The 72089-nt window shown below is 42.6% G+C and overlaps 1 long non-coding RNA gene across 1 annotated transcript; it reads left to right on the top strand.

Moving 5' to 3' along the window:
* The first annotated feature begins 18373 nt into the window (after positions 1 to 18373).
* Positions 18374 to 30526, top strand: LOC140214371 (uncharacterized). Its single transcript, XR_011891312.1, has 3 exons — positions 18374 to 18453; positions 24584 to 24797; positions 30330 to 30526. It is a non-coding gene; the product is annotated as an uncharacterized lncRNA (long non-coding RNA).
* Positions 30527 to 72089: the final 41563 nt, after the last annotated feature.

Here is a 72089-nt window from a genome sequence, read left to right as displayed (position 1 = left end):
CCCGCCCTGATGAACAAAGGAATGTTATTGATTAAGACATGCGACATGACACCTGAAAGGTTGTCTTGAGAGAAATGCAGTGGCGCTTCCTTTGAAGAGAAAATGTTCATAATTTTATATCACGCAGCTATGAGGCGTCGCTGTGGAATACGTCACACTTGCAACATAATATATTGCATTTAACCACTTTGCTGGCCCGGATATTCTTTCGCGATATTAGAGGAAAACTTCCGCCTTGATGAACAAAGGAAGGTTATTGATTAAGACGTGCGACATGACACCTGATAGGCTGTCTTGAGAGAAACGCAGTGGCGCTTCCTTTGAGGAGAAAATGTTTAGAATTTTAAATTACGCGGCTATGAGGCGTCGGTGTGGAATATGTTTCACATACTACATGAAATATTGCATTTAACGAATTTGCTTGCGCGGATTTTCTTTAACGATATTAGAGTGAAACGTCCGCCTTGTAGAACAAAGGAAGGTTATTGATTAAGACGTGCGACATGACACCTGAAAGGTTGTCTTGAGAGAAACGCAATGGCGCTTCCTTTGAAGAGAAAATGTTCTGAATTTTAAATCATGGAGCTATGAGGTGCCGCTGTGGAATACGTTACACATGCTACATAATATATTGCATCTAACCAGTTTGCTGACCCGGATTTTCTTTAACGATATTAGAGGAAAACTTCCGCCCTGAGTAACTAAGGAATGTTATTGATTAAGACGTGCGACATGACACCTGAAAGGTTGTCTTGAGATAAACGCAGTGGCGCTTTCTTTGAAGAGAAAATGTTCAGAATTTTAAATCACGCAGCTATGAGGCGTCGCTGTGGAATACGTTACACATACTGCATAATATATTGCATCTAAACAATTTGCTGGCCCGAATTTTCTTTAAAGATATTAGAGGAAAACATCCGCCTTGAAGAACAAAGAAAGGTTTTTGATTAAGACGTGCGACATGACACCTGAAAGGTTGTCTTTACAGAAACGCAGTGGCGCTTCCTTTGAAGAGAAAATGTTCTGAATTTTTAATCACGCAGCTATGAGGCGTCGCTGTGGAATACGTTACACATACTACATATTATATTGCAGCTAACCAATTTGCTGGCCCAGGTTTTCGTTAACGATATTACAGAAAAACTTCCGCCTTGATGAACAAAGAAAGGTTATTGATTAAGCCGTGCGACATGACACCTGAAAGGTTGCCTTGAGAGAAACGCAGTGACGCTTCTTTTGAAGAGAAAATGTTCAGAATTTTGAATCACGCAGCTATGAGGTGTCGCTGTGGAATACGTTACGCATACTACATAATAGATTGCATTTAACCAATTTGGTGGCCCCAAGTTTCTGTAACGATATTAGAGGAAAACGCCCGCCCTGATGAACAAAGGAATGTTATTGATTAAGACATGCGACATGACACCTGAAAGGTTGTCTTGAGAGAAATGCAGTGGCGCTTCCTTTGAAGAGAAAATGTTCTGAATTTTAAATCATGGAGCTATGAGGTGCCGCTGTGGAATACGTTACACATGCTACATAATATATTGCATCTAACCAGTTTGCTGACCCGGATTTTCTTTAACGATATTAGAGGAAAACTTCCGCCCTGAGTAACTAAGGAATGTTATTGATTAAGACGTGCGACATGACACCTGAAAGGTTGTCTTGAGATAAGCGCAGTGGCACTTTCTTTGAAGAGAAAATGTTCAGAATTTTAAATCACGCAGCTACGAGGCGTCGCTGTGGAATACGTTACACATACTGCATAATATATTGCATCTAAACAATTTGCTGGCCCGAATTTTCTTTAAAGATATTAGAGGAAAACATCCGCCTTGAAGAACAAAGAAAGGTTTTTGATTAAGACGTGCGACATGACACCTGAAAGGTTGTCTTTACAGAAACGCAGTGGCGCTTCCTTTGAAGAGAAAATGTTCAGAATTTTTAATCACGCAGCTATGAGGCGTCGCTGTGGAATACGTTACACATACTACATATTATATTGCAGCTAACCAATTTGCTGGCCCAGGTTTTCGTTAACGATATTACAGAAAAACTTCCGCCTTGATGAACAAAGAAAGGTTATTGATTAAGCCGTGCGACATGACACCTGAAAGGTTGCCTTGAGAGAAACGCAGTGACGCTTCTTTTGAAGAGAAAATGTTCAGAATTTTGAATCACGCAGCTATGAGGTGTCGCTGTGGAATACGTTACGCATACTACATAATAGATTGCATTTAACCAATTTGGTGGCCCCAAGTTTCTGTAACGATATTAGAGGAAAACGCCCGCCCTGATGAACAAAGGAATGTTATTGATTAAGACATGCGACATGACACCTGAAAGGTTGTCTTGAGAGAAATGCAGTGGCGCTTCCTTTGAAGAGAAAATGTTCATAATTTTATATCACGCAGCTATGAGGCGTCGCTGTGGAATACGTCACACTTGCAACATAATATATTGCATTTAACCACTTTGCTGGCCCAGATATTCTTTCGCGATATTAGAGGAAAACTTCCGCCTTGATGAACAAAGGAAGGTTATTGATTAAGACGTGCGACATGACACCTGATAGGCTGTCTTGAGAGAAACGCAGTGGCGCTTCCTTTGAGGAGAAAATGTTCCGAATTTTAAATCACGCAGCTATGAGGCGTCGCTGTGGAATACGCTTCACATACTACATGATCTATTGCATTTAACGAATTTGCTAGCCCGGATTTTCGTTAACGATATTAGAGGAAAACGTCCGCCTTGATGAACAAAGGAAGGTTATTGATTAAGACGTGCGACATGGCACCTGAAAGGTTGTCTTGAGAGAAACGCAGTTTCGCTTCCTTTGAAGAGAAAATATTAAGAATTTTGAATCTTGCAGCTATGAGGCGTCGCTATGGAATACGTTTCACATACTGCATCATATATTGCATTTAACGAATTGGCTGGCCCGGATTTTCTTTCGTGACATTAGAGGAAAACTTCCGCCTTGATGAACAAAGGAAGGTTATTGATTAGGACGTGCGACATGACACCTGAAAGGTTGTCTTGAGAGAAACTCAGTGGCGCTTCCTTTAAAGAGAAAATGTTCAGAATTTTGAATCACGCAGCTATGAGGTGTCGCTGTGGAATACGTTACACATACTACATATTATATAGAAGCTAACCAATTTACTGGCCCGGATTTTCTTTAACGGTATTAGAGGAAAACTTCCACCTTGATGAACAAATGAAGGTTATTGATTAAGACGTGCGACATGACACCTGAAAGGTTGTCTTGAATGAAACGCAGTTTCGCTTCCTTTGAAGAGAAAATGTTCAGAATATTGAATCACGCAGCTATGAGGCGTCACTGTGGAATACGTTTCGCATACTACATGATATATTGCATTTAACGAATTTGCTGGCCCGGATTTTCTTTAACGATATTAGAGGAAAACGTCCGCCTTGATGAACAAAAGAAGGTTATTGATTAAGACGTGCGACATGACACCTGAGAGGTTGTCTTGAGAGAAACGCAATGGCGCTTCCTTTGAAGAGAAAATGTTCAGAATTTTAAATCACGCAGCTATGAGGCATCGCTGTGGAATACGTTACACATAATACATAATATATTGCATTTAACCAATTTCGTGGCCCCAAGTTTCTTTAACGATATTAGAGGAAAAAGCCCGCCCTGATGAACAAAGGAGTGTTATTGATTAAGACATGCGACATGACACCTGAAAGGTAGTCTTTAGAGAAACGCAGTTTCGCTTCCTTTGAGGAGAAAATGTTCAGAATTTTGGATCACGCAGCTATGAGGCGTCGCAGTGGAATACGTTTCACATGCTACATGATATATTGCATTTAACGAATTTGCTTGCCCCGATTTTCTTTAACGATATTAGAGGAAAACGTCCGCCTTGAAGAACAAAGGAAGGTTATTGATTAAGACGTGCGACATGACACCTGAAAGGTTGTCTTCAGAGAAACGCAAAGGCACTTCCTTTGAAGAGAAAATGTTCAGAATTTTTATTCACGGAGCTATGAGGCGTCACTGAGGAATACTTTACACATGATACACAATATACTGCATCTAACCAGTTTGCTCACCCGGATTTTCTTTAATGATATTATAGAAAAACTTCCACCTTGAAGAACAAAGGCTGGTTATTGATTAGGACGTGCGACATGACACCTGAAATGTTGTCTTGAGAGAAACGCAGTAGCGCTTCCTTTGAAGAGAAAATGTTCAGAATTTTTAATCACGCAGCTATGAGGCGTCGCTGTGGAATACGTTACACTTGCAACATAATGTATTGCATCTAACCAATTTGCTGCCCCGAAGTTTCTTTAACGATATTAGAGGAAAACTTCCGCCTTGAAGAACAAAGGATGGTTATTGATTAGTACGTGCGACATGACACCGGAATGGTTGTCTTGAGGGAAACGCAGTTTCGCGTCCTTTGAAGAGAAAATTGTCAGAATTTTGGATCACGCAGCTATGAGGCGTCGCTGTGGAATACGTGTCACATACTACATGATATATTGCATTTAACGAATTTGCTGGCCCGGATTTTCTTTAACGATATTAGAGGAAAACGTCCGCCCTGATGAACAAAGGAATGTTATTGATTAAGACATGCGACATGACACCTGAAAGGTTGTCTTGAGAGAAATGCAGTGGCGCTTCCTTTGAAGAGAAAATGTTCATAATTTTATATCACGCAGCTATGAGGCGTCGCTGTTGAATACGTCACACTTGCAACATATATATTGCATTTAACCACTTTGCTGGCCCAGATATTCTTTCGCGATATTAGAGGAAAACTTCCGCCTTGATGAACAAAGGAAGGTTATTGATTAAGACGTGCGACATGACACCTGATAGGCTGTCTTGAGAGAAACGCAGTGGCGCTTCCTTTGAGGAGAAAATGTTCCGAATTTTAAATCACGCAGCTATGAGGCGTCGCTGTGAAATACGCTTCACATACTACATGATCTATTGCATTTAACGAATTTGCTAGCCCGGATTTTCGTTAACGATATTAGAGGAAAACGTCCGCCTTGATGAACAAAGGAAGGTTATTGATTAAGACGTGCGACATGGCACCTGAAAGGTTGTCTTGAGAGAAACGCAGTAGCGCTTCCTTTGAAGAGAAAATGTTCAGAATTTTGAATCACGCAGCTATGAGGTGTCGCTGTGGAATACGTTACGCATACTACATAATAGATTGCATTTAACCAATTTGGTGGCCCCAAGTTTCTGTAACGATATTAGAGGAAAACGCCCGCCCTGATGAACAAAGGAATGTTATTGATTAAGACATGCGACATGACACCTGAAAGGTTGTCTTGAGAGAAATGCAGTGGCGCTTCCTTTGAAGAGAAAATGTTCATAATTTTATATCACGCAGCTATGCGGCGTCACTGTGGAATACGTTTCGCATACTACATGATATATTGCATTTAACGAATTTGCTGGCCCGCATTTTCTTTAACGATATTAGAGGAAAACGTCCGCCTTGATGAACAAAAGAAGGTTATTGATTAAGACGTGCGACATGACACCTGAGAGGTTGTCTTGAGAGAAACGCAATGGCGCTTCCTTTGAAGAGAAAATGTTCAGAATTTTAAATCACGCAGCTATGAGGCATCGCTGTGGAATACGTTACACATAATACATAATATATTGCATTTAACCAATTTGGTGGCCCCAAGTTTCTTTAACGATATTAGAGGAAAAAGCCCGCCCTGATGAACAAAGGAGTGTTATTGATTAAGACATGCGACATGACACCTGAAAGGTAGTCTTGAGAGAAACGCAGTTTCTCTTCCTTTGAAGAGAAAATGTTCAGAATTTTGAATCACGCAGCTATGAGGTGTCACTGTGGAATACGTTTCGTATACTACATATTATATAGCAGCTAACCAATTTACTGGCCCGGATTTGCTTTACCGGTATTAGAGGAAAACTTCCACCGTGATGAACAAAGGAAGGTTATTGATTAAGACGTGCGACATGACACCTGAAAGGTTGTCTTGAATGAAACGCAGTGGCGCTTCCTTTGAAGAGAAAATGTTTAGAATTTTAAATCAATCAGCTATGAGGCGTCGCTGTGGAATATGTTTCACATACTACATGAAATATTGCATTTAACGAATTTGCTTGCCCGGATTTTCTTTCGCGATATTAAAGGAAATCTTCCGCCTTGAAGAATAAAGCAAGGTTATTGATTAGCACGTGCGACATGACACCTGAAAGGTTGTCTTGTAACAAACGCAACGGCGCTTCCTTTCAAGAGAAAATGTTCTGAATTATAAATCACGCAGCTATGAGGCATCGCTGTGGAATACGTTTCACATACTACATGATATATTGCATTTAACGAATTTGCTGGCCCGGATTTTCTTTAAAGATATTAGACGAAAACGTCCGGCTTGAAGAACAAAGGAAGGTTATTGATTAAGACGTGCGACATGACACCTGAAAGGCTGTCTTTAGAGAAACGCAGTTTCGCTTCCTTTGAGGAGAAAATGTTCAGAATTTTGGATCACGCAGCTATGAGGCGTCGCAGTGGAATACGTTTCACATGCTACATGATATATTGCATTTAACGAATTTGCTTGCCCCGATTTTCTTTAACGATATTAGAGGAAAACGTCCGCCTTGAAGAACAAAGGAAGGTTATTGATTAAGACGTGCGACATGACACCTGAAAGGTTGTCTTGAGAGAAACGCAAAGGCACTTCCTTTGAAGAGAAAATGTTCAGAATTTTTATTCATGGAGCTATGAGGCGGCGCTGAGGAATACTTTACACATGCTACATAATATACTGCATCTAACCAGTTTGCTCACCCGGATTTTCTTTAATGATATTATAGAGAAACTTCCGCTTTGATGAACAAAGGAAGGTTATTGATTAAGACGTGCGACATGACACCTGAAATGTTGTCTTGAGAGAAACGCAGTAGCGCTTCCTTTGAAGAGAAAATGTTCAGAATTTTTAATCACGCAGCTATGAGGCGTCGCTGTGGAATACGTTACACTTGCAACATAATGTATTGCATCTAACCAATTTGCTGCCCCGAAGTTTCTTTAACGATATTAGAGGAAAACTTCCGCCTTGAAGAACAAAGGATGGTTATTGATTAGTACGTGCGACATGACACCGGAATGGTTGTCTTGAGGGAAACGCAGTTTCGCGTCCTTTGAAGAGAAAATTGTCAGAATTTTGGATCACGCAGCTATGAGGCGTCGCTGTGGAATACGTGTCACATACTACATGATATATTGCATTTAACGAATTTGCTGGCCCGGATTTTCTTTAACGATATTAGAGGAAAACGTCCGCCTTGAAGAATAAAGGAAGGTTATTGATTAAGACGTGCGACATGACACCTGAAAGGTTGTCTTGTAACAAACGCAACGGCGCTTCCTTTCAAGAGAAAATGTTCTGAATTATAAATTACGCAGCTATGAGGCATCGCTGTGGAATACGTTTCACATACTACATGATATATTGCATTTAACGAATTTGCTGGGTCGGATTTTCTTTAACGATATTAGACGAAAACGTCCGCCTTGAAGAACAAAGGAAGGTTATTGATTAAGACGTGCGACATGACACCTGAAAGGTTGTCTTGAGGGAAAGGCAGTTTCGCTTCCTTTGAAGAGAAAATGTTCAGAATTTTGGATCACGCAGCTATGAGGCGTCGCTGTGGAATATGTTTCACATACTACATGAAATATTGCATTTAACGAATTTGCTGGCCCGGATATTCTTTACCTATATTAGAGGAAAAGTCCGCCTTGAAGAACAAAGGAAGGTTATTGATTAAGACGTGCGACATGACACCTGAAAAGTTGTCTTGAGAGAAACGCAATGGCGCTTCCTTTGAAGAGAAAATGTTCAGAATTTTTAATCACGCAGCTATGAGGCGTCGCTGTGGAATACGTTACACATACTACATAATATATTGCAGCTAACCAATTTGCTGGCCCAGGTTTTCGTTAACGATATTACAGGAAACCTTCCGCCTTGATGAACAAAGGAAGGTTATTGATTAGGACGTGCGACATGACACCTGAAAGGTTGCCTTGAGAGAAACGCAGTGGCGCTTCCTTTGAAGAGAAAATGTTTAGAATTTTAAATAACGCGGCTATGAGGCGTCGCTGTGGAATATGTTTCACATACTACATGAAATATTGCATTTAACGAATTTGCTTGCGCGGATTTTCTTTCGCGATATTAAAGGGAATCTTTCGCCTTGATGAACAAAGGAAGGTTATTGATTAGGTCGTGCGACAAGACGCCTGAAAAGTTGTCTTGAGAGAAACGCAGTTTCGCTTCCTTTGAAGAGAAAATGTTCAGAATTTTGGATCACACAGCTATGAGGCGTCGCTGTGGAATACGTGTCACATACTACATGACATATTGCGTTTAACGAATTTGCTGGCCCGGATTTTCTTTAACGATATTAGAGGAAAACGTCCGCCTTGAAGAACAACGGAAGGTTATTGATTAAGACGTGCGACATGACACCTGAAAGGTTGTCTTGAGAGAAACGCAATGGCGCTTCCTTTGAAGAGAAAATGTTCTGAATTTTAAATAACGCAGCTATGAGGCGTCGCTGTGGAATACGTTACACATACTACATAATATATTGCAGCTAACCAATTTGCTGGCCCAGGTTTTCGTTAACGATATTACAGGAAACCTTCCGCTTTGATGAACAAAGGAAGGTTATTGATTATGACGTGTGACATGACACCTGAATGGTTGTCTTGAGAGAAACGCAGTGGCGCTTCCTTTGAAGTGAAAATGTTCAGAATTTTGAATCACGCAGCTATGAGTCGTCGCTGTGGAATACGTTACACATACTACATGATATATTGCATTTAGCAAATGTGCTGGCCTGGATTTTCTTTAACGATATTAGAGGAAAACGTCCGCCTTGATGAACAAAGGAAGATTATTTATTAAGACGTGCGACATGACACATGAAAGGTTTGTCTTGAGAGAAACGCAGTGTCGCCTCCTTTGAAGAGAAAATGTTCAGAATTTTGAATCACGCAGCTATGAGGCGTCGCTGTGGAATACGTTACACATACTACATGATATATTGCATTTAGCAAATGTGCTGGCCCGGATTTTCTTTAACGATATTAGAGGAAAACGTCCGCCTTGATGAACAAAGGAAGATTATTTATTAAGACGTGCGACATGACACATGAAAGGTTTGTCTTTAGAGAAACGCAGTAGCGCTTCCTTTGAAAAGAAAATGTTCAGAATTTTGAATCACGCAGCTATGAGGCATCGCTGTCGAATACGTTTCACATACTACATGATCTTTTGCATTTAAGGAATTTGCTGGCCCGGATTTTCTTTAATGATATTAGAGGAAAACTTCCGCCTTGATGAACAAGGGAAGGTTATTGATTAAGACGTGCGACATGACACCTGAAAGGCTGTCTTGAGAGAAACGCAATGGTGCTTCCTTTGAAGAGAAAATGTTCTGAATTTTAAATCACGAAGCTATGAGGCGTCGCTGTCGAATACGTTTCACATACTACATGATCTATTGCATTAACGAATTTGCTGGCCCAGTTTTCTGTAAAGATATTAGAGGAAAACGTCCGCCTTGATGACCAAAGGAAGGTTATTGATTAAGACGTGCGACATGACACATGAAAGGTTTGTCTTGAGAGAAACGCAGTGTCGCATCCTTTGAAGAGAAAATCTTCAGAATTTTGAATCACGCAGCTATGAGGCGTCAGTGTGGAATACGTTTCGCATACTACATATTATATAGCAGCAAACCAATTTACTGGCCCGGATTTGCTTTAACTTTATTAGAGGAAAACTTCCACCTTGATGAACAAAGGAAGGTTATTGATTAGGACGTGCGACATGACACCTGAAAGGTTGTCTTGAATGAAACGCAGTTTCGCTTCCTTTGAAGAGAAAATGTTTAGAATTTAAATCACGCAGCTATGAGGCGTCGCTGCAGAATATGTTTCGCATACTACATGAAATATTGCATTTAACGAATTTGCTTGCCCGGATTTTCTTTCGCGATAATAAAGGAAATCTTCCGCCTAGAAGAATAAAGCAAGGTTATTGATTAGGACGTGCGACATGACACCTGAAAGGTTGTCTTGTAACAAACGCAACGGCGCTTCCTTTCAAGAGAAAATGTTCTGAATTATAAATCACGCAGCTATGAGGCATCGCTGTGGAATACGTTTCACATACTACATAATATATTGCATTTAACGAATTTGCTGGCCCGGATTTTCCTTAACGATATTAGACGAAAACGTCCGCCTTGAAGAACAAAGGAAGGTTATTGATTAAGACGTGCGACATGACACCTGAAATGTTTTCTTGAGAGAAACGCAGTAGCGCTTCCTTTGAAAAGAAAATGTTCAGAATTTTGAATCACGCAGCTATGAGTCGTCGCTGTGGAATTTGTTACACGTACTACATGATATATTGCATTTAGCAAATGTGCTGGCCTGGATTTTCTTTAACGATAATAGAGGAAAACGTCCGCCTTGATGAACAAAGGAAGATTATTTATTAAGACGTGCGACATGACACATGAAAGGTTTGTCTTGAGAGAAACGCAGTGTCGCCTCCTTTGAAGAGAAAATGTTCAGAATTTTGAATCACGCAGCTATGAGGCGTCGCTGTGGAATACGTTACACATACTACATGACATATTGCATTTAGCAAATGTGCTGGCCCGGATTTTCTTTAACGATATTAGAGGAAAAGTTCCGCCTTGATGAACAAAGGAAGGTTATTGATTAAGACGTGCGACATGACACCTGAAAGGTTGTATTGAGAGAAACGCAATGGTGCTTCCTTTGAAGAGAAAATGTTCTGAATTTTAAATCACGCAGCTATGAGGCATCGCTGTCGAATACGTTTCACATACTACATGATCTATTGCATTTAACGAATTTGCTGGTCCAGTTTTTTGTAAAGATATTAGAGGAAAACGTCCGCCTTGATGAACAAAGGAAGGTTATTGATTAAGACGTGCGACATAACACATGAAAAGTTTGTCTTGAGAGAAACGCAGTGTCGCATCCTTTGAAGAGAAAATCTTCAGAATTTTGTATCACGCAGCTATGAGGCGTCGCTGTCGAATACGTTTCACATACTACATGATCTATTGCATTTAACGAATTTGCTGGCCCAGATTTTCTGTAATGATTTTAGAGGAAAACGTCCGCCTTGATGAAGAAAGGAAGGTTATTGATTAATATGTGCGACATGACACCTGAAAGGTTGTCTTGAGAGAAACGCAATGGTGCTTCCTTTGAAGAGAAAATGTTCTAAATTTTAAATCACGCTGCTATAAGGCGTCGCTGTGGAATACGTTACACATGCTACATATCATACGCATCTAACCAGTTTGCTGAGCCGGATTTTCTTTAACGATATTAGAGGAAAACTTCCGCCTTGATGAACTAAGAAATGTATTGATTAAGACGTGCGACATGATACCTGAAAATGTGTCTTTAGAGAAACGCAGTGGCGCTTCCTTTGAAGAGAAAATGTTTAGAATTTTAAATCACGCAGCTATGAGGCGTCGCTGTGGAATACGCTTCACATATCCCTATTGAAAATCCCAGCATTGCCCATCATGAATTTTATGCTGGGCATGATGTAAAATGTGCTGGGCATGATGGAAAACATGGTGGTGATGTTGGAATAGATCCTGGGTATAATGGGTGGATGGTGGTTACAGTGGCAGATGGTGGGATGTATTGGTGGGATACATACTGGGTGACTTGTCTCAATGGTGGGCGGGCTGGGTGAATGGTGGGTGTAGTGAGTGGATGGTGGCATGACTACTGGGTGACCTGTGTAAATGGTGGGTGAATGCTGGGCGTGCTGGGAGGATGGTGGGTACATACTGGGTGAACTGTGGGAATGGTGGGTGAATGATGGATGTGCTGGGTGAATACTGCATGTACGTACTGGGTGAAATGTAAATGGTGTGCATGCTGGGTGAATGGTGGGTGTTCTCGGTGGTTCGTGAAACACATAGTGAAGAAAAATTAACATTATAGTACGATTTCTACAGCTAGATTGCTATGATATTTCAACCCCACTAGAGGCATTTTACTGTCAAGCAGGAACAGCTTTAAAAGGACACTTATTGAAGAAGGCGAAGACAAAATTAGTCACAATGTGACGTCAGGTCCCACTTTAAAAAAAACAACATGATCAATATATAATTAAAAATTGAGAGACCTCTTTAAGGAAAATGTAAATTGATTAGTTCAAAAAAAAGAAAAGTATAAAAAATTACCCTTTCAAACGCGATTCGAACCTGAAACCTAAGGATCACGAGCCTAGCATCTTACCACTGCACCACGACGCTTTTTTTTTTTTCTTTATTGCCGACTTCAACACGTCAGTTTACAAAATCAGTCCGCGCGAAGAACACAACACGTATGCTAAAAATACGTCACCCTCACTTGGGGTTACGTGATGAGATTAAAATTCACGCATGTGTAGCAAAGCTTCCATTCTTGGAAGCCACTCAGGCACTGGGTCTTGTATCTTGTATCCTTCAATAGCTCTGCTAACAGATTCACAAAAATACTGTCTTATCGGCCTGGCATCAATGTCTGCGTGGCTGACCGCCATCCTGGATCGCCAAATACTGTACAGGCCCAATATCATAATCATGTCAAAAGGAACCCCGTCTTCACTCTCGACGGGCAGAAATCTAATTCCGAAAGCATCAACCGGTAAGTCTTTTTTAATCGTGCGTTGGAGAATGTCCCAAAAGAAAAGGGCTTCCCAACAATCTAAGAAAACATGTTCGATAGTTTCCGGCTTCCGGCATATGAAACAATGATTTCCCCAAGGCACAAAGAAACCCTTCGCTTCCAAATACGTCTTGACTTCAAGAGTGTTCGTATGGAGCTTAAAGAAGAAACTTTTAACTCCGCCTGGTACAGTCATTCTTTTCACACGTTTTAGAACTGACTGCCATGGACCTGCACAGTACAACGACCTGTACAACGGTACCGGAAGAAAGACCTCACACAGGTCCTTATAAAGTTTCTTTCGCGACACCACTGACAAATATTCAAACGAAAATCGCACTTGCAAGACGCGACATGCCATGTATACCTCTTTAAGGAAGCCAAAAATGCTCCCTTGCATACTCTCCGAACTAACAACCAAATTTGGCAAAACCCTGCCCAACCTAACCTGACACACAGTTCGCAAAAAGGGGTCATTCGTGTCACGAAAAAACATAAATCGGTTAACCAACTGGCGCAGATATAAATGGGCCAAACCTAGTCCTCCAGAGCGGACGCGGTGAAACAGATTGGTGCGTCGTGTCCGCTCCCAAGTGCTTCCCCACACAAAAACCGCAAATACACGGTGCAGCTTCTGCACATTGACGCGAGAACAATGAATTGCTTGCAAGACATACCACAGCTTGGTTACGAAAAAAAAAGGTTACAAATTGTGGCACGCGCGAAAATAGACCAGCTGAAGCCTTTGAGCCTGTCGGCCTTCTCACGCATTTCAGCAACTTGGCATTTCCAATATGGCTCACTGTCGCGATAATTCTCCAGCGGCACTCCTAAATATTTTACTGGGGTTGCTGTCCAAGTCATGTTTGCGAAATTCGTTGGGGTTAAGGGCCAGTCGCCGTGCCAGAACCCCAAACACTTAGCCCAGTTCACAGCACTCCCGCTCACAGAACAAAAGTCTTTCACAATTTGAACCACGACACGAACGCTTTCGTAGTCAGCACAGAATACGGCAATGTCATCAGCATACGCGAGAATGCGGACCTCCGCCGCATGCAAACGAAAACCATGAACGCTGTTGCTTTCAATAACGCTCAAAGAAAAAGGTTCAATATACAAACAAAAAAGCAATGGTGACAGGGGGCAACCCTGACGCACAGAGCGTTGCACTTGGATGCGCGCTCCCACCCCTTTATTTACTAACAACCGCGTCGTGCATCCTCTGTACGCCATGGCTACGCCTTGGCAGATGACTGATCCGACATTAACGTGCTCTAAAACAGAGAACAAGAGGTCATGCGGCACCCTGTCGAAGGTTTTCTCTAGATCGAGCTGGAGCATTGCGATGCTTTCATGCAAAGCGTCGCAACACTCGAGCACGGACCGGGCTGTGTGTATGTTGGTATATATGGTGCGACCTTTGATACCACAGGTCTGATGTGGTCCCACTAATTCTTGCATCACGGCTTGGAGTCTTTTAGCCAGAATTTTCATGAAGATCTTGTAGTCTACATTAGTCAGGGATATGGGTCGGTAAGCGGTAACCTGTCGCAGTCTAGCTTCATCTTCGCTTTTTGGTATTAAAATTGTATGGGATGTTAAAAATGAAGGAGGAAGCATATCCTTGTCATAAGCCTCATTAAACAGTGTGGCTTATGACAAGGATACGCACTTATCTTTCAGCGTACATTTTGGCTATGTCAACAGTAAAAACCACGGTCTGCGTAGCTGTTTACATTTGTGTTTTAAAAGCCAAGATGCGGGTTCCCTCCACCACGTCAGCTGCCGCATCTCTAGAAGAGCACAAGTGTTGTTACCATCGACAGGTGGTAACAACATCGTGGAGTGATAGAACATCGATTTTGCTGTACGATATACATATTGAATAAGAAATTCTGAAATAGACAACGGTGACCGGGGACATTGTTAGGGTTGTTACTGCTAATTTCGACAGTTGTCTATCGCTCTTTACACTTTTGAGCGCGCACATAATTCGTGTGCTCAACGCAAAATAGCTACGTAAACACTCGTGGATGAGTCTTCATTCTGACAGCATAGTGGCTTCTCACGGCAGCGCTGTACCAGATTAATGAGACCCGAGCGAGACAGGTTTTCACGCAACTTTGTGGAATAACCGAAAACTTCTTTTCCGCTTCGCATAAGCTTGTGAAATAATTCTGGGAAATTAACTAATGTGTCAGTGTAACCGCACATGTAAGTCCACAGGCTTGTGTGCCACATCTTACCAAATAAAACAAAACGGATAAGCAGCCATTCCCGCAGATGGTATGATCTTGATCAGCGGCCGATTTTGAGGAGGCGGGTAGGTGCCGCGTCGTCATGGCACAATTATAACAATTGGCCACGTCGACTTTAATACCGGTGTCGGTGCTGTCAGCATTGCCGGCTTGAGAGAAGCACGGTTGAATAGCGCGCAAGAGAAAAGTACAGTGCACACCACCGATGCGAAACTGACAATTTTAAATGGCAGCGACGGAAAGCGCTTCTGTTGCGACTTCAGAACTCTTGGCGGTCGCGACCGAATGTTTCTGTTGCGACGTCAGAATTGCTGTCGTAACGTCACAGTCGCTGTCATGATAGAAAGCTGTTGTTCCGACTTCAGAACTCTTGTTGTCGCGACAGAACGTTTCTGTTGCGACTTCAGAGATCTTGGTCTTTGCGACAGAATGCTTCTGCTGCGACATCAGAATTTCTGTCGTAACGTCAGGAATGTCTGTCAACTACGGAAACGTGAGGAACTTCTGTCGTACAACAGAAATTTCTCTAGTTGCGACATGAATTCCTGTTGTCTTTTTCAACTGGGGTACCTTGTGGATTCTATCGCAGACGCAAGTAAATCACAAAGCTAATGAAGAAACACTGAATAAAACCGTGCACAAGCAGCCGCGTCAATTCGCAGGAATGCACGGTAGCACTTGGCTGCGAACATATTGTACACCGCCGCACATTTCTGGCACCCACCACATAGAACACATTCACGCGGCAGAGACATGTGGTTTTTTCGAGGAATATTCGTGGGCCGCACGATAAATACAGAAGGCATGGACGACCGGAGCGCAATACGCACACATTCACCACACCAACACGAAAGCAATGCGGATGACACGGGTGTAACCCGCGCCACACGAGCGATTAATCCTCGTAGATTTGATGCTTTCTGACTGAATAAGTTACAACGCGCACGGAAACATCGCACACTGGACGTGTACCTCCGAGATCATGTCAACAATTTCTAATGCTGCAATAGAGGGTGACGAAAGCAACAAGTCGTTTAAAACGAAGTGACGGCGCAGGCAGCACGGGCCAATGCACGGGCAGTAGCGCAAGGCGTCGTGGGTGGGCATGGATGGGCTTCAAAACAGCTGAAAGTAGGCGGCAAACTTTCCGGAAGGGAGCAATGGGAGACCTGGCTCGCCAGCCTCGACCAGGCGCGGCGGACCGCACAAGCCAGTGGAGTTCTGGGCTAGGGGCTCCACCCCCTCGCTTTCCACACGTTTTTTTTACTTTTTTTGCTAAACCTTTTTATATATATTTCTTCAAATTAAAGCCCAGAGAAGGCTTCCTAAGAATGGCATACGCGAATCTCGAAGGCCATCTTTTTACTGCCCGCATGCGACGGAAGCTACTGGAAATCGAAAATACGTCATAGAATTTCTTTCTGCGCTAAAGTATAGCAGATAATATAACCTGTGCGATGGTTGTTTATGTATTGCAACATCTATATGTAGTTCGGCGCAACAAGGCACAAAGCGAGTGTGTGCTGGTTATTATTTTAGTCATCGCAGAGGCCAAACAAACTCCCCATTTCACAGGTGGCGCCACCCACCGCTTCGTTTCAAAGAGGTTGCTCATAGTATCCATCCACCAGTCTTGTTCCCTTGTTTACATGTGCTGTCGGTCGTACGGGTTGCTACGATGTGTTTGTTTGATCGTGTTTTTGCGTTTGCTGTAATGAATTGCGACTTAGTTCGCGTGCACAAAAGTGCCAGAAGATAGCTTGTGTCTCGCTGCAAACTCGCGGTATGCGTGGTGCGCCAGGCAAACGTGGACCAACGATTTTCATGCCATGGAGTGCGTTCCCTTTGTCCGTGGTGGTTGTGGAGAGTTCGGTGGACGCCGCAAAGAAATGATGCGCATTATTAGCGTTCCGCAGGTCGTCCACTACGCAACGGCATGTGTGCGGGAATAACTTTGCAGCTCCGGCAACTTGGAGGGCGCTTTTCGACAGCATCATACCATTTAACAGGTGAGTACACGCATGCTGTGCTTGCTTCTCGTGTGTGCATAGAGTGCCTTGCGAGCGTATAAGAAATCGAACTCTCACGACGACATTGACTGTGCCGATGCTTGCTGAGCGTTGGTTGACATAATTTGCTTGCGCAAGTTTATTGGCTTAATGCTAAATTGAAAATCTTGGTGAGCGCTTCCTTCCGGTGAGAGGGATTAGGTTCGGCAACAGTCCTCATTTGCGCGAGCTGCCACTTTTCTGCTGACGTTGGATAATAAAGACTCATCTGCCTCTTTACCTATTCTTACTGCAATGACGTTTCCTCTCTTACTTATGCTTCGAGGTTGTAAATAATGTCTGTTTACGCGATTGTCGGTTTGTGAGCAGTTATTGGGAAAAAGTATAAACACCATGCAAGTGATCTTGCGCGCGACAGCGACGCGATGTAGATGGCTGTCGCGCTCGCTCGTTCCCTACAAGTCGTACCCCATGCGAGCAGTCTTGCGCGCGACAGAGACGCGATGTAGATGACTGTCGCGCTAGCTCGTTCCGTACAAGTCGTACCCTATGCGAGCGACGACATTGAGAGCCGACTCCCCGGTGTTGCCGGTATGAGGGCAACAAATACGCGCCAAAAGTGTGCTTTATTAATTTAGGTTGCTGTGTTTTACTCAAAGGAGCAGCGTAAAACATTTCTTTAAAGTCTTGCAGTAGGTTCTTAACCTTGCACGTATCAAAATAGTCGTTTGCTTGTTCCGTGCCACAAGCGCTAGTACTCGACTGATGTACATCCAGTTCCGGCTTCGCGCTATTGTCTGTTCGCTCATAGCACTTCTGGGCGACGAGCGACGAATTCTAGATTTCCAGAACCAGGCGACAAGAACGAGCGATATGTTCGCGCGACGGCCCGTTTTCTCGCTCAAAGCCGTCGCGCGTCGCCGTCGCGCACAAGATCTCCCTCATAGGCTTCGGGCAAAAAAATTTAAGCAATTACGGCTTGCTACTACTACAGCTTACGTTTTGAGACAAGGTGTTTTGACATAACTTTGACATAACTAGAGATGACAAGGGAAAGTTGCTTAACTGATAGAAAAAAATGAATTGTTACGTAAACAAACATTTGTTTGTAATGTACTGTAGCTGTAGGTCTTAAAAATTTTATTGTCATGAAGAGGTCCCTATTATCACAATATTCATCAGTAACTTTGACATTGTGCTCTGTTCCCACCCTGCAGTGGTGCAAACATTGTTTTTGTGACTTTTTCTGTGCTCCTTGCATGTGTTCACGATGACTTCTTTAATGTGCCACTGCTATAAGTTAACACAGAACCTATCTTGCAGTGGCAAGGCCGTGACCAACAACAGTGTCCACGTCAGGGAGGAGCTATGGCTGCAGCAGCGCTGTGTGTAATCGGATGGTCTGGTCAGGTATGACTGAAGTGTATGTGTTTGCAAAAGTAGGATCTCGGTATCATTCGTCAATAAGTTTATGGACATATTATTCAGAAGTGCTTACTAGAGAAGCTAAATATCTGCTCAACTTTATTCAACTTGCTGCTTATTTGTGTTTGTAGACATTATGTACACATTACCTTGTACACTTTAAAACTAGACCTAACATGTCTTGAGGTTTATTTTTTCTTGCATCAATCACTTGGCTGCGCGTTACATTTTATTTTTCTTAGTACACATTATATCTACCTCTTGTTATTTTGTTTTATTGATTTGAAACTTTCCTGTGTTATACCTTTTATATCCACTTTCTTTTGTTTAGGCTACACACTTGTGCAGTTTCTGCACACGTAAGGATTAAAAGTGTAATGGGCCAAATATGTCACAGGTCTAAGCATGCAGCATGCTTACCATTGTTTAACATTGGTATTACAATTATTGTGATGGTTACTTGCACGAACAAGACTAATTGAAAAAAGTTGGACATGACAGTGCAGACTTCAACTTACAAGCTTTATTTAGAAAACACACAATGAGGCCCCACCTTATGCTCAAAAATATCTGCAGACAGATGCATAAATAAATGTGCCACATGGGAGGAAACCAACTGCGCAACGAAGCCAATACTGCCACAACAAGCCATTACAAAGCATTCAGCAGGGTCTTCTCAAGGTACAACAAACACTCCTTTATCAGTGAGTTCCAGTGAAGGAGTGCTTACACATTCATCAGCAGCCTTTGAAATGCCAAACACCAAATATTTCCTTATCTAACTGCCTGCCAAACCGTCTGAGCACTTGCTTGTTTTGAAAACACAGGTAGTATTTACGAGCACATCTTCGGCAGTGGTCAGCCAAATGGGCAGTGCCTGCTAGAGCGTTTGCAGCGTTCCGGTGCTCCCTAAGCCTCTCAGTCAAGAACCTGCCCTTTTGTCCAATACAGCACTTTCTACAGGGAAGTGAAATTTTGTATACCACCCCCACATTGCAGTTAAAAAAGTGGGTGACATGCTCCTTTGTGCATGTACCCTGATTCCCGGCGTTGCTTACCAACCTGCACATTCTTGCGAGCTCTAGTGGCGCTGAAGAAAACACCCACACTGCACTGGCTTGCCACATTGTTTAGGTAGTGGGACACCCCATGTACAGATGGCACAGCCACAGAGCGCCCACTGGGATGTGCGTTATTGCACCGAGCAGCTGCCAGATCTGTTTTTACCTCTTTAATGAGGCTCCCAGTAATTGACACCAAGGTGTTATCGAGATACCCGGCCCTACATAAATGGCTCGCTTGTTGCTGAGCGCTGAGGAAACCTGGTGCACAAGATTTAACCAGAACAGCTCTCGAGCAGCTAGGAGCTATGCATCTTTTAACATGGAGTATGCCAAACGGTGGTCGAGCAAGGGCTTCTTTTTCCTAAAAGAGTATATATAATAAGGGAAAGTATGATTTAAAATTATACGAATATCGAATGATTGCAGGTGATCATCTTCTGGCAACTCATGTGTGAACTTGAGTCCTACTGAACACTGTTCGAAAACACCCACAATGTTTTTAACAGCAAAGCCAGCACAACAAGAAAGTCATTGGCACTACCACATTGCCCACTGGACGTGCAGTAATGCATATCCCAGTGGTAGCCGTGCAGCTCTGCCATACATACACAGGGTGTCCCACCGCCTAGAAGAAAGGTGGCGAACAAGTTTGGTGTAGGCATTTTTTCAGCACCGCTAACGCTCACAAGAATATGCAAGTTGGTAAACATTGCCGAGCGTCAAGGTACATGCACTAAGGAGCATGTCACCTGCTTTGTTAACTGAAATGTAGTGGTGGTATACTACATTGCGCTTCCCTGTGGAAAGTGGTATATTGAACGAACAGGTGCCTGAATGAGTGGCTTGGGGAGTACCGGAACGCTGTAAATGCTCTCACAGGCACTGGCTACTTGGCTGATCACTGTTGAAGTACCCATAAATGCTCCCCATGTTTTCATAACACACAAGTGCTCAGTCAGTTTGCCAGGCAGTTATATAGGGAAATGTTTGAGGTGTTTTGCATTTCGAAAGCTGCTGATGAATGCATAAGCACTCCATCACTGGTACTAGCTGATAAATAAGTGTTGTGTCTTCAGAAAAATCTGGTGAATGCTTTGTAATCGCTTCTTGTGGATGCTTATCAGCTTCTATGTGCATTTGGTTATCCCCTATGTGGCACATTCGTTTATGCATCTGTCTCCACCTTAACTGAGCATGCGGTGGCCTGTTTGCATGTTTCTTCTGAATAAAGCTTGTCAGTTGAAGTCTACTGCTTTGACTAGTCCGACCTTTATTCCATTCGCCTTGTTTGTGCTAGTAGCTATGTCACAGGAGCTGTGTCAATGCCAACTAGCCCAGCCTTCTGCATTAATTTCCCAAATATTTCTCAAGTTCCCAGAACAATGGACACGAGCTTGAATTTCTTTAAATGGTACATGAAGGCCAGTATTCACTGTGCTGTAAGTACTACAGCAGTGAGGAGTTTTCTAGTAAGCTTGCTTTGTTTCTCTACATTTTTTTATACTCTTCTTAAGCTATACCCATTCATGCAAGTAGGCATTGTGGCAGAGTCTGTGCCCAGTTGCATCGTTTTCGACTTTGTCTATACTGCATAGACCACATAGTTGGTACATAGTTCAGTCTATTGATGCACTCTCATTAAATAAGCATGCAGTTTTGCACATGCAAGATTGCCTGCTCGCTATTGCTAAAGCATTTGCTGGTTATTGCTATGTTGCTCATCAAGTGAACTTGATTTCAACAGCACCACACAGAACATCTGCTTGGCAGTGGTGTAATTTTAATAGTGATTATCAGCCAACAAGCTCTAAGTCTACAGCTGTCCAGAAATAATTCTATTACTTTGGGTCTCTCCACATATTTGGTTAGCACAGTGGGCAGTTTTCTATTTATTCTGCTTGTTGCTGTTCAGGTGAGAATATTTTCAACTCGCAAGTACAAAGTGGAATGCTGTCAAAAGCCTTTGATTACTGGGCAAATCAATTGGAAGCATTGTACGTAATCCAAAAAGTATACAAATACTAGTGTCAAGAACAAGCATCATATGCACTGCAACTCATGGTTTTATGTTGGTATGCAGGTATCTCAAGCTAAGGGTGCTTGTGCATGTATTTTCCACATATTAGCTAATGCTTTAGCTACATGAAACTGCCTATGTTGTGGCTGCTGAATTCAAATTTGTGGTTGATGAACCTGCTTGTTTTTGATGTGCACTTACATTTCTGTTGTTTCTTAAGGGTTGTAGCCATGTGACAACTGATGTATTGCAGCAATGTCAAAGGTAGCTTGCACTCATTATTGCTACAGTGTGCCCACAGACACCTGTTTCCGTATTTGTGCATTTTCTGAGAACCAGTCGTATCCTCTAGGTAAAATTTGTAGTGTCGTTGTGAGTTTGCCAGTCAGCTCACATAACTCTTGAGGACAAAATTTACACAGTGAAGGAAGGGAGACCATACAACATGACCAGTGATGACTGAATATTTTGATAGAAGGAATAAAAACACTGAATGTGTGCTTATATTGTGCACAAGTTCCTTCAGAAGGAAAATGTGAGTTGTAATACAAAGGCAAAAAATCATAATAAACAGTATTTGCGTAAAAAAAGGTGAATAGTCAGACTAATTTCTATCCCTTGTCATCTAGAAAGGGCGCCTTTTTTCATGCATTCATAATGGGGGCTTGCTCACACGTCTTGTGGTATGCCTCTGATTTCTCTTGTCAATTTTTCACCGTGGGTGGAAACAGATAAACTAATTTAATCTGGCCTAAAGCCCTATCGCGGCAATGCACGGCCAAGTCATACGAGCATGCCGGTCTTCTCAGTAAAATGTGGTGATTTCTTTGGTACATATTTAGTTCCTGGCCTGTCAGCTTCCTAACATTGGAATGCAGTACACTCCCCCTAACACGCACTAGACATATTTCGTGGTATGTTTAACCAAGCGTACCTCGCTTGCCTGCTCGCTTTTCTCAGTTCACTTGTGGACTGTGCTGCATACCTGCCTACTTTATTTTTTCGCTCGAAATATGTGTGCATAGCATTTCACAAGCGCATTGAGAATGACGTCCAGGCAAAGGAGATTTGTATAAATTACCACTAAATATGTCTTGTGTCCGTCATTAGTAGTGTAGTCTATGCCTCTGTTCATGTGTATGTTTGGTCAAATGTACAGGGTCGTCAACTCTTGGCACGAACACGACTCAGCGTGACCACGCCCCGCGAAGTGCCAGCGTGCATGGCGCAGGGGGGATGTGGAGCTTCGTGTCATCTGCTAAGTGCGGGAGCATGCCATGCTTTAGCGGATGACACACGACATGAAGTCCCACCTCTAAGCCCCTGTGCGCCTGCGCCGCTTAGCTCCGTAACACAGCCATGCCATGCGCGCTGGCAACCCGCAGAGTTCGGCCACTCTGCACCATCTTCGTACTAAGAATGGACGGTCTTGTATATGGGGCAGACTGGCCGGTGTATAACCATGTGCCCAGGAGAGCACCAATATTCACTCAAGGGACAAGCATGCTCGTCCCACTTGACAATGCATTGACACAACTGGTGATGCACGCCAGATTTAGATTGTTCATCTCTTTTGTTTACTTAAGGCAACCGATTGATCAACATCACTGAGGCATACCATTTAAAAAAGAGGGACACCTGTCAGCAAGTGCTCATTATGATTGCATTACAAAGAGGAATACTATCTAAATGACACGGAATAGTGATCACTCCGTGCTTATTTGTTATATTTTTGTGCAAGTACTGTTTATCATGATTTTGTACATTTGTATTGCAACTTGTGCCCTTTGTCTTAAAAGATTGCTTGTGCAGTGCAAGAGCACACGCAGTATAAATATTATCTTTAATTTTTGCATCAAAATTAATGTTGAATTGGTAGCTTTTGTGTCCTGTTGTCTTCTTTCTGTCCCTTGTATCACTCAAAAGGTAAACATTAACGTACACCAACTTTCTTAATTACTTGCCCGTCAGTGTTGATAAACATGAAATGGGGGGTTGTTTTCAGCCAGAATATTCTTACCATTTCTAATTTCCGGTCAGCATAGTGCTAATCCTTTGGCTTTTTATAAAGCGTGCTAATATGTACTTCTGATTAATGCAAAAGTTAGTTCTAGTTGGTGGTAGCTGAACTTGGACATCATGAAAAGTGCAAGGGCACACACACACACAAAGAGACACAGTCTGAACGGGCTCTAGGCATCAACTGAAGGGCTTAATGACAAAAAACAGCAACGCACATATTGCGCAAAAACCTACAAAAAGATGTAGAAGGTGCAATTGTCCCTAAAGAGAATTCCACTGCCGCTGTACTAGCGCTGTACTGTTACAACAAACATTGCAAACCTGGTCGCAGTAAAAGGAGCGTGCACACTGAGTTCTGAAGTTTGAAGTTGTGACGGGACTTGGCGCATTTGTCGCTGCAGTTTAGTCATGACGAAAATATAACTGCTGAGATGAGTGAGTGGTGCGAGTGGTTTTCAGAGCCCACAAGGGAATTCACTTGTTTTCAGCCATGCAAGAGCAATCATACTTTCAAGGCATGTCTCCAGTGTTCTTTAGAACAAGGCCATGTAGTGTGTGATGGTGGTGGCCAAAGCTTTGGAGACTGGCGCGCGTAGGTCTCTAGGTAACATGTGCTGCACTGTTCTCCGTGTGACACTGCAATTTTGGAGGCCTTGACGTCACTTGTTCTTGCACTGTTCTCTGCATGGTGGTGCGCCTATTTGAATCAATTGTTTCGCTTTCTCTGTTAATTTTATTATTGCAAGGTTAGACTGTACGAAATATGAGTGCTTGCTGCCCTCAAATTGGGAAAATTTTATTAGTTTATTCCTTTACTCAAAAATGAATTTCTTGGTGAGGTTGGGTTTAACCCCATTTTTTTTTAAAACTTGTTCGAGGGGCAGAAATTGGAAATTATAGAGTTGCATCAGAAATTGACGGACCTAATTAACCTATATCATATTGTTTTATACAAGTGTGTTTTAGTGTTAAGAATACTGCTCAGGAAAAAAACACTTCATATCTATTGCAGGTACAGATTGGTGTGGGATTTGTGATGCCACTCAACAAGTGGCATTACATATTCAAGTCTGCTTCCGGCGGAAAGTGCCCATTAGAGCTGGCATGGCACCTGTGGACACCAGTGCAAGCAGGTGAAAGCAGCGTGACTGGACAGGCCTGCCGGACAATGTGCCGCGCATCTGGGAAGCTTCCGGCAACACCGGAGAAAGTGGCTGCTTTGAAGAGTAAGTCAACAGTCACCTCATTTAAGAAACATAACTGCATATCTACAAGCTATCTGAATGAGTTAGCATTGCATGATGTATACAGAGCGACATGAAATGCCTAAGCAAGAATAAGGCAAGTGCCTATATGTATATCTTTTTCTTCTGCTGTATATGCACTGTGTCTCGACACACAATTTAAATGTCTCTGTGGGTATGAAAAGCAGAACAAGATAATTTCGGGATATGGGTTTCTTGCGAAAACCGCCCACAAAGTTTCCCCCATAATCAGTTTGAATTAAAAAACAATCAAGAAAGTCGGGTGGCTACACGAGCGGTTAATTTTGACAGGACCTTGATAGCTTGCATTCACCTGCTGCTCATTGTCTTAACAGAAGTGAACATTTAAGCACCTCATTGTCTTTGAAATTTCTAATGTAGACTTGGCATGCGTTATTGTAGCTTTTCACGCTGCAGCTTTCATTTCACTTTTTTGAAATAATGCTTCTCAAGAAAATTGGGTTCCGACAAAGCTTGGCAAATTGTATGGTCTAAAAGAAGCTTTTTAAACCACTGCCTTCCAAAGTGTTGACTGTGGTCACCTGATGTGCTGCTTTACAATCTGCAGCGTTCACAGCCATGCAATTTCAAAACACTATTCTGATTATTGGGATGTAAAAGTTATAAACAGGGATAAAGTGCCTCAGAAAGGGTGGCCAACGTTCCGTTAGGAGGACCTATCTTCTCAAAGGCTGCCTCGTCATCCTTGTCATGTTAGTTTTAAAGTGTTAGTAGAGTGACGTCACATGCAGTTGTCGGGAGTGGCTGGTTGTAAAGGGAGAGACTTGAAGGAGAATGAGTGTGGTCACCTGATGTCTGTAAGCATGATTCCTAAGATGTAGGAACAAGAGTGGGAGTGGGAAGGTTGGGAGAAAAGGAGAAAAAAAGAGACACCAAGAGGGAAAGAAAGAACAAGAAAAGAAAAAGAAGGGCATATGAGGGTGTTGGGGAAGCAAGAGGTTAGGGAGCATTCAGGGGTGTCTTTGGCAGCATGTTCTTGTGGCTTTAATGGAGCCGGTGAGGCGGTCAGTGCTCGAGTAACAAAAACAACCCGAAAAGACATTAGTTGAAAGAATGACTTGAGTAGCATAGCAGCAAGGCGTCGGATAATTTAAAAGGAGTTAAGATGGCAGCAAGGAGTCCAGAATGCAGTGCATAGGGTAGCTGAAAGGCATCGGCATGGTCTTTCTATGGACGTTAGTCCCAGTAGCTCAACGTAGGTGTCGTCACAGCGGTATACAGAAGTGGCGATACCCTGTGTGGCTGAGGCACCGAAGAAGGTATCCTGGTGCCTGGGACTTTGGAATGTGTTGGTGAGGGTGTTTCGAAAAAATTTAATAAAGAACAGACAAATATGGGGGTGAACTGAAACTGGAATAACAAATAAGAGGGTGGCATGAGCAAAAGCGGGCGGAAGCAGATGTACATGGGAAAACATTTATGCGAACATATTTATGGGGATTCTACAGACTTCCTATTGCGCTGCACTGACAGGCCCCACACATACCTACGATACATAGACGACATATTCATAATATGGTGACACGGTCAAGACAGCCTAGATAAATATGTAGGATTTCTAAATTCTTTTCACCCAACAATAAAATTCACATCAAAATCTTCAATGGAGCGCATAAACTTTGTGGACACAACAATATACATTGACACTGGGAAACTAATGACAATGCTGTATGGAAACCTTTTGACAAACAACAGTACCTAGAATATACAAGCCACCATCAAGCCACATTGCAAAGAAGGCATCTTTAAAGGCCAAGCACATGGCTACGTCACATGTGTGTTGAAAACCAAGACTACATAGATAGACTTGATCACCTTAAAGAAACCCTATCAAACGGGAACCACCCAAAGAGTGCCCTTCAGAAAGCCTGCACCAATGCAACCAAACTTGACTGAGCCGAGGTGCTCAAGCCCCACCCTAGGATCACAAGAACAGCGCCTCTTACTACTAAATTCTCAAACACACTCCCAAACATGACCAACATCCTCAATAAATACTACCCAATTCTCACCAGCAACCAGAAACAAGATTTTTTACGCCCTACCCAGAGTAGTTTTGAGATTAAACACTATAATATTAAGGATATTCTTGTACGTGCCAAACTAAAAACAAAAACGAAGTTAGGAACCAGTCCCTGTGGCCGCCCGGGTACTCTACATGCGAACATATTTAATCTACTACTACAGTAATAAGTACAGCATCAAATTACTCAAACAAGGTAACTTCGAGTTTCATCTGCACATCAAGCAATGTAGTCTACTGTCTAGAATGTGACGCTTGTAGCAAATAATGCATAGGTAAGACAGGACAAAAAATTCATAAAAGACTGAACGGTCACCGCGCAGATACAAGACAATTTACCTAAAGCAGTAGCCAGCCACTTCCATGAACATGTCATATGTGACAAAGCAAGGCTCTATAGACCACAAATTTCCGCTCACCTCGCTAGAGGAAATATATGGAATCATACCTCATACACAAGTTTAAATGCCTACATCTAATGGGAATTAATTTAACACATAGCAGCTTAGAATCTTTAAAAACTTTAAAGCTGTAACTTAAATCGGAAAGCCTCATGTCATCAACCAAGGCACAAAACACATGGTGCCACCAGCTAAACCTAATTCTTAACCTCGCCTATTCCACCGTTTCTAATTTTTACCTGCTTACTACTCAATTTATTATATTTTTTCATGTTTTAATGTTTATATCAACGGTATGACCCCTTTTCCCATGTACACCTGCCTCCACCCGCTTTTGCTCATGTAACCCTCCTATTTCTTATTCCACTTTCAGTTCCCCCCTTTTGTCTGTTTTCTAGCATATTTTTTTAACACCCTCACCACCACAATCCAAAGTCCCAGATGCCAGGATACCTTTTTCTGCGCATCAGTCACACAGGGTATCACCAGCTCTATATACCACTGTGACGACACCTACGTTGAGCTACTGAGGCTGACATCCCTAAAACACCATGCCTCTGCCTGCCAGCTACCACATGCATTGCATACGAGACACCTTGTCGCCATCTTAACTTCAAAATTACCCGACGCGTTGCTGCTACGCTACTCAAGTCATTCTTTCAACTGATGTCTTTTGGGGTCTTTTTTGTTACTCGCACACTGACCGCCTGACCAGTTCTTCTAAAACGGCAGAAACATGCTGCCAATGACACTCCTGAATGCTCCCTAACCCCTCACTTCCTTAACACGCTCCCATGCCCTTCTTTTTCTTGTCTTTCTTTTTTTGCCTCTTGGCATCTCTTTTTTCTCGTTTTCTTTCGTTTCTTTTCTTGCCGCATTCCTATTCTCACGGTCTTGTGCCCTCGTCTTAGGAACCATGCTTACAGACGTCAGACGACAGCGCTCATTCTCTTTAAAGTCGCTCCCTTTACAACCAGCTGCCACTGACAACAACCGCACGTGACGACACCCTACTAGTCCTTTAAAACTAACATGCCAAGGCTGACCAGGCCGCTTTTGACAAAGATAGCTCCTATCGAAACATTGGCCAGCCTTTCTGAGGCACCTCATCCATATTTATAACCTTCATACCACAGTGTGCTATCCCATCTGTCAGCCGCTTTCTTGATTTTAGATGTTCTGATTATTGAAGTTTGTAAGATATGACCTATCAGCACTTTCGGCATACTTTCAGTGATCTCATTTTATTTAAGCATAAGAATGAGGAAAGAACTGCTACACAAAGAAAGCACCTCATACATAAGTCGCATGTACGCTCTGATCTGCATAGCTGATCTTGTTCTACGCAAAGCATCCTAAAGTTTTCATGCCTCTCGTCGGTGCCAAGAAAAGCAAGGTGCTGGGCATCATGCGGAATTCCAGCACTTTCCGCCAGCCTGGATTAGAAAGGACTATATAGTGTGGCTGTAACTGGCATTCTTCTGCCAAGATTCAATTGTTTTATGGATCAAAGTACCAGTTACTCTCGTAGTCACATCAACACTCTGCCGCAGATTTCATTTCCTACAGAAATGTGGTTTTTTTAAACAGACGAGCATGAAAGATTGTATTACGTTAAGGTGCTTCTTTAGGCATTTTTTACATTGAAGATGTAGGTTAGCTTAGCAAAGTAGCAATATGGAGATTGAAAAGTAGAACAAAAAAAAATGGCAGATCCCATGCACTGTGAGAATCGATGTACACGAAGCACACAGTGTTTGCTTTGATTGACAATAATTAACGGTGATGTTAATGGCAAGTTTATAATCTTTCAGCGTTTAGTCCAATACGAAAGTGGCGAGTTGATGTTAAGCGTTACCTTGCATGCACCACTTCTGTTTGTCTGCATAGTCCACAGAACACACAGGGAGATGTGTTTGCTTGAGGCGTTGTTGCGAGTCATTGTTCATAATCTCCGAGAGGGAATTGAGCATTGTCATTGCCTCACATGGCACACCGCATCATGGCAGAAATATTAAACTTTAATTGAATTATGAGGCTGTGCATACTTCAATTACGTATTGTAATTGTATGTATACAATGTATACATAAGTTCGCGGTCTGCACTACATTTCACTGCGTAGCGAAGACGGTCCTGTTCTGTGTGACGCTTCTTTCAAGTCTGGGTGTCCTCGACGTCGAGTGCGCGCCTTGCTGGCGCGTGTTAATGGGCTCCTTCTACATACATGGCCAACACACTGTTGAGATTCCAGCTCAAAGCGCTCTCTTCAGACTAAGGACGATTCTAATGTTTACACTATCACAGCCCAGCAACTGCATTTTTCTCGCATAGAAATTAAAACCAGCACAGCACGTGTGATACACACTAACGGTGAAATGCAGGGGCAGGAGCGCCGGTCAGGATGTGCAGAGGTGAGCGCCATCTGGTAATGTTGCAAGAAATCCAACGGCACGCATGACAAGACCTTAGCAGCTGCAGCGCCCGTAATGTTGGGAGAAGAGGCAAAAAAAGCTTCACTTTAAAACATTGGTTTGCTTGCAAGCCAGCCATTATACAGCTTTTACATGAAATCTTTTATGCCTATATGGCAAATGCTAAAGTTACGACTTCCTCACCAACTGCACGAGCAACAAGTAAAGATAACAAATGATAGAATGGACAAACCAGACAGTTTGCACCTTGCAGCTCTCCTACATGCGTTAGAGAAAGTGTAGCCAAATTGTGGCTCTCCAAATTTGACAGGAATTTGGGTGGTCGAAGAGCAGACAAATTATGCAAAATCAGAAGCCAAATATCCGCCCCATAAAGCTTTGAGTACAGCTCCCATGTAAATCTGCAAAACAATGTGATGCATGTATATGCATTCTCACTGCAAATAAATCTGTGCTGGCTTGCGCCCTGGGTAGCATGTTTGTGTGTAACATTTGCTGCATTTTGTTATCTGAAACTTTTGTTGAAGTGATTAGAGCAGATTTCCTTCATTCACTTATTGCTAGAAATCATTGGAAAAACAATTTACTTATATATTTATTGCACTCTCCTTTTAGACTGCCTGGAGAAATACATAAGTGACCATCCAATGATGCCACCTGCACCACATCCGGAGAACCACCTTGCTTCCCTGCGAAAGCACCTTTGGAGCTTTCTTTTACACAAGCAGGACGCCAGGGCAAGCGAGTGGAAAAGTAAATACAGTACAAGTCCAGTGATGCTTTTTCAATAAAGTGTGATGATATGCTACGTAGTATGGTGCTTTACAGATTGATTCGTTATGGCATGAAAATAGCTGCATCTTGGCAACACGTATATACAGACGGGACACTTCACAAGACTCAACATCACATAAAGATAGCCCGTCATGAGCTTCCGAATAGCAATGGTTGCTCCTTCAATTCATCACACAACTTGCCTTTGACGTGCTGCGCCCACGATGATATCCAACCCAGTGCCCATCGTGCCACCCATCACCCACCGTGCCGCCCAGCACCCACCGTGCCACCCAGCACCCACTGCCCAGCAACCACCATGCCGCCCAGCACCCGCCGTGCCCAGCAACCACCACGCCCAGCAACCACCATGCCCAGCACCCACCATGCCACCCGTCACCCAGCATGCCACCCACTACCATAATCCACCATGATGATGGATGATGGATTCCACTATGCCCAGCATCGGGCAAATTTTCAATAGGGATACTACATGAAAAATTGCATTTAACGAATTTGCTTGCCCGGATTTTCTTTCGCGATATTAAAGGAAATCTTCCATCTTGATGAACAAAGGAAGGTTATTGAATAGGTCGTGCGACATGACACCTGAAAGGTTGTCTTGAGAGAAACGCAATGGCGCTTCCTTGAAGAGAAAATGTTCAGAATTTTAAATCACGCAGCTATGAGGCGTTGCTGTGGAATACGTTACACATGCTACATAATATATTTCATCTAACCAATTTGCTGACCCGGATTTTATTTAGTGATATTAGAGGAACACTTCCGCCTTGATGAACAAAGGAAGGTTATTGCTTAGGACGTGCGACATGACACCTGAAAGGTCGGCTTGAGAGAAACGCAGTGGCACTTCCGTTGAAGAGAATTGTTCTGAATTTTAAATCACGCAGCTATGAGGCGTCGCTGTGGAATACGTTTCACATACTACATTAAATATTGCATTTAACGAATTGGCTTGCCCTGATTTTCTTTCGCAACATTAGAGGAAAATTTCCGCTTTGATGAACAAAGGAAGGTCATTGATTAAGACGTGTGACATGACACCTGAAAGGTTGTCTTGAAAGAAACGTAGTTTCGCTTCCTTTGAAGATGAAATTTTCAGAATTTTAAATCACGCACCTATGAGACGTCGCTGTGGAATACCTTTCACATACTACATGAAATATTGCATTTAACGAATTTGCTTGCCCGGATTTTCTTTCGGGACATTAGAGGAAAACTTCCGCCTTGATGAACAAAGGAAGGTTATTGATTAGGACGTGCGACATGACACCTGAAAGGTTGCCTTGAGAGAAACGCAGTGGCGCTTCCTTTGAAGAGAACATGTTCTGAATTTTAAAACACACAGCTATGAGGCGTTGCTGTGGAATACGTTACACATGCTAGATAATATATTGCCGCTAACCAATTTGCTGGCCCAGGTTTTCGTTAACAATATTAAAGGAAATCTTCCGCCTTGATAACCAAAGAAGGTTATTGATTAGGACGTGTGACATGACACCTGAAAAGTTGCCTTGAGAGAAACGCAGTGGCGCTTCCTTTGAAGAGAAAATGTTCTGAATTTTAAAACACGCAGCTATGAGGCGTTGCTGTGAAATACGTTACACATGCTACATAATATATTGCATCTAACCAATTTGCTGACCCGGATTTTCTTTAGTGATATTAGAGGAACATTTCCGCCTTGATGAACAAAGGAAGGTTATTGATTAGGACGTGCGACATGACACCTGAAAGGTTGTCTTGAGAGAAACGCAGTTTCGCTTCCTTTGAGGAGAAAATGTTCAGAATTTTGGATCGCGCAGCTATGAGGCGTCGCTGTGGAATACGTTTCACATACTACATGATATATTGCATTTAACGAATTTGCTGGCCCGGATTTTCTTTAACGATATTAGACGAAAACGTCCGCCTTGAAGAACAAAGGAAGGTTATTGATTAAGACGTGCGACATGACACCTGAAAGGTTGTCTTGAGAGAAACGAAATGGCGTTTCCTTGGAAAAGAAAATGATCAGAATTTTAAATCACGCAGCTATGAGGCGTTGCTGTGGAATACGTTACACATGCTACATAATATATTGCATCTAACCAATTTGCTGGCCCGGATTTTCTTTAAAAATATAAGAGGAAAACTTCCGCCTTGATGATCAAAGGAAGGTTTTTGATTAAGACGTTCGACATGACACCTGAAACGTTGTCTTGTGAAAATCGCAGTGGCGCTTCCTTTGAAGAGAAAATGTTCTGAATTTTAAAACACGCAGCTATGAGGCGTTGCTGTGGAATACGTTACACATGCTACATAATATATTGCATATAACCAATTTGCTGGCCCGGATTTTCTTTCGCAACATTAGAGGAAAACTTCCGCTTTGTTGAACAAAGGAAGGTCATTGATTAAGACGTGTGACATGACACCTGAAAGGTTGTCTTGAAAGAAATGTAGTTTCGCTTCCTTTGAAGAGAAAAAGTTCAAAATTTTAAATCACGCAGCTATGAGGCGTCGCTGTGGAATACGTTTCACATACTACATAATATGTAGCATCTAATCAGTTTGCTGCCCCCGATTTTCTTTAACGATATTAGAGGAACATTTCCGCCTTGATGAACAAAGGAAGGTTATTGATTAGGACGTGCGACATGACACCTGAAAGGATGCCTTGAGAGAAACGCAGGGGCGCTTCCTTTGAAGAGAAATTGTTCTGAATTTTAAAACACGCAGCTATGAGGCGTTGCTGTGGAATACGTTACGCATGCTACATAATATATTGCAGCTAACCAATTTGCTGGCCCAGGTTTTCGTTAACGATATTACAGGAAATTTACCGCCTTCATAACCAAAGAAGGTTATTAATTAGGACGTGCGACATGACACCTGAAAGGTTGCCTTGAGAGAAACGCAGTGGCGCTTCCTTTGAAGAGAAATGTTCTTAATTTTAAAACACGCAGCTATGAGGCGTTGCTGTGGAATACGTTACACATGCTACATAATATATTGCATCTAACCTATTTGCTGACCCGGATTTTCTTTAGTGATATTAGAGGAATATTTCCGCCTTGATGAACAAAGGAAGGTTATTGATTAGGACGTGCGACATGACACCTGAAAGGTTGTCTTGTGAAAATCGCAGTGGCGCTTCCTTTGAAGAAAAAATGATCTGAATTTTAAATCACGCAGCTATGACGCGTCGCTGTGGAATGCGTTACACATGCAACCTAATATATTGCATCTAACCAGTTTGCTGACACGGATTTTCTTTACGGATATTACAGGAAAATTTCCGCCTAGATGAACAAAGGAATGTTATTGACAAAGAGGTGCGACATGACACCTGAAAGGTAGTCTTGAGAGAAACGCAGTTTCGCTACCTTTGAAGAGAAAAAGTTCTGAATTTTAAATCACGCAGCTATGAGGCGTCGCGGTGGAATACGTTTCACATACTGCATGATATATTGCATTTAACGAATTGGCTCGCCCGGATTTTCTTTTGCGATATAAAGAAAATTTTCCGCCTTGATTTACAGAGGACGGTTATTGATTAAGACGCGCGACATGAGACCTGAAAGGTTGTCTTGAGAGAAACGCAGTTTCGCTTCCTTTGAAGCGAAAATGTTCTGAATATTAAATCACGCAGCTATGAGGCGTCGCTGTGGACTACGTTACACATGCTACATAATATATTGCATCTAACCAGTTTGCTGACTCGGATTTTCTTTAACGATATTAGAGGAAAACTTCCGCCATGATGAACAAACGAAGGTTATTGATTAAGACGTGTGACATGACACCTGAAAGGTTGTCTTGAGAGAAAAGCAGTGACGCTTCCTTTGAAGAGGAAATGTTCACAAATTTGAATCACGCAGCTATGAGGCGTCGCTGTGGAATGCGTTTCACATACTACATGATATATTGCATTTAACGAATTTGCTGGCCCGGATTTTCATTAACGATATTAGAGAAGAACGTCCGCCTTGAAGAACAAAGGAAGGTTACTGATTAAGACGTGCGACATGACACCTGAAAGGTTGTCTTGAGATAAACGCAAAGGCGCTTCCTTTGAAGAGGAAATGTTCAGAATTTAAATCACGCAGCTATGAGGCGTCGCGGTGGAATACGTTTCACATACTACATGATATATTGCATTTAACCAATTTGCTGGCCCGGATTTTGTTTCGCGATATTAGAGGAAAACGTCCACCTTGATGAACAAAGGAAGGTTAATGATTAAGACGTGCGACATGAGACCTGAAAGGTTGTCTTGAGAGAAACGCAATTTCGCTTCCTTTGAAGAGAAAATGATCAGAATTTTAAATCACGCAGCTATGAGGTGTCGCTGTGGAATACGTTTCACATACTACATGAAATATTGCATTTAACGAATTGGCTCACCCGGATTTTCTTTCGCGATATAAAGGAAATTTTCCGCCTTGATTAACAAAGGAAGGTTATTGATTAAGATGTGCGACATGACACCTGAAAGGTTGTCTTGAGAGAAACGCAGTTTCGCTTCCTTTGAAGAGAAAATGTGCTGAATTTTAAATCACGCAGCTATGAGGCGTCGCTGTTGACTGCGTTACACATGCTACATAATATATTGCATCTAACCAGTTTGCTGACTCGGATTTTCTTTAACGATATTAGAGGAAAACTTCCGCCTTGATGAACAAAGGAAGGTTATTAATTAAGAGTTGCGACATGACACCTGAAAGGTTGTCTTGAGAGAAACGCAGTTTTGCTTCCTTTGAAGCGAAAATGTTCTGAATTATAAATCTCCCAGCTATGAGGCGTCGCTGTGGAATACGTTTCACATACTACATGAAATATTGCATTTAACGAATTTGCTCGCCCGGATTTTCTTTCGGGACATTAGAAGAAAACTTCCGCCTTGATGAACAAAGGAAGGTTATTGATTAAGACGTGCGACATGACACTTGAAAGGTTATCTTGAGAGAAACGCAGTTTCGCTTCCTTTGAAGAGAAAATGTTCTGAATTTTAAATCACGCAGCTATGAGGCGTCGCTGTGGAATACGTTTCACATACTACATGATATATTGCATTTAACGAATTTGCTGGCCCGGATTCTCATTAACGATATTTGAGAAAAACGTCCGCCTTGAAGAACAAAGGAAGGTTATTGATTAAGGCGTGCGTCATGACACCTGAATGGTTGTCTTGAGATAAACGCAAAGGCACTTCCTTTGAAGAGGAAATGTTCAGAATTTAAATCACGCAGCTAAGAGGCGTCGCTGTGGAATACGTTTCACATACTACATGATATATAGCATCTAACCAGTTTGCAGACCCGGATTTTCTTTAGTGATATTAGAGGAAAATTTGCGCCTTGATGAACAAGGGAAGGTTATTGATTAGAACGTGCGACATGACACCTCTAAGGTTGTCTTGAGAGAAACGCAGTGGCGCTTCCTTTGAAGAGAAAATGTTCTCAATTTTAAATCACAGAACTATGAGGCGTCGCTGTGGAATACGTTACACATGCTACCTAATATATTGCATCTAACCAATTTGCTGGCCCGGATTTTCTTTAAAGGTAATAGAGAAAAACTTTCACCTTGATGAACAAAGGAAGGTTATTTATTCAGACGTGCGACATGACACCTGAAACGTTGTCTTGAGAGAATCGCAGTGGCGCTTCCTTTGAAGAGAAAATGTTCTGAATTTTAAATCACGCAGCTATGAGGCGTCGCTGTGCAATACGTTACACATACTACATAAAACGTTGCGTTTAACCAATTTGGTGGCCCCAAGTAGCATTAACGATATTAGAGCAAAACGCCCGCTCTGATGAACAAAGGAAGGTTATTAAGACGTGCGATATGACACCTGTAAGGTTGTCTTGAGAGAAACGCAGTGGCACTTCCTTTGAAGAGACAATGTTCGCCATTTTAAATCACGCAGCAATGAGGCGTCGCTGTGGAATACGTTTCACATACTGCACGATATATTGCATTTAACTAATTTGCTTTTTGGATTTTCTTTCGCGATATTAGAGGAAAACTTCCGCCTTGATGAACAAAGGAAGGTTATTGATTAAGACGTGCGACATGACACCTGAAAGGTTGTCTTGAGGGAAACGCAGTTTCGCTTCCCTTGAAGAGAAAATGTTCTGATTTTTAAATCACGCAGCTATGAGGCGTCACTGTGGACTACGTTACACATGCTACATAATATATTGCATCTAACCAGTTTGCAGGCCCGGATTTTCTTTAATGATATTAGAGGAAAACTTCCGCCTTGATGAACAAAGGAAGGTTATTGATTAAGACGTGCGACATGACACCTGAAAGGTTGTCTTGAGAGAAACGTAGTGGCGCTTCCTTTGAGGAGAAAATGTTCTGAATTTTATATCACGCAGCTATAAGGCGTCGCTGCGGAATACGTTTCACATACTACATGATATATTGCATTTAACGAATTTGCTGGCCCGGATTTTCTTTCGCGATATAAGAGGAAAACTTCCGCCTTGACGAACAAAGGAAGGTTATTGATTAAGGCGTGCGATATGACACCTGAAAGGTTGTCTTGAGAGAAACACAGTTACGCTTCCTTTGAAGAGAAAATGTTCAGAATTATAAATCACGCAGCTATGAGGCGTCGCTGTGGAATACGTTACACATGCTACCTAATATATTGCATCTAACCAATTTGCTGGCCCGGATTTTCTTTAATGATACCAGAGGAATACTTCCGCCTTGATGAACAAAGGAAGGTTATTGATTAAGACGTGTGACATGACACCTGTAAGGTTGTCTTGAGAGAATCGCAGTTACGCTTCCTTTGAAGAGAAAATGTTCAGAATTATAAATCACGCAGCTATGAGGCGTCGCTGTGGAATACGTTACCCATGCTACCTAATATATTGCATCTAACCAATTTGCTGGTCCGGATTTTCTTTAATGATATTAGAGGAAAACTTCCGCCTTGATGAACAAAGGAAGGTTATTGATTAAGACGTGTGACATGACACCTGAAAGGTTGTCTTGAGAGAATCGCAGTGGCGCTTCCTTTGAAGAGAAAATGTTCTGAATTTTAAATCACGCAGCTATGAGGCGTCGCTGTGGACTACGTTACACATGCTACATAATATATTGCATCTAACCAGTTTGCAGGCCCGGATTTTCTTTAACGATATTAGAGCAAAACTTCCGCTCTCAGGAACTAAGTAAAATTCTTGATTAAGACGTGTGACATGACACCTGAAAGTTTGTCTTGAGAGAAAGGCAGTGTCGCTTCCTTTGAAGAGAAAATGTTCAGAATTTTTAATGGCGGAGCATCGAGGCGTCGCTGTGGAATACGTTTCACATGCTACATAATATATTGCATTTAACGAATTTGCTGGCCAAGATTTTCTTTAAAGATATTAGAGGAAAACGTCCGCCTTGATGAACAAAGGAAGGTCATTGATTAGGACGTGCGACATGACACCTGAAAGGTTGTCATGAGAGAAACGCAGTGTCGCATCCTTTGAAGAAAAAATGTTCAGAATTTTAAGTCACGCAGCTATGAGGCGTCGCTGTGGAATACGTTACACATACTACATGATATATTGCATTTAACGAATTTGCTGGCCCGAATTTTCTTTAACGATATTACAGGAAAACGTCCGCCTTGATGAACAAAGGAAGGTCATTGATTAGGACGTGCGACATGACACCTGGAAGGTTGTCTTGAGAGAAACGCAGTGGCGCTTCCTCTGAAGAGAAAATGTTCTGAATTTTTAATCACGCAGCTATGAGGCGTCGCTGTGGAATACGTTACACATGCTACATAATATGTTACATCTAACCAATTTGCTGGCCCGGATTTTCGTTAACGATATTAGAGGAAAACTTCCGCCTTGATGAACAAAGGAAGAATATTGATTAACACGTGCGACATGACACCTGAAGGGTTGTCTTGAGAGAATCGCAGTGGCGCTTCCTTTGAAGAGAAAATGTTCTGAATTTAAAATCACGCCGCAATGAGGCGTCGCTGTGGAATACGTTTCACATGCTACATAATATATTGCATTTAACGAATTTGCTGGCCAAGATTTTCTTTAAAGATATTAGAGGAAAACGTCCGCCTTGATGAACAAAGGAAGGTCATTGATTAGGACGTGCGACATGACACCTGAAAGGTTATCATGAGAGAAACGCAGTGTCGCATCCTTTGAAGACAAAATGTTAAGAATTTTAAGTCACTCAGCTATGAGGCGTCGCTGTGGAATACGTTACACATACTACATGATATATTGCATTTAACGAATTTGCTGGCCCGAATTTTCTTTAACGATATTACAGGAAAACGTCCGCCTTGATGAACAAAGGAAGGTCATTGATTAGGACGTGCGACACACCTGAAAGGTTGTCTTGAGAGAAATGCAATGGTGCTTCCTTTGAAGAGAAAATGTTCTGAATTTTAAATCACGCAGCTAGAAGTCGTCGCTGTCGAGTACGTTTCAAATACTACATGATATATTGCATTTAGCGAATTTGCTGGCACGGATTTTCTTTAACGATATTACAGGAAAACGTCCGCCTTGATGAACAAAGGAAGGGTATCGATTAAGACGTTCGACATGACACCTGAAAGCTTGTCTTGAATGAAACGCAGTTTCGCTTCCTTTGAAGAGAAAATGTTCAGAATTTTGAATCACGCAGCTATGAGGCGTCGCTGTGAAATACGTTTCACATACTACATGATATATTGCATTTACCGAATTTGATGGCCCGAATTTTCTTTAACGATATTAGAGGATAACGTCCGCCTTGATGAACAAAGGAAGGTTATTGGTTAAGACGTGCCACATGATACCTAAAAGGTTGTCTTGAGAGAAACACATTGGCGCTTCCTTTGAAGAGAACATGTTCTGAATTTTAAATCGCGCAGCTATGAGGTGTCGCTGTGGAATACGTTGACATGCTGCCTAATATATTGCATCTAACCAATTTGCTGGCCCGGATTTTCTATAAAGATATTAGAGGAAAACGTCCGCCTTGATGAACAAAGGAAGGTCATTGATTAGGACGTGCGACATGACACCTGAAAGGTTGTCTTGAGAGAAACGCAGTGTCGCATGCTTTAAAGACAAAATGTTCAGAATTTTAAGTCACGCAGCTAGAAGCCGCCGCTGTCGAATACGTTTCACATACTACATGATATATTGCATTTAACGAATTTGCTGGCCCGGATTTTCTTTAACGATATTACAGGAAAACGTCCGCCTTGATGAACAAAGGAAGGTTATTGATTAAGACGTGCGACATGACACCTGAAAGGTTGTCTTGAGAGAAACACTGTGTCGCATCCTTTGAAGACAAAATGTTCAGAATTTTAAATCACGCAGCTATGAGGCGTCGCTGTGGAATACGTTACACATTCTACATATTATATTCCAGGTAAGCAATTTTCTTGCCCAGATTTTCTTTAACGATATTACAGGAAAACTTCCGCCTTGATGAACATAGGAAGGTTATTGATTAAGACGTGCGACATCACACCTGAAAGGTTGTCTTTAGAGAAACGCAGTTTCGCTTCCTTTGTAGAGAAAATGTTCAGAATTTTTAATTCACGCAGCTATGAGGCGTCGCTGTGGAATAGGTTTCAAATACTACATCATCTATTCAATTTAACAAATTTGCTGGCCCGGATTTTCTTTAACGATAATAAAGGAAAACGTCCGCCTTGATGAACAAAGGAAGGTTATCGATTAAGACGTGCGACATGACACCTGAAAGGTTGTCTTGAGAGAAACGCAGTGTAGCATCCTTTGAAGAGGAAATGTTCAGAATTTTAAAACGCGCAGCTATGAGGCGTCGCTGTGGAATACGTTTTACATACTACATGATATAATGCATTTAACAAATTTGCTGGCCCGAATTTTCTTTAACAATATTATAGGAAAACGTCCACCTTGATGAACAAAGGAATGTTATTGATTAAGACGTGTGACATGGCACCTGAAAGGTTGTCTTGAGAGAAGCGCAGTGTCGCATCCTTTGAAGAGAAAATGTTCAGAATTTTAAATCACGCACCTATGAGGCGTTGCTGTGGAATACGTTTCACATACTACATGATATATTGCATTTACCGAATTTGTTGGCCCCGATTTTCTTTAACGATATTACAGGAAAACGTCCGCCTTGATGAACAAAGGAAGGTTATTGATTAAGACGTCCGTCATGACACCTGAAAGGTTGTCTTGAGAGAAGCGCAGTGTCGCATCCTTTGAAGAGAAAATGTTCAGAATTTTAAATCACGCAGCTATGAGGCGTCGCTGTGGAATACATTTCACATACTACAGGATATATTGCATTTAACGAATTTGCTGCCCCGAAGTTTCTTTAACGATATTAGAGGAAAACGTCCGCCTTGATGAACAAAGGAAGGTTATTGATTAAGACGTGCGACATGACACCTGAAAGTTTGTCTTGAGAGAAACGCAGTGTCGCATCCTTTGAAGAGAAAATGTTCAGAATTTTAAATCACGCACCTAAGAGGCGTCGCTGTGGAATACGTTTCACATACTACATCATAACCCGCCGTGGTTGCTCAGTGGCTATGGTGTTGGGCTGCTGAGCACGAGGTCGCGGGATCGAATCCCGGCCACGGCGGCCGCATTTCGATGGGGGCGAAATGCGAAAACACCCGTGTACTTAGATTTAGGTGCACGTTAAAGAACCCCAGGTGGTCTAAATTTCCGGAGTCCTCCACTACGGCGTGCCTCATAATCAGAAAGTGGTTTTGGCACGTAAAGCCCCATAATTTAATTTTTTTTTTTTTACTACATCATATTGACACGTGTATTTATATTTATCGGGCGACCAGGTTTCGCCGCCTAACAAATCTTATCGCACAGCGCGGGACGCGCTTGCATGTATCCGAAGTTTCTGGAAAGTTATCGATGCTTCTATCCGCAGTCTGTTGTTGCCGAACCTTGTGTTATCTGATTTATTCACCTGACGCGAATGATGTAGAACATTATGGAAGGCACGCGGGTCCCAACGATTAGTCTGGAACATTCGACGATTGTGTATAAAAGCCGACGCGCTTGAACCACTGATCAGATTTTCGACGATCGCCGACCGTGTTCGCCGCTATCGTTGTGCTATAAGTGTAGCCTGTTTTGTGGGCACAGGTTCGCCCAATAAAAGTTAGTTTTGTCTATCACAGTATTGCTACTGTGTTCTTAACGTCACCACCACGTGACATCTGGTGGAGGTGCTTTTGGTCCATGTACCGGACGCCCCCGACAAGCCGTGATCCAAGCCCGGAACGCAAACACAACACCAACGCAGTCCCGGACCATCGAATAAGCCGCCGTCTTCAACAACTGCCCCCGGAGCACGGACTTTTGCCTGAGACGACCAGAAAGATTGTCACCAAGTCCACCCCAATGGCAGCCCCGGCATCGCCTATCGTGCTACAGCTGCCCAGGGAGCCTCCGACGTTCCGTGGTTCAACTTTCGAGGACCCGGAAGGCTGGCTTGAGACGTACGAGAGAGTCGCTACGTTTAACAACGGGAACAACGACGACAAACTGCGATATGTCTTCTTCGCATTGGAAGACGCGGCCAGGACGTGGTTCGAGAACCGAGAAGCCACCCTAACGACCTGGGAACTTTTCCGAAGCGGCTTCCTGCAGACATTCGCAAGCGTCGTACGCCGAGAACGAGCCCAAGCACTATTGGACACCCGGGTGCAGCTACCTAATGAGACGACCGCGATCTACACGGAAGAAATGAGCCGTCTCTTCCGCCACGCCGACCCTGAAATGCCCGAGGAGAAGAAAGTCCGCCTGCTGATGCGTGGTGTGAAGGAGGAACTTTTTGCCGGAATGGTACGAAGCCCACCGAAGACCATCGACAAGTTTCTTCACGAGGCCACCAGCATCGAGAAGACACTCGAGATGCGAAACCGGCAATTCGACCGCCGCACGACCTCGACAAACTACGCCGGAGTTCAGTCACTGGCCGCCGACGACCTACGCGAGACTATCCGAGCTGTCGTGCGGGAGGAGCTACAAAAGCTGTTCCCATCATCACAGCCTCTGGTGGCTTCGATTGCCGACGCCGTGCGTGAGGAACTCCAACAACAACTTGGAGTAGCCCCTGAATCGCCGCAGCGTGAGCCGCAAGCGATGACCTACGCCGCCGTCGCACGCCGTAAAGACCCCCTCCGCGTCCGCGCCAGGGCCCTGTCACGCCACAGTTTCGTCGTCCGCCGCCGCCGCCGCCAGCACGACCACCCGTCGCCCAGCGCACCTACGTGAGGAAGACGGACATCTGGCGTGCTCCTGACCACCGCCCGCTCTGCTACCACTGCGGAGAAGCGGGTCACGTCTACCGACTATGTCCGTACCGGGAGATGGGACTGCGAGGTTTCGCTGTCAACGCGCCGCGTCCACAGCTTGGCGAGCGCCCACGTGACATCGCCGATTACCTCGTCGCTACTCAGTGGAGCCCTCGACGGCCGTCCCGTTCGCCATCAACAGGCCGCTACCTGTCGCCGCAGCGCCGACCATACACTGGCCCAGCCCGGGGCCGGTCAGCGAGCCCATATCCGGAAAACTAAAAGCAGCAACCGATGGAGGTGCGGTTGCTGTTCGTCGAACTGACGAAGATCCTCCGCCGCCGACGAAGACGACGACGAAACGATCTCGACGACATAACAACGACACGCCGCCGTCCCGACGAAGTCAGGAAGGCAAGAATACACCGACGAACGACGACTTGACGACGCGACGTTCCAACTTCAGTTCAACACGACGCAGCCGTGATCCGACGCCACGACCTAACTGCAACGCCAGACAAAGAACCACCGACCTCGACGTGCTTCTCGACGGCCACGCAGTCACTGCCTTAGTCGACACAGGGGCTGATTACTCCGTCATGAGTGGACACATCGCCGCCCAGTAGAAGAAAGTTAAAACTACGTGGGAAGGCCCTCAAATTCGAACCGCTGGAGGACACCTCATCGCGCCGTCTGGAGTCTGCACGGCAAGAATTACCGTTCATGACCGGACTTACCCAGCCACCTTCGTTATCCTCCAACAGTGTTAACGAGACGTCATTCTCGGCATGGACTTCCTGAACCAACACGGCGCAATCATCGACCTGAAGTCGAAGTCAATAACGCTGTCGGAAGATCAAGCGATACCGCCGGAGAGCCCTCGTAGTCACCACGCCTTGAGGGTGCCCGAAGATCAAGTGAGCATCCCGCCTCGCTCCAGCATTGTCATTTCGGTCGGCCCCGAAACACCCGTTGACGTAGAAGGCGTCATCGAAGGCGACCAACCTCTACTGCTCGACCGTGAAATTTGCGTCGCAAGAGGGATCGCTCGACTGCACGGAGGAAACACGAAGGTGTTGCTGACAAACTTCAGCCAGGAGTTCAAGCACATCAACAAGGGCACGACGATCGCATACATCGAGGAATTTCAGGAAACCAGTGATGCGTTTGTCCTCTCGGATTCTGTTGCATCTACCCCGACGACCGTAGTTCCCGAGCCAGACTTCGACATAAATCCAAGTCTCCCCGTGATTAAGAAGCAACAGCTCAGAAGTCTGCTTCGACGATACAAAGACTGCTTTTCGACGTCATCGAGGATTCGACAAACCCCAGTCGCAAAGCATCGCATAATAACCGAAGAGTGCGCTCGACCACTCCGCCAGAGCCCTTACCGAGTTTCGACGCGAGAACGCGAACCTATAAGACACCAAGTCGACGAAATGCTGCGCGACGACATCATCCAGCCGTCGAAAAGCTCGTGGGCTTCTCCAGTTGTTTTAGTGAAGAAAAAGGACGGAACCCTACGTTTCTGCGTCGATTATCGTCGATTGAACAAAATCACGAAGAAAGACGTATACCCCCTCCCACGGATAGACGACGCATTGGATCGGCTCTGCAATGCTAAATACTTCTCATCGATGGACCTCAAGTCTGGCTACTGGCAAATAGAGGTCGACGAAAGGGATCGCGAAAAGACCGCCTTCATCACGCCAGACGGCCTCTACGAGTTCAAGGTTATGCCATTCGGACTGTGTTCGGCGCCTGCAACGTTCCAGCGCGTCATGGACACAATATTAGCAGGACTGAAGTGGCAGACCTGTCTCGTTTACTTGGATGACGTCGTCGTCTTCGCCGGGAATTTCGACGATCACCTCAAGCGGCTTGCGACAGTACTAGAAGCCATCAAGTCGTCAGGGCTTACTCTGAAGCCGGAAAAATGCCGCTTCGCTTACGATGAGCTTCTATTCCTAGGTCACGTAATCAGCAAATCTGGTGTCCGTCCAGACCCGCAAAAGACAGCTGCAAACGCACAGTTCCCGCAACCCATCAACAAGAAGGCAGTGCGTAGGTTCCTTGGCATGTGTGCCTACTATAGGCGCTGTGTCAAGGACTTTTCACGCATCGCGGAGCCGCTAACACATCTAACGACATGTGATGTCGAGTTCAAGTGGCAAACACCGCAGGCCGACGCATTTGAAGAACTCAAACGACGCATGCAGTCGCCGCCGGTACTTGCGCACTTCGACGAGTACGCCGATACAGAAATCCATACTGACGCCAGTAGCCTAGGCCTCGGTGCCGTTCTAGTCCAGAGGAGAAACGGAGTCGAACAGGTGATAGCATACGCTAGCCGGTCACTGTCAAAAGCGGTAGGCAACTATTCTACGACCGAAAAGGAATGCCTCGCCATCGTTTGGGCTACAGCTAAATTTCGCCCTTATCTTTATGGCAGGCCATTCAAAGTCGTCAGTGACCATTACGCGTTGTGTTGGCTAGCGAATATAAAGGATACTTCAGGACGACTCGCGCGGTGGAGCCTCAGACTACAAGAATACGACATCACTGTCACCTACAAGTCCGGACGAAAACACTCCGATGCCGATTGCCTATAACGCGCCCCCATTGGCCCGCCGCCGCAAGACGACGAGAATGACGACGCCTTCCTCGGAATGATAAGCGCGGAAGAATTCGCTGCACAGCAACGGGCAGACGCGGAGCTAAAAGGCCTCGTCGAATATTTGCAAGGGCACACCGACGTTGTCCCCAGGGCATTTAAGCGCGGATTATCTTCCTTCACGCTTCAAAACAATCTACTCGTGAAGAAGGACTTCGCTCCAGTCCGCGCCAAGTACCTTCTTGTTGTCCCGTCAGGACTTCGTCCAGAAGTATTGCACGCCCTACATGACGATCCGACCGCTGGACACCCAGGATATTCCCGGACACTATAAAGGGTACAAGAAAAGTATTATTGGCCGCGCCTGACCGCCGACGTCGCCCGTTATGTCAGAACATGCCGAGACTGTCAGCGACGCAAGACACCGCCGACAAGGCCAGCCGGATTACTAAAGCCAATCGAGCCTCCTTGCCGACCATTCCAGCAGATCGGGACGGACTTGTTGGGACCCTTTCCGACGTCAACAACCGGAAATAAGTGGATCGTCGTGGCGACGGACTACCTCACCCGCTTCGCTGAAACTAAAGCACTGCCGAAAGGTAGCGCAGCCGAAGTGGCGAAATTCTTTGTCGAAAACATCCTGCTGCGACATGGTGCCCCAGAAGTCCTCATCACCGACAGAGGAACGGCCTTTACAGCGGAGCTCACCCAAGCCATTCTGAACTACAGTCAGACAAGGCACAGGAGGACAACGGCCTACCACGCGCAGACGAATGGTCTTACGGAGCGGCTGAATAAGACCCTCGCCGACATGCTAGCGATGTACGTGGACGTCGAACACAAGACGTGGGATGCCGTCCTGCCGTACGTAACATTCGCTTACAACACGGTGGTGCAAGAAACAATACAGATCACGCCGTTTAAGCTGGTTTACGGCAGGAACCCGACGACGACGCTCGACGCCATGCTGCCGCACGTCACTGACGAGGAAAATCTCGACGTCGCTAGCTATCTCCAGCGCGCCGAAGAAGCCCGACAGCTCGCCCGCCTGCGGATCAAGAACCAGCAGAGGACCGACAGCCGACACTACAACCTCCGACGACGCTTTGTCGAGTACCAGCCTGGTGACCGTGTTTGTGTTTGGACCCCTATACGCCGACGAGGACTGAGCGAGAAGCTTTTGCGTCGCTATTTTGGACCGTACAAGATCATCCGACGTATTGGTGCACTGGACTATGAGGTCGTGCCAGACGGCATTTCGCTGTCACAGCAGCGCCGCTCATGACCTGAAATTGTCCACGTTGTGAGGCTCAAGCCGTACCACCAGCGTTGACGAACTTTGGGACTTCGCGTAACTGACCTTTGGACTTTATTTCTTTTCGTTGTTTTGTTACTTATGTTTAATAAGTGTCCCTTTGTGTTTCGCTCTCTTTGTAGCATCGGGACGATGCTATTTAAGAGGGGGGTATTGACACGTGTATTTATATTTATCGGGCGACCAGGTTTCACCGCCTAACAAATCTTATCACACAGCGCGGGACGCGCTTGCATGTATCCGAAGTTTCTGGAAAGTTATCGATGCTTCTATCCGCAGTCTGTTGTTGCCGAACCTTGTGTTATCTGATTTATTCGCCTGACGCGAATGATGTAGAACTTTATGGAAGGCACGCGGGTCCCAACGATTAGTCTGGAACATTCGGCGATTGTGTATAAAAGCCGACGCGCTTGAACCGCTGATCAGATTTTCGACGATCGCCGACCGTGTTCGCCGCTATCGTTGTGCTATAAGTGTAGCCTGTTTTGTGGGCACAGGTTCGCCCAATAAAAGTTAGTTTTGTCTATCACAGTATTGCTACTGTGTTCTTAACGTCACCACCACGTGACAATATATTGCATTTAACGAATTTGCTGGCCCGGATTTTCTTTGACGATATTAGAGGAAAACATCCGCCTTGATGAATAAAGGAAGGTTATTGATTAAGACGTGCGACATGACACCTAAAAGGTTGTCTTGAGAGAAACGCAGTGTCGCATGCTTTGAAGAGAAAATGTTCAGAATTTTAAATCACGCAGCTATGACGCGTCGCTGTGGAATACGTTACACATGCTGCCTAATCTATTGCATCTAACCAATTTGCTGGCCCGGATTTCCTTTAACGATATTAGAGGAAAATGTCCGCCATGATGAACAAAGGAAGGTTATTGATTAAGACGTGCGACATGACACCTGAAAGGTTGTCTTGAGTGAAACGCAGTATAGCATCCTTTGAAGAGAAAATGTTCAGAATTTTGAATCACGCAGCTATGAGGTGTCGCTGTGGAATTCGTTTCACATACTACATGATATATTGCATTTACCGAATTTGCTGGCCCCGATTTTCTTTAAAGATATTACAGGAAAACTTCCGCCTTGATGAACAAAGGAAGGTTATTGATTAAGACGTGCGACATGACACCTGAAAGGTTGTCTTGAGAGAAACGCAGTGTAGCATCCTTTGAAGAGAAAATGTTCAGAATTTTAAATCACGCACCTATGAGGCGTTGCTGTGGAATACGTTTCACATACTACATGACATATTGCATTTACCGAATTTGCTGGCCCCGATTTTCTTTAACGATATTACAGGAAAACTTCCGCCTTGATGAACAAAGGAAGGTTATTGATTAAGACGTGCGACATCACACCTGGAAGGTTGTCTTGAGAGAAACGCAGTGTCGAATCCTTTGAAGAGAAAATCTTGAGAATTTTGAATCACGCATCTATGAGGTGTCGCTGTGGAATACGTTTCACATACTACATGATATATTGCATTTAACAAATTTGCTGGCCCGGATTTTCTTTAACGATATTATAGGAAAACGTCCGCCTTGATGAACAAAGGAAGGTTATTGATTAAGAAGTGCGTCATGACACCTGAAAGGTTGTCTTGAGAGAAGCGCAGTGTCGCATCCTTTGAAGAGAAAATGTTCAGAATTTTAAATCACGCAGCGATCTGGCGTTGCTGTGGAATACGTTTCACTTACTACATGATATATTGCATTTACCGAATTTGCTGGCCCCGATTTTCTTTACCGATATTACAGGAAAACTTCCGCCTTGATGAACAAAGGAAGGTTATTGATTAAAACGTGCGACATCACACCAGGAAGGTTGTCTCGAGAGAAACGCAGTGTCGCATCCTTTGAAGAGAAAATGTTCAGAATTTTGAATCACGCAGCTATGAGGTTTCGCTGTGGAATACGTTTCACATACTACATGATATATTGCATTTAACGAATTTGCTGGCCCGGATTTTCTTTAACGGTGTTATAGGAAAACGTCCGCCTTGATGAACAAAGGAAGGTTATGATTAAGACGTGCGACATGACACCTGAAAGGTTGTCTTGAGAGAAACGCAGTGTAGCATCCTTTGAAGAGGAAATGTTCAGAATTTTAAATCGCGCAGCTATGAGGTGTCGCTGTGGAATACGTTTCACATACTACATGATATAATGCATTTAACAAATTTGCTGGCCCGGATTTTCTTTAACAATATTATAGGAAAACGTCCACCTTGATGAACAAAGGAATGTTATTGATTAAGACGTGTGACATGGCACCTGAAAGGTTGTCTTGAGAGAAGCGCAGTGTCCTATCCTTTGAAGAGAAAATGTTAAGAATTTTAAATCACGCAGCTATGAGGCGTCGCTGTGGAATACGTTACACGTACTACATATTATATTGCATTTAACGAATTTGCTGGCCCGGATTTTCTTTAACGGTATTATAGGAAAACGTCCGCCTTGATGAACAAAGGAAGGTTATTGATTAAGACGTGCGACATGACACCTGAAAGGTTGTCATGAGAGAAACGCAGTGTAGCATCCTTTGAAGAGGAAATGTTCGGAATTTTAAATCACGCAGCTATAAGGCGTCGCTGTGGAATACGTTACACATACTACATATTATACTGCATTTAACGAATTTGCTGGCCCTGATTTTCTTTAACGGTATTATAGGAAAACGTCCGCCTTGATGAACAAAGGAAGGTTATTGATTAAGACGTGCGACATGACACCTGAAAGGTTGTCTTGAGAGAAACGCAGTGTAGCATCCTTTGAAGAGGAAATGTTCAGAATTTTAAATCACGCAGCTATGAGGCGTCGCTGTGGAATACGTTTCACATACTACATGATATATTGCATTTAACGAATTTGCTGGCCCGGATTTTTCTTAACAATATTATAGGAAAACTTCCGCCTTGATGAACAAAGGAAGGTTATTGATTAAGACGTGCGACATGAGACGTGAAAGGTTGTCTTGAGAGAAGCGCAGTGTCGCATCCTTTGAAGAGAAAATGTTCAGAATTTTAAATCACGCAGCTATGAGGCGTCGCTGCGGAATACGTTTCACATACTACATGATATATTGCATTTAACGAATTTGCTGGCCCGTATTTTCTTTAAGGATATTATAGGAAAACGTCCGCCTTGATGAAAAAAGGAAGGGTATTGATTAAGACGTGCGACATGACACCTGAAAGGTTGTCTTGAGAGAAACGCAGTGTAGCATCCTTTGAAGAGAAAATATTCAGAATTTTAAATCACGCAGCTATGAGGCGTCGCTGTGGAATGCGTTTCACATACTACAGGATATATTGCATTTAACGAATTTGCTGGCCCGGATTTTCTTTAACGATATTAAAGGAAAACGTCCGCCTTGATGAACAAAGGAAGGTTATTGATTAAGACGTGCGACATGACACCTGAAAGGTTGTCTTGAGAGAAACGCAGTGTAGCATCCTTTGAAGAGGAAATGTTCAGAATTTTAAATCACGCAGCTATGAGGCGTCGCTGTGGAATACGTTACACATACTACATATTATATTGCATTTAACAAATTTGCTGGCCCGGATTTTCTTTAACGGTATTATAGGAAAACGTCCGCCTTGATGAACAAAGGAAGGTTATTAATTAAGACGTGCGACATGACACCTGAAAGGTTGTCTTGAGAGAAACGCAGTGTAGCATCCTTTGAAGAGAAAATGTTCAGAATTTTAAATCACGCAGCTATGAGGCGTCGCTGTGGAATACGTTTCACATACTACAGGATATATTGCATTTAACGAATTTGCTGGCCCGGATTTTCTTTATCGATATTAAAGGAAAACGTCCGCCTTGATGAACAAAGGAAGGTTATTGATTAAGACGTGCGACATGACACCTGAAAGGTTGTCATGAGAGAAACGCAGTGTAGCATCCTTTGAAGAGTAAATGTTCAGAATTTTAAATCACGCAGCTATGAGGCGTCGCTGTGGATTACGTTTTACATACTAGATGATCTATTGCATTTAACGAATTTGCTGGCCCCGATTTTCTTTAACGATATTACAGGAAAACTTCCGCCTTGATGAACAAAGGAAGGTTATTGATTAAGACGTGCGACATCACACATGGAAGGTTGTCTTGAGAGAAACGCAGTGTCGCATCCTTTGAAGAGAAAATGTTCAGAATTTTGAATCACGCAGCTATGAGGTGTCGCTGTGGAATACGTTTCACATACTACATGATATATTGCATTTAACGAATTTGCTGGCCCGTATTTTCTTTAACGATATTATAGGAAAACGTCCGCCTTGATGAACAAAGGAAGGTTATTGATTAAGACGTGCGACATGACACCTGAAAGGTTGTCTTGAGAGAAACGCAGTGTAGCATCCTTTGAAGAGGAAATGTTCAGAATTTTAAATCACGCAGCTATGAGGCGTCGCTGTGGAATACGTTTCACATACTACAGGTTATATTGCATTTAACGAATTTGCTGGCCCGGATTTTCTTTAACGATATTAAAGGAAAACGTCCGCCTTGATGAACAAAGGAAGGTTATTGATTAAGACGTGCGACATGACACCTGAAAGGTTGTCTTGAGAGAAACGCAGTGTAGCATCCTTTGAAGAGGAAATGTTCAGAATTTTAAATCACGCAGCTATGAGGCGTCGCTGTGGAATACGTTACACGTACTACATATTATATTGCATTTAACGAATTTGCTCGCCCGGATTTTCTTTAACGGTATTATAGGAAAACGTCCGCCTTGATGAACAAAGGAAGGTTATTAATTAAGACGTGCGACATGACACCTGAAAGGTTGTCTTGAGAGAAACGCAGTGTAGCATCCTTTGAAGAGGAAATGTTCTGAATTTTAAATCACGCAGCTATGAGGCGTCGTTGTGGAATACGTTACACATGCAACATAATATTTTGCATCTAACCAATTTTCTGCCCCGAAGTTTCTTTAAGGATATTGGAGAAAAACGTTCACCTTGAAGAACATAGGAAGGTGATTGATTAAGCCGTGCGGCATGACACCTGAAAGGTTGTCTTGAGAGAAACGCAGTGGCGCTTCCTTTGAAGAGAAAATGTTCTAAATTTTAAATCACGCAGCTATGAGACGTTGCTGTGGAATACGTTACACATGCTTCATAATATATTGAATCTAACCAGTTTGCCGACCCGGATTTTCTTTAGTGATATTAGAGGAACATTTCCGCCTTGATGAACAAAGGAAGGTTATTGATTAAGACATGCGACATGTCACCTGACAGGCTATCTTGAGAGAAACGCAGTGTCGCATCCTTTGAAGAGAAAATGTTCAGAATTTTAAGTCACGCAGCTATGAGGCGTCGCTGTGGAATACGTTACACATACTACATATTATTTTGCATTTAACGAATTTGCTGGCCCGGATTTTCTTTAACGGTATTATAGGAAAACGTCCGCCTTGATGAACAAAGGAAGGTTATTGATTAAGACGTGCGACATGACACCTGAAAGGTTGTCATGAGAGAAACGCAGTGTAGCATCCTTTGAAGAGGAAATGTTCGGAATTTTAAATCACGCAGCTATAAGGCGTCGCTGTGGAATACGTTACACATACTACATATTATATTGCATTTAACGAATTTGCTGGCCCTGATTTTCTTTAACGGTATTATAGGAAAACGTCCGCCTTGATGAACAAAGGAAGGTTATTGATTAAGACGTGCGACATGACACCTGAAAGGTTGTCTTGAGAGAAACGCAGTGTAGCATCCTTTGAAGAGGAAATGTTCAGAATTTTAAATCACGCAGCTATGAGGAGTCGCTGTGGAATACGTTACACATACTACATATTATATTGCATTTAACGAATTTGCTGGCCCGGATTTTCTTTAACGGTATTATAGGAAAACGTCCGCCTTGATGAACAAAGGAAGGTTATTAATTAAGACGTGCGACATGACACCTGAAAGGTTGTCTTGAGAGAAACGCAGTGTAGCATCCTTTGAAGAGAAAATGTTCAGAATTTTAAATCACGCAGCTATGAGGCGTCGCTGTGGAATACGTTTCACATACTACAGGATATATTGCATTTAACGAATTTGCTGGCCCGGATTTTCTTTATCGATATTAAAGGAAAACGTCCGCCTTGATGAACAAAGGAAGGTTATTGATTAAGACGTGCGACATGACACCTGAAAGGTTGTCATGAGAGAAACGCAGTGTAGCATCCTTTGAAGAGTAAATGTTCAGAATTTTAAATCACGCAGCTATGAGGCGTCGCTGTGGATTACGTTTCACATACTAGATGATATATTGCATTTAACGAATTTGCTGGCCCCGATTTTCTTTAACGATATTACAGGAAAACTTCCGCCTTGATGAACAAAGGAAGGTTATTGATTAAGACGTGCGACATCACACATGGAAGGTTGTCTTGAGAGAAACGCAGTGTCGCATCCTTTGAAGAGAAAATGTTCAGAATTTTGAATCACGCAGCTATGAGGTGTCGCTGTGGAATACGTTTCACATACTACATGATATATTGCATTTAACGAATTTGCTGGCCCGTATTTTCTTTAACGATATTATAGGAAAACGTCCGCCTTGATGAACAAAGGAAGGTTATTGATTAAGACGTGCGACATGACACCTGAAAGGTTGTCTTGAGAGAAACGCAGTGTTGCATCCTTTGAAGAGAAAATGTTCAGAATTTTAAATCACGCAGCTATAAGGTGTCGCTGTGGAATACGTTTCACATACTACAGGATATATTGCATTTAACAAATTTGGTGGCCCGGATTTTCTTTAACGATATTATAGGAAAACGTCCGCCTTGATGAACAAAGGAAGGTTATTGATTAAGACGTGCGACATGACACCTGAAACGTTGTCTTGAGAGAAACGCAGTGTAGCATCCTTTGAAGAGGAAATGTTCAGAATTTTAAATCACGCAGCTATAAGGCGTCGCTGTGGAATACGTTACACATACTACATATTATATTGCATTTAACGAATTTGCTGGCCCTGATTTTCTTTAACGGTATTATAGGAAAACGTCCGCCTTGATCAACAAAGGAAGGTTATTGATTAAGACGTGCGACATGACACCTGAAAGGTTGTCTTGAGAGAAGCGCAGTGTCGCATCCTTTGAAGAGAAAATGTTCAGAATTTTAAATCACGCAGCTATGAGGCGTCGCTGTGGAATACGTTTCACATACTACAGGTTATATTGCATTTAACGAATTTGCTGGCCCGGATTTTCTTTAACGATATTAAAGGAAAGCGTCCGCCTTGATGAACAAAGGAAGGTTATTGATTAAGACGTGCGACATGACACCTGAAAGGTTGTCTTGAGAGAAACGCAGTGTTGCATCCTTTGAAGAGAAAATGTTCAGAATTTTAAATCACGCAGCTATAAGGTGTCGCTGTGGAATACGTTTCACATACTACAGGATATATTGCATTTAACAAATTTGGTGTCCCGGATTTTCTTTAACGATATTATAGGAAAACGTCCGCCTTGATGAACAAAGGAAGGTTATTGATTAAGACGTGCGACATGACACCTGAAACGTTGTCTTGAGAGAAACGCAGTGTAGCATCCTTTGAAGAGGAAATGTTCAGAATTTTAAATCACGCAGCTATAAGGCGTCGCTGTGGAATACGTTACACATACTACATATTATATTGCATTTAACGAATTTGCTGGCCCTGATTTTCTTTAACGGTATTATAGGAAAACGTCCGCCTTGATCAACAAAGGAAGGTTATTGATTAAGACGTGCGACATGACACCTGAAAGGTTGTCTTGAGAGAAGCGCAGTGTCGCATCCTTTGAAGAGAAAATGTTCAGAATTTTAAATCACGCAGCTATGAGGCGTCGCTGTGGAATACGTTTCACATACTACAGGTTATATTGCATTTAACGAATTTGCTGGCCCGGATTTTCTTTATAGATATTAAAGGAAAACGTCCGCCTTGATGAACAAAGGAAGGTTATTGATTAAGACGTGCGACATGACACCTGAAAGGTTGTCATGAGAGAAACGCAGTGTAGCATCCTTTGAAGAGTAAATGTTCAGAATTTTAAATCACGCAGCTATGAGGCGTCGCTGTGGATTACGTTTCACATACTAGATGATATATTGCATTTAACGAATTTGCTGGCCCCGATTTTCTTTATCGATATTAAAGGAAAACGTCCGCCTTGATGAACAAAGGAAGGTTATTGATTAAGACGTGCGACATGACACCTGAAAGGTTGTCATGAGGGAAACGCAGTGTAGCATCCTTTGAAGAGTAAATGTTCAGAATTTTAAATCACGCAGCTATGAGGCGTCGCTGTGGATTACGTTTCACATACTAGATGATCTATTGCATTTAACGAATTTGCTGGCCCCGATTTTCTTTAACGATATTACAGGAAAACTTCCGCCTTGATGAACAAAGGAAGGTTATTGATTAAGACGTGCGACGTCACACATGGAAGGTTGTCTTGAGAGAAACGCAGTGTCGCATCCTTTGAAGAGAAAATGTTCAGAATTTTGAATCACGCAGCTATGAGGTGTCGCTGTGGAATACGTTTCACATACTACATGATATATTGCATTTAACGAATTTGCTGGCCCGTATTTTCTTTAACGATATTATAGGAAAACGTCCGCCTTGATGAACAAAGGAAGGTTATTGATTAAGACGTGCGACATGACACCTGAAAGGTTGTCTTGAGAGAAACGCAGTGTTGCATCCTTTGAAGAGAAAATGTTCAGAATTTTAAATCACGCAGCTATAAGGTGTCGCTGTGGAATACGTTTCACATACTACAGGATATATCGCATTTAACAAATTTGGTGGCCCGGATTTTCTTTAACGATATTATAGGAAAACGTCCGCCTTGATGAACAAAGGAAGGTTATTGATTAAGACGTGCGACATGACACCTGAAAGGTTGTCTTGAGAGAAACGCAGTGTAGCATCCTTTGAAGAGGAAATGTTCAGAATTTTAAATCACGCAGCTATGAGGCGTCGCTGTGGAATACGTTTCACATACTACAGGTTATATTGCATTTAACGAATTTGCTGGCCCGGATTTTCTTTAACGATATTAAAGGAAAACGTCCGCCTTGATGAACAAAGGAAGGTTATTGATTAAGACGTGCGACATGACACCTGAAAGGTTGTCTTGAGAGAAACGCAGTGTAGCATCCTTTGAAGAGGAAATGTTCAGAATTTTAAATCACGCAGCTATGAGGCGTCGCTGTGGAATACGTTACACGTACTACATATTATATTGCATTTAACGAATTTGCTCGCCCGGATTTTCTTTAACGGTATTATAGGAAAACGTCCGCCTTGATGAACAAAGGAAGGTTATTAATTAAGACGTGCGACATGACACCTGAAAGGTTGTCTTGAGAGAAACGCAGTGTAGCATCCTTTGAAGAGGAAATGTTCTGAATTTTAAATCACGCAGCTATGAGGCGTCGTTGTGGAATACGTTACACATGCAACATAATATTTTGCATCTAACCAATTTTCTGCCCCGAAGTTTCTTTAAGGATATTGGAGAAAAACGTTCACCTTGAAGAACATAGGAAGGTGATTGATTAAGCCGTGCGGCATGACACCTGAAAGGTTGTCTTGAGAGAAACGCAGTGGCGCTTCCTTTGAAGAGAAAATGTTCTAAATTTTAAATCACGCAGCTATGAGGCGTTGCTGTGGAATACGTTACACATGCTTCATAATATATTGCATCTAACCAGTTTGCTGACCCGGATTTTCTTTAGTGATATTAGAGGAACATTTCCGCCTTGATGAACAAAGGAAGGTTATTGATTAAGACATGCGACATGTCACCTGACAGGCTATCTTGAGAGAAACGCAGTGTCGCATCCTTTGAAGAGAAAATGTTCAGAATTTTAAGTCACGCAGCTATGAGGCGTCGCTGTGGAATACGTTACACATACTACATATTATATTGCATTTAACGAATTTGCTGGCCCGGATTTTCTTTAACGGTATTATAGGAAAACGTCCGCCTTGATGAACAAAGGAAGGTTATTGATTAAGACGTGCGACATGACACCTGAAAGGTTGTCATGAGAGAAACGCAGTGTAGCATCCTTTGAAGAGGAAATGTTCGGAATTTTAAATCACGCAGCTATAAGGCGTCGCTGTGGAATACGTTACACATACTACATATTATATTGCATTTAACGAATTTGCTGGCCCTGATTTTCTTTAACGGTATTATAGGAAAACGTCCACCTTGATGAACAAAGGAAGGTTATTGATTAAGACGTGCGACATGACACCTGAAAGGTTGTCTTGAGAGAAACGCAGTGTAGCATCCTTTGAAGAGGAAATGTTCAGAATTTTAAATCACGCAGCTATGAGGAGTCGCTGTGGAATACGTTACACATACTACATATTATATTGCATTTAACGAATTTGCTGGCCCGGATTTTCTTTAACGGTATTATAGGAAAACGTCCGCCTTGATGAACAAAGGAAGGTTATTAATTAAGACGTGCGACATGACACCTGAAAGGTTGTCTTGAGAGAAACGCAGTGTAGCATCCTTTGAAGAGAAAATGTTCAGAATTTTAAATCACGCAGCTATGAGGCGTCGCTGTGGAATACGTTTCACATACTACAGGATATATTGCATTTAACGAATTTGCTGGCCCGGATTTTCTTTATCGATATTAAAGGAAAACGTCCGCCTTGATGAACAAAGGAAGGTTATTGATTAAGACGTGCGACATGACACCTGAAAGGTTGTCATGAGAGAAACGCAGTGTAGCATCCTTTGAAGAGTAAATGTTCAGAATTTTAAATCACGCAGCTATGAGGCGTCGCTGTGGATTACGTTTCACATACTAGATGATATATTGCATTTAACGAATTTGCTGGCCCCGATTTTCTTTAACGATATTACAGGAAAACTTCCGCCTTGATGAACAAAGGAAGGTTATTGATTAAGACGTGCGACATCACACATGGAAGGTTGTCTTGAGAGAAACGCAGTGTCGCATCCTTTGAAGAGGAAATGTTCAGAATTTTAAATCACGCAGCTATGAGGCGTCGCTGTGGAATACGTTACACGTACTACATATTATATTGCATTTAACGAATTTGCTGGCCCGGATTTTCTTTAACGGTATTATAGGAAAACGTCCGCCTTGATGAACAAAGGAAGGTTATTAATTAAGACGTGCGACATGACACCTGAAAGGTTGTCTTGAGAGAAACGCAGTGTAGCATCCTTTGAAGAGGAAATGTTCTGAATTTTAAATCACGCAGCTATGAGGCGTCGTTGTGGAATACGTTACACATGCAACATAATATTTTGCATCTAACCAATTTTCTGCCCCGAAGTTTCTTTAAGGATATTGGAGAAAAACGTTCACCTTGAAGAACATAGGAAGGTGATTGATTAAGCCGTGCGGCATGACACCTGAAAGGTTGTCTTGAGAGAAACGCAGTGTAGCATCCTTTGAAGAGTAAATGTTCAGAATTTTAAATCACGCAGCTATGAGGCGTCGCTGTGGATTACCTTTCACATACTACATGATGTATTGCATTTAACGAATTCGCTGGCCCGGATTTTCTTTAACGGTATTATAGGAAAACGTCCGCCTTGATGAACAAAGGAAGGTTATTGATTAAGACGGGCGACATGACACCTGAAAGGTTGTCTTAGGATAAACGCAATGGCGCTTCCTTTGAAGAGAAAATGTTCTGAATTTTAAATCACGCAGCTATGAGGCGTCGTTGTGGAATACGTTACACATACTACATAATATATTGCATTCAACCAATTTGGTGGCCCCAAGTTTCCTTAACGATATTAGAGGAAAACGTCCACCTTCAAGAACAAAGGAAGGTTATTGATTAGAACGTGCGACATGACAGCTGAAAGGTTGTCTTGAGAGAAACGCAGTGGCGCTTCCTTTAAAGAGAAAATGTGCAGAATTTTAAATAACGCAGCTATGAGGCGTCGCTGAGGAATACGTTACAGATGCTACATAATATATTGCATCTAACCAGTTTGCTGACCCGGATTTTCTTTAATGATATTTGAGAAAAACTTCCGCCTTGATGAACAAAGGAAGGTTATTGATTAAGACGGGCGACATGACACCTGAAAGGTTGTCTCAGGATAAACGCAATGGCGCTTCCTTTGAAGAGAAAATGTTTTAATTTTAAATCACGCAGCTGTGAGACGTTGCTGTGGAATACGTTACACATGCTACATAATATATTGCATCTAACCAGTTTGCTGACCCGGATTTTCCTTAGTGATGTTAGAGGAACATTTCCGCCTTGATGAACCAAGGAAGGTTATTGATTAAGACATGCGACATGTCACCTGAAAGGTTATCTTGAGAGAAACGCAGTGACGCTTACTTTGAAGAGAAAATGTTCAGAATTTTAAATCACGCAGCTATGAGGCGTCGCTATTTAATACGTTACACATACTACATAATATATTGCATTTAACGAATTTGCTGGCCCAGATTTTCTTTAACGATATTATAGGAACACTTCCGCCTTGATGAACAAAGGAAGGTTATTGATTAGGACGTGCGACATCACACCAGGAAGGTTGTCTTGAGAGAAACGCAGTGTCGCATCCTTTGAAGAGAAAATGTTCAGGATTTTGGATCACGCAGCTATGAGGTGTCGCTGTGGAATACGTTTCACATACTACATGATATATTGCATTTAACGAATTTGCTGGCCCGGATTTTCTTTAACGATATTATAGGAAAACGTCCGCCTTGATGAACAAAGGAAGGTTATTGATTAAGACATGCGTCATGACACCTGAAAGGTTGTCTTGAGAGAAACGCAGTGTAGCATCCTTTGAAGAGGAAATGTTCGGAATTTTAAATCACGCAGCTATAAGGCGTCGCTGTGGAATACGTTACACATACTACATATTATATTGCATTTAACGAATTTGCTGGCCCTGATTTTCTTTAACGGTATTATAGGAAAACGTCCGCCTTGATGAACAAAGGAAGGTTATTGATTAAGACGTGCGACATGACACCGGAAAGGTTGTCTTGAGAGAAGCGCAGTGTCGCATCCTTTGAAGAGAAAATGTTCAGAATTTTAAATCACGCAGCTATGAGGCGTCGCTGTGGAATACGTTTCACATACTACAGGATATATTGCATTTAACGAATTTGCTGGCCCGGATTTTCTTTAACGATATTAAAGGAAAACGTCCGCCTTGATGAACAAAGGAAGGTTATTGATTAAGACGTGCGACATGACACCTGAAAGGTTGTCTTGAGAGAAACGCAGTGTAGCATCCTTTGAAGAGGAAATGTTCAGAATTTCAAATCACGCAGCTATGAGGCGTCGCTGTGGAATACGTTGCACATACTACATATTATATTGCATTTAACGAATTTGCTGGCCCGGATTTTCTTTAACGGTATTATAGAAAAACGTCCGCCTTGATGAACAAAGGAAAGTTATTAATTAAGACGTGCGACATGACACCTGAAAGGTTGTCTTGAGAGAAACGCAGTGTAGCATCCTTTGAAGAGAAAATGTTCAGAATTTTAAATCACGTAGCTATGAGGCGTCGCTGTGGAATACGTTTCACATACTACAGGATATATTGCATTTAACGAATTTGCTGGCCCGGATTTTCTTTAACGATATTAAAGGAAAACGTCCGCCTTGATGAACAAAGGAAGGTTATTGATTAAGACGTGCGACATGACACCTGAAAGGTTGTCTTGAGAGAAACGCAGTGTAGGATCCTTTGAAGAGGAAATGTTCAGAATTTTAAATCACGCAGCTATGAGGCGTCGCTGTGGAATATGTTACAGATGCTACATAATATATTGCATCTAACCAGTTTGCTGACCCGGATTTTCTTTAATGATATTAGAGAAAAACTTCCGCCTTGTTGAACAAAGGAAGGTTATTCATTAAGACGTGCGACATGACACTTGAAAGGTTGTCTTGAGAGAAGCGCAGTGTCGCATCCTATGAAGAGAAAATGTTCAGAATTTTAAATCACGCAGCTATGACGCGTCGCTGTGGAATACGTTCCACATACTACATGATATATTGCATATAACGAATTTGCTGGCCCGGATTTTCGTTAACGATATTAGAGGAAAACGTCCGCCTTGATGAACAAAGGAAGGTTATTAATTAGGACGGGCGACATGACACCTGAAAGGTTGTCTTGAGAGAAACGCAGTGGCGCTTACTTTGAAGAGAAAATGTTCTAAATTTTCAATCACAGAACTATGAGGCGTCGCTATGGAATACGTTACACATACTACATGATATATTGCATTTAACGAATTAGCTGGCCCGTATTTTCTTTAACGATATTATAGGAAAACGTCCGCCTTGATGAACAAAGAAAGGTTATTGATTAAGACGTGCGACATGACACCTGAAAGGTTGGCTTGAGAGAAACGCAGTGTAGCATCCTTTGAAGAGAAAATGTTCAGAATTTTAAATCACGCAGCTATGAGGCGTCGCTGTGGAATACGTTTCACATACTACAGGATATATTGCATTTAACGAAATTGCTGGCCCGGATTTTCTTTAACGATATTATAGGAAAACGTCCGCCTTGATGAACAAAGGAAGGTTATTGATTAAGACGTGCGTCATGACACCTGAAAGGTTGGCTCGAGAGAAACGCAGTGTAGCATCCTTTGAAGAGAAAATGTTCAGAATTTTAAATCACGCAGCTATGAGGCGTCGCTGTGGAATACGTTTCACATACTACAGGATATATTGCATTTAACGAAATTGCTGGCCCGGATTTTCTTTAACGATATTATAGGAAAACGTCCGCCTTGATGAACAAAGGAAGGTTATTGATTAAGACGTGCCTCATGACACCTGAAAGGTTGTCTTGAGAGAAGCGCAGTGTCGCATCCTTTGAAGAGAAAATGTTCAGAATTTTGAATCACGCAGCTATGAGGTGTCGCTGTGGAATACGTTTCACATACTACATGATATATTGCATTTAACGAATTTGCTGGCCCGGATTTTCTTTAACGATATTATAGGAAAACGTCCGCCTTGATGAACAAAGGAAGGTTATTGATTAAGACGTGCGTCATGACACCTGAAAGGTTGTCTTGAGAGAAGCGCAGTGTCGCATCCTTTCAAGAGAAAATGTTCAGAATTTTAAATCACGCAGCTATGAGGCGTCGCTGTGGAATACGTTACACATACTACATAATATATTGCATTCAACCAATTTGGTGGCCCCAAGTTTCTTTAACGATATTACAGGAAAACGTCCGCCTTGATGAACAAAGGAAGGTTATTGATTAAGACGTGCGACATGACACCTGAAAGGTTGTCTTGAGAGAAGCGCAGTGTCGCATCCTTTGAAGAGAAAATGTTCAGAATTTTAAATCACGCAGCTATGAGGCGTCGCTGTGGAATACGTTTCACATACTACAGGATATATTGCATTTAACGAATTTGCTGGCCCGGATTTTCTTTAACGATATTAAAGGAAAACGTCCGCCTTGATGAACAAAGGAAGGTTATTGATTAAGACGTGCGACATGACACCTGAAAGGTTGTCTTGAGAGAAACGCAGTGTAGCATCCTTTGAAGAGGAAATGTTCAGAATTTTAAATCATGCAGCTATGAGGCGTCGCTGTGGAATACGTTACACATACTACATATTATATTGCATTTAACGAATTTGCTGGCCCGGATTTTCTTTAACGGTATTATAGGAAAACGTCCGCCTTGATGAACAAAGGAAGGTTATTAATTAGGACGTGCGACATGACACCTGAAAGGTTGTCTTGAGAGAAACGCAGTGTAGCATCCTTTGAAGAGAAAATGTTCAGAATTTTAAATCACGCAGCTATGAGGCGTCGCTGTGGAATACGTTTCACATACTACAGGATATATTGCATTTAACGAATTTGCTGGCCCGGATTTTCTTTAACGGTATTATAGGAAAACGTCCGCCTTGATGAACAAAGGAAGGTTATTAATTAAGACGTGCGACATGACACCTGAAAGGTTGTCTTGAGAGAAACGCAGTGTAGCATCCTTTGAAGAGGAAATGTTCTGAATTTTAAATCACGCAGCTATGAGGCGTCGTTGTGGAATACGTTACACATGCAACATAATATTTTGCATCTAACCAATTTTCTGCCCCGAAGTTTCTTTAAGGATATTGGAGAAAAACGTTCACCTTGAAGAACATAGGAAGGTCATTGATTAAGCCGTGCGGCATGACACCTGAAAGGTTGTCTTGAGAGAAACGTAGTGGCGCTTCCTTTGAAGAGAAAATGTTCTAAATTTTAAATCACGCAGCTATGAGGCGTTGCTGTGGAATACGTTACACATGCTTCATAATATATTGCATCTAACCAGTTTGCTGACCCGGATTTTCTTTAGTGATATTAGAGGAACATTTCCGCCTTGATGAACAAAGGAAGGTTATTGATTAAGGCGTGTGACATGACACCTGAAAGGCTGTCTTGAGAGAAACGCAATAGCGCTTCCTTTGAAGAGGAAATGTTCAGAATTTAAATCACGCAGCTATGAGGCGTCGCTGTGGAATACGTTTCACATACTACATGATATATTGCATTTAACCAATTGGCTGGCCCGGATTTTCTTTCGCGATATTAAAGGAAATCTTCCGCCTTGATGAACAAAGGAATGCTATTGATTACTACGTGCGACATGACACCTGAAAGGTTGTCTTGAGAGAAACGCAGTGTCGCATTCTTTGAAGAGAAAATGTTCAGAATTTTAAGTCATGCAGCTATGAGGCGTCGCTGTGGAATACGTTACACATACTACATATTATATTGCATTTAACGAATTTGCTGGCCCGGATTTTCTTTACCGGTATTATAGGAAAACGTCCGCCTTGATGAACAAAGGAAGGTTATTGATTAAGACGTGCGACATGACACCTGAAAGGTTGTCATGAGAGAAACGCAGTGTAGCATCCTTTGAAGAGTAAATGTTCAGAATTTTAAATCACGCAGCTATGAGGCGTCGCAGTGGATTACCTTTCACATACTACATGATGTATTGCATTTAACGAATTCCCTGGCCCGGATTTTCTTTAACGGTATTATAGGAAAACGTCCGCCTTGATGAACAAAGGAAGGTTATTGATTAAGACGGGCGACATGACACCTGAAAGGTTGTCTTAGGATAAACGCAATGGCGCTTCCTTTAAAGAGAAAATGTTCTGAATTTTAAATCACGCAGCTATGAGGCGTCGTTGTGGAATACGTTACACATACTACATAATATATTGCATTCAACCAATTTGGTGGCCCCAAGTTTCCTTAACGATATTAGAGGAAAACGTCCACCTTCAAGAACAAAGGAAGGTTATTGATTAGAACGTGCGACATGACAGCTGAAAGGTTGTCTTGAGAGAAACGCAGTGGCGCTTCCTTTAAAGAGAAAATGTGCAGAATTTTAAATAACGCAGCTATGAGGCGTCGCTGAGGAATACGTTACAGATGCTACATAATATATTGCATCTAACCAGTTTGCTGACCCGGATTTTCTTTAATGATATTTGAGAAAAACTTCCGCCTTGATGAACAAAGGAAGGTTATTGATTAAGACGGGCGACATGACACCTGAAAGGTTGTCTCAGGATAAACGCAATGGCGCTTCCTTTGAAGAGAAAATGTTTTAATTTTAAATCACGCAGCTGTGAGGCGTCGCTGTGGAATACGTTTCACATACTACATGATATATTGCATTTAACGAATTTGCTGGCCCGGACTTTCTTTAATGTTATTAGAGGAAAACTTCCGCCTTGATGAACAAAGGAAGGTTATTGATTAAGACATGTGACATGACACCTGAAAGGCTGTCTTGAGAGAAACGCAATAGCGCTTCCTTTGAAGAGGAAATGTTCAGAATTTAAATCACGCAGCTATGAGGCGTCGCTGTGGAATACGTTTCACATACTACATGATATATTGCATTTAACCAATTGGCTGGCCCGGATTTTCTTTCGCGATATTAAAGGAAATCTTCCGCCTTGATGAACAAAGGAATGTTATTGATTACTACGTGCGACATGACACCTGAAAGGTTGTCTTGAGAGAAACGCAGTGTCGCATCCTTTGAAGAGAAAATGTTCAGAATTTTAAGTCACGCAGCTATGAGGCGTCGCTGTGGAATACGTTACACATACTACATATTATATTGCATTTAACGAATTTGCTGGCCCGGATTTTCTTTACCGGTATTATAGGAAAACGTCCGCCTTGATGAACAAAGGAAGGTTATTGATTAAGACGTGCGACATGACACCTGAAAGGTTGTCATGAGAGAAACGCAGTGTAGCATCCTTTGAAGAGTAAATGTTCAGAATTTTAAATCACGCAGCTATGAGGCGTCGCTGTGGATTACCTTTCACATACTACATGATGTATTGCATTTAACGAATTCGCTGGCCCGGATTTTCTTTAACGGTATTATAGGAAAACGTCCGCCTTGATGAACAAAGGAAGGTTATTGATTAAGACGGGCGACATGACACCTGAAAGGTTGTCTCAGGATAAACGCAATGGCGCTTCCTTTGAAGAGAAAATGTTCAGAATTTTAAATCACGCAGCTATGAGGCGTCGCTATTTAATACGTTACATATACTACATAATATATTGCATTTAACGAATTTGCTGGCCCGGATTTTCTTTAACGATATTATAGGAAAACTTCCGCCTTGATGAACAAAGGAAGGTTATTGATTAGGACGTGCGACATCACACCTGGAAGGTTGTCTTGAGAGAAACGCAGTGTCGCATCCTTTGAAGAGAAAATGTTCAGGATTTTGGATCACGCAGCTATGAGGTGTCGCTGTGGAATACGTTTCACATACTACATGATATATTGCATTTAACGAATTTGCTGGCCCGGATTTTCTTTAACGATATTATAGGAAAACGTCCGCCTTGATGAACAAAGGAAGGTTATTGATTAAGACGTGCGTCATGACACCTGAAAGGTTGTCTTGAGAGAAACGCAGTGTAGCATCCTTTGAAGAGGAAATGTTCAGAATTTTAAATCACGCAGCTATAAGGCGTCGCTGTGGAATACGTTACACATACTACATATTATATTGCATTTAACGAATTTGCTGGCCCTGATTTTCTTTAACGGTATTATAGGAAAACGTCCGCCTTGATGAACAAAGGAAGGTTATTGATTAAGACGTGCGACATGACACCTGAAAGGTTGTCTTGAGAGAAGCGCAGTGTCGCATCCTTTGAAGAGAAAATGTTCAGAATTTTAAATCACGCAGCTATGAGGCGTCGCTGTGGAATACGTTTCACATACTACAGGATATATTGCATTTAACGAATTTGCTGGCCCGGATTTTCTATAACGATATTAAAGGAAAACGTCCGCCTTGATGAACAAAGGAAGGTTATTGATTAAGACGTGCGACATGACACCTGAAAGGTTGTCTTGAGAGAAACGCAGTGTAGCATCCTTTGAAGAGGAAATGTTCAGAATTTTAAATCACGCAGCTATGAGGCGTCGCTGTGGAATACGTTACACATACTACATATTATATTGCATTTAACGAATTTGCTGGCCCGGATTTTCTTTAACGGTATTATAGGAAAACGTCCGCCTTGATGAACAAAGGAAGGTTATTAATTAAGACGTGCGACATGACACCTGAAAGGTTGTCTTGAGAGAAACGCAGTGTAGCATCCTTTGAAGAGAAAATGTTCAGAATTTTAAATCACGCAGCTATGAGGCGTCGCTGTGGAATACGTTTCACATACTACAGGATATATTGCATTTAACGAATTTGCTGGCCCGGATTTTCTTTAACGATATTAAAGGAAAACGTCCGCCTTGATGAACAAAGGAAGGTTATTGATTAAGACGTGCGACATGACACCTGAAAGGTTGTCTTGAGAGAAACGCAGTGTAGGATCCTTTGAAGAGGAAATGTTCAGAATTTTAAATCACGCAGCTATGAGGCGTCGCTGTGGAATATGTTACAGATGCTACATAATATATTGCATCTAACCAGTTTGCTGACCCGGATTTTCTTTAATGATATTAGAGAAAAACTTCCGCCTTGTTGAACAAAGGAAGGTTATTCATTAAGACGTGCGACATGACACTTGAAAGGTTGTCTTGAGAGAAGCGCAGTGTCGCATCCTATGAAGAGAAAATGTTCAGAATTTTTAGTCACGCAGCTATGAGGCGTCGCTGTGGAATACGTTACACTTGCAACATAATATTTTGCATCTAAACGATTTGCTGCCCCGATGTTTATTTAACGATACTAGAGGAAAACGTCCGCCTTGATGAACAAAGGAAGGTTATTGAATTAGACGTGCGACATGACACCTAAAAGGTTGTCTTGAGAGAAACGCAGTGTCGCATCCTTTGAAGAGAAAATGTTCAGAATTTTAAATCACGCAGCTATGAGGCGTCGCTGTGGAATACGTTTCACATACTACATGATATATTGCATTTACCGAATTTGCTGACCCCGATTTTCTTTAACGATATTACAGGAAATCTTCCGCCTTGATGAACAAAGGAATGTTATTGATTACTACGTGCGACATGACACCTGAAAGGTTGTCTTGAGAGAAACGCAGTGTCGCATCCTTTGAAGAGAAAATGTTCAGAATTTTAAGTCACGCAGCTATGAGGCGTCGCTGTGGAATACGTTACACATACTACATATTATATTGCATTTAACGAATTTGCTGGCCCGGATTTTCTTTACCGGTATTATAGGAAAACGTCCGCCTTGATGAACAAAGGAAGGTTATTGATTAAGACGTGCGACATGACACCTGAAAGGTTGTCATGAGAGAAACGCAGTGTAGCATCCTTTGAAGAGTAAATGTTCAGAATTTTAAATCACGCAGCTATGAGGCGTCGCTGTGGATTACCTTTCACATACTACATGATGTATTGCATTTAACGAATTCGCTGGCCCGGATTTTCTTTAACGGTATTATAGGAAAACGTCCGCCTTGATGAACAAAGGAAGGTTATTGATTAAGACGGGCGACATGACACCTGAAAGGTTGTCTCAGGATAAACGCAATGGCGCTTCCTTTGAAGAGAAAATGTTCAGAATTTTAAATCACGCAGCTATGAGGCGTCGCTATTTAATACGTTACATATACTACATAATATATTGCATTTAACGAATTTGCTGGCCCGGATTTTCTTTAACGATATTATAGGAAAACTTCCGCCTTGATGAACAAAGGAAGGTTATTGATTAGGACGTGCGACATCACACCTGGAAGGTTGTCTTGAGAGAAACGCAGTGTCGCATCCTTTGAAGAGAAAATGTTCAGGATTTTGGATCACGCAGATATGAGGTGTCGCTGTGGAATACGTTTCACATACTACATGATATATTGCATTTAACGAATTTGCTGGCCCGGATTTTCTTTAACGATATTATAGGAAAACGTCCGCCTTGATGAACAAAGGAAGGTTATTGATTAAGACGTGCGTCATGACACCTGAAAGGTTGTCTTGAGAGAAACGCAGTGTAGCATCCTTTGAAGAGGAAATGTTCAGAATTTTAAATCACGCAGCTATAAGGCGTCGCTGTGGAATACGTTACACATACTACATATTATATTGCATTTAACGAATTTGCTGGCCCTGATTTTCTTTAACGGTATTATAGGAAAACGTCCGCCTTGATGAACAAAGGAAGGTTATTGATTAAGACGTGCGACATGACACCTGAAAGGTTGTCTTGAGAGAAGCGCAGTGTCGCATCCTTTGAAGAGAAAATGTTCAGAATTTTAAATCACGCAGCTATGAGGCGTCGCTGTGGAATACGTTTCACATACTACAGGATATATTGCATTTAACGAATTTGCTGGCCCGGATTTTCTATAACGATATTAAAGGAAAACGTCCGCCTTGATGAACAAAGGAAGGTTATTGATTAAGACGTGCGACATGACACCTGAAAGGTTGTCTTGAGAGAAACGCAGTGTAGCATCCTTTGAAGAGAAAATGTTCAGAATTTTAAATCACGCAGCTATGAGGCGTCGCTGTGGAATACGTTTCACATACTACAGGATATATTGCATTTAACGAATTTGCTTGCCCGGATTTTCTTTAACGGTATTAAAGGAAAACGTCCGCCTTGATGAACAAAGGAAGGTTATTGATTAAGACGTGCGACATGACACCTGAAAGGTTGTCTTGAGAGAAACGCAGTGTAGCATCCTTTGAAGAGGAAATGTTCAGAATTTTAAATCACACAGCTATGAGGCGTCGCTGTGGAATACGTTTCACATACTACATAATATATTGCACTGAACCAATTTGCTGGCCCGGATTTTGTTTCGTGATATTACAGGAAAACTTTCGCATTGACGAACAAAGGAAGGTTATTGATTAAGACGTGCGACATGACACCTGAAAGGTTGTCTTGAGAGAAACGCAGTTTCGCTTCCTTTGAAGAGAAAATGTTCAGTATTTTGAATCACGCACCTATGAGGCGTCGCTGTGGAATACGTTTCACATACTACATGATATATTGCATTTAACGAATTTGCTGGCCCGGATTTTCTTTAACGATATTAGAGGAAAACTTCCGCCTTGATGAACAAAGGAAGGTTATTGATTAGGACGTGCGACATGACACCTGAAAGGTTGTCTTGAGAGAAACGCAGTTTCGCTTCCTTTGAAGAGAAAATGTTCAGAATTTTGAATCACGCAGCTATGAGGCGTCGCTGTGGAATACGTTTGACATACTGCATCATATATTGCATTTAACGAATTGGCTGGCCCGGATTTTCTTTCGGGACATTAGAGGAAAACTTCCGCCTTGATGAACAAAGTAAGGTTATTGACTAAGATGTGCGACATGACACCTGAAAGGTTGTCTTGAGAGAAACGCAGTTTCGCTTCCTTTCAAGAGAAAATGTTCTCAATTATAAATCACGCAGCTATGAGGCGTCGCTGTGGAATACGTTTGACATACTGCATGATATATTGCATTTAACGAATTTGCTGGCCCGGATTTTCTTTAACGATATTAGAGAAAAACGTCCGCCTTGAAGAACAAAGGAAGGTTATTGAATAAAACGTGCGACATGACACCTGAAAGGTTGTCTTGAGATAAACGCAAGGGCGCTTCCTTTGAAGAGAAAATGTTCAGAATTTTAAATCACACAGCTATGAGGCGTCGCTGTGGAATACGTTTCACATACTACATAATATATTGCACTGAACCAATTTGCTGGCCCGGATTTTGTTTCGTGATATTACAGGAAAACTTTCGCATTGACGAACAAAGGAAGGTTATTGATTAAGACGTGCGACATGACACCTGAAAGGTTGTCTTGAGAGAAACGCAGTTTCGCTTCCTTTGAAGAGAAAATGTTCAGTATTTTGAATCACGCACCTATGAGGCGTCGCTGTGGAATACGTTTCACATACTACATGATATATTGCATTTAACGAATTTGCTGGCCCGGATTTTCTTTAACGATATTAGAGGAAAACTTCCGCCTTGATGAACAAAGGAAGGTTATTGATTAGGACGTGCGACATGACACCTGAAAGGTTGTCTTGAGAGAAACGCAGTTTCGCTTCCTTTGAAGAGAAAATGTTCAGAATTTTGAATCACGCAGCTATGAGGCGTCGCTGTGGAATACGTTTGACATACTGCATCATATATTGCATTTAACGAATTGGCTGGCCCGGATTTTCTTTCGGGATATTAGAGGAAAACTTCCGCCTTGATGAACAAGTAAGGTTATTGACTAAGATGTGCGACATGACACCTGAAAGGTTGTCTTGAGAGAAACGCAGTTTCGCTTCCTTTCAAGAGAAAATGTTCTCAATTATAAATCACGCAGCTATGAGGCGTCGCTGTGGAATACGTTTGACATACTGCATGATATATTGCATTTAACGAATTTGCTGGCCCGGATTTTCTTTAACGATATTAGAGAAAAACGTCCGCCTTGAAGAACAAAGGAAGGTTATTGAATAAAACGTGCGACATGACACCTGAAAGGTTGTCTTGACATAAACGCAAGGGCGCTTCCTTTGAATAGAAAATGTTCAGAATTTTAAATCACACAGCTATGAGGCGTCGCTGTGGAATACGTTTCACATACTACATGATATATTGCATTGAACCAATTTGCTGGCCCGGATTTTGTTTCGTGATATTACAGGAAAACTTCCGCCTTGATGAACAAAGGAAGGTTATTGATTAAGACGTGCGACATGACACCTGAAAGGTTGTCTTGAGAGAAACGCAGTTTCGCTTCCTTTGAAGAGAAAATGTTCAGTATTTTGAATCACGCAGCTATGAGGCGTCGCTGTGGAATACGTTTCACATACTACATGATATATTGCATTTACCAATTTGCTGGCCCGGATTTTCTTTAACGATATTAGAGAAAAACGTCCGCCTTGAAGAACAAAAGAAGGTTATTGATTAAGCTGTGCGACATGACACCTGAAAGGTTGTCTTGAGAAAAACGCAGTGTCGCATCCTTTGAAGAGAAAATGTTCTGAATTTTAAATCACGCAGCTATGAGGCGTCACTGTGGAATGCGTTTCACATACTACATGGTATATTGCATTTAACGAATTTGCTTGCCTGGATTTTCTTCCGCGACATTAGAGGAAAACTTCCGCCTTGATGAACAAAGGAAGGTTATTGATTAAGACGTGCGACATGACACCTGAAAGGTTGCCTTGAGAGAAACGCAGTTTGCTTCCTTTGAAGAGAAAATGTTCAGTATTTTGAATCACGCAGCTATGAGGCGTCGCTCGGGAATACGTTTCACATACTACATGGTATATTCCATTTAACGAATTTGCTTGCCCGGATTTTCTTCCGCGACATTAGAGGAAAACTTCCGCCTTGATGAACAAAGGAAGGTTATTGATTAAGACGTGCGACATGACACCTGAAAGGTTGTTTTGAGAGAAACGCAGTTTCGCTTTATTTGAAGAGAAAATGTTCAGAATTTTGAATCACGCAGCTATGAGGCGTCGCTGTGGAATACGTTTCACATACTGCATGATATATTGCATTTAACGAATTTGCTGGCCCGGATTTTCTTTCGGGACATTTGAGGAAGACTTCCGCCTTGATGAATAAAGGACGGTTATTGATAAAGACGTGCGACATGACACCCGAAAGGTTGTCTTGAGAGAAACACAGTTTCGCTTCCTTTGAAGAGAAAATGTTCAGAACTTTGAATCACGCAGCTATGAGGCGTCGCTGTGGAATACGTTTGACATACTGCATGATATATTGCATTTAACGAATTTGCTTGCCCGGATTTTCTTTCGGGACATTTGAGGAAGACTTCCG

This window comes from Dermacentor andersoni, unplaced genomic scaffold (genome assembly GCF_023375885.2).
Source record: "Dermacentor andersoni unplaced genomic scaffold, qqDerAnde1_hic_scaffold ctg00000039.1, whole genome shotgun sequence".
In the NCBI taxonomy this organism is placed as follows: Eukaryota; Metazoa; Arthropoda; class Arachnida; order Ixodida; family Ixodidae; genus Dermacentor; species Dermacentor andersoni.
Note: the sequence above shows the minus strand (reverse complement) of the source record. Positions and strands in the feature narration are given on the sequence as shown.